Source organism: Rutidosis leptorrhynchoides, chromosome 3 (genome assembly GCF_046630445.1).
Source record: "Rutidosis leptorrhynchoides isolate AG116_Rl617_1_P2 chromosome 3, CSIRO_AGI_Rlap_v1, whole genome shotgun sequence".
NCBI classification, from domain to species: Eukaryota; Viridiplantae; Streptophyta; class Magnoliopsida; order Asterales; family Asteraceae; genus Rutidosis; species Rutidosis leptorrhynchoides.
The window spans coordinates 547,835,533-547,907,621 of NC_092335.1; the positions used below are offsets into that span (position 1 = coordinate 547,835,533).

The 72,089-nt window shown below is 33.2% G+C and overlaps 3 protein-coding genes across 4 annotated transcripts; 1 reads left to right on the forward strand and 2 right to left on the reverse strand.

Moving 5' to 3' along the window:
* The first annotated feature begins 8,641 nt into the window (after positions 1–8,641).
* LOC139902015 (nucleoside hydrolase 3-like) lies at positions 8,642–33,427 on the forward strand. The gene is made up of 12 exons (XM_071884672.1): positions 8,642–8,803; positions 27,787–27,966; positions 28,077–28,187; positions 28,312–28,647; positions 28,978–29,158; positions 30,737–31,002; positions 31,112–31,238; positions 31,346–31,539; positions 31,907–32,163; positions 32,443–32,647; positions 32,719–33,027; positions 33,146–33,427. Exons 1-12 carry the CDS (start codon positions 8,642–8,644, stop codon positions 33,425–33,427), a joined length of 2,610 nt encoding a protein of 869 aa, XP_071740773.1.
* A 6,552-nt stretch (positions 33,428–39,979) lies between these two features.
* On the reverse strand, positions 39,980–49,732 carry LOC139898498 (protein arginine N-methyltransferase 1.5-like). Its single transcript, XM_071881240.1, has 23 exons — positions 49,562–49,732; positions 49,250–49,367; positions 49,052–49,161; positions 48,828–48,917; positions 48,685–48,750; positions 48,502–48,593; positions 48,303–48,378; positions 48,133–48,219; positions 47,914–47,998; positions 47,727–47,818; positions 47,595–47,630; positions 47,455–47,523; positions 47,275–47,343; positions 47,106–47,159; positions 46,913–46,987; positions 46,714–46,806; positions 46,522–46,625; positions 46,380–46,428; positions 45,555–45,641; positions 45,334–45,439; positions 45,124–45,211; positions 44,844–44,937; positions 39,980–40,128 (listed from the first exon to the last, which is right to left on the reverse strand). The coding sequence occupies exons 1-23, from the start codon at positions 49,694–49,696 to the stop codon at positions 40,045–40,047; spliced, it is 1,959 nt and encodes a 652-aa protein (XP_071737341.1). The 5' UTR covers positions 49,697–49,732; the 3' UTR covers positions 39,980–40,044.
* Positions 49,733–50,893: 1,161 nt separating this feature from the next.
* On the reverse strand, positions 50,894–57,805 carry LOC139898499 (ATP-dependent DNA helicase Q-like 2). 2 transcript variants are annotated; one of them, XM_071881242.1, is made up of 20 exons: positions 57,676–57,805; positions 56,632–56,852; positions 56,353–56,499; positions 55,366–55,581; positions 55,178–55,282; positions 54,984–55,088; positions 54,212–54,334; positions 53,968–54,056; positions 53,821–53,857; positions 53,714–53,747; positions 53,595–53,647; positions 53,447–53,524; positions 52,773–52,838; positions 52,560–52,626; positions 52,343–52,396; positions 52,119–52,226; positions 51,898–51,962; positions 51,674–51,752; positions 51,360–51,577; positions 50,894–51,259 (listed from the first exon to the last, which is right to left on the reverse strand). In XM_071881242.1, the coding sequence occupies exons 1-20, from the start codon at positions 57,752–57,754 to the stop codon at positions 51,062–51,064; spliced, it is 2,142 nt and encodes a 713-aa protein (XP_071737343.1). In that variant the 5' UTR covers positions 57,755–57,805; the 3' UTR covers positions 50,894–51,061. The 2 variants fall into 2 exon arrangements, with proteins under 2 accessions (XP_071737343.1, XP_071737344.1); XM_071881243.1 differs by lacking the exon at positions 57,676–57,805 and adding an exon at positions 56,975–57,037.
* Positions 57,806–72,089: the final 14,284 nt, after the last annotated feature.

Here is a 72,089-nt window from a genome sequence, read left to right on the forward strand (position 1 = left end):
AAAAATTTCCGGGTCGTCACAGTACCTACCCGTTAAAGAAATTTCATCCCGAAATTTGATTGGGATGGTCATGGCTGATAATAAGTATGTTTTCATGACACATACAAGCTGAAATTTAGAGTTTTATCATCATTGAGTAATATAGACAAAACAATTCATTTATGTGAAGAGTACGAGTGAAGCTATCACAAAAGAGTGAAATGAGAAAATAACGTTTCGTCATATCTTTTGACGTAGACAGGGTTGATTTCCGGAATTCAAGGGATTTAGAGAAAATCTTCGTAATAAGATTTGATTCTTCGGTAATTAAGGAAATTAGAATCCTCTTTGGTTAAATACAATAATCTGTCTCGGTTGTTCTGTCTGATATTTCACTATAAACCCACTCCCTTCGTTTTCTTTATAGTTTGGAGTTCCATACTTATGTTTTCTCTTCCCGACTTTAAGTCAAGCGAATAATGTTCCAGAATTCGTAAGTATGAAGTTTCGAATGAACATGACTAACGTTCTAAGATAGAAATTGTAATAGTACGATCTTGATTGGTTAAATTACCAGAATTTAAGAGAAAAGATAGAACTATCAGAAAGATATGTTCTCGATATGTTTGGAGATTAGCTAGAATGTAAGAGTCGGGTACATGGCACATGATGACGTTAAGGTCTGTGAATCATCACGTTCCATTAGAAACTCAGCATGACTTACTGTAATATAATCACGTTGATCAAGTGTCATTATATTATACTAATTCATGCATCAATTTCCAACACTACTTCAAAACATTTATATTTTAAATTCAAAGATTTACGGAATATACGGTTTCCTTTTTATGAAATAACACAGATAGCGTGGGGAGATAATTAATATTGGAGGAGAATATTTATGAAGATATCTTCAGAAATATTGAGGATATTTATCACGAAAGATACGATGATATCTTAGAATTTAACTATCAAAGATGACGAGGAAGATTTGTCCGTAAGGGTTTAGAGTTAGGCGCAAGATATTCGTTAATGACTTCAGCAGATATTGAATCATTTGGATTCTTTGAAGGCACGTTTAGTCTTAGTGATCTGTCCACCGCCTCCTTAACGGTTTGCTCAATCCTTTTTCCAGTTCCAACTTTGAGCTTCTTCAGCCACTATTCTTTATTATAAAACTTTCGACTGTTGAGATTTTTTACAGTTTTTGCTGCTTCATTAGCAAAATTTCAAAATTTGGAGTATTGATTCGTAGACTGGGTGCTTTTCAGAATTTCAGGATGGAAGATCATAATTCTAAGAGATAATTGTTATATGTATTCATATAACTGTTGATGTAAACACGTTGTGAGATTCAAAATACTGATTTCTGATTCCAGGTAATTGGTATGGCAATTCTTGTTACAAGATGCGGATGAGTATATGATAGGGTTTTAATGAACAACTATAATGGTTTTTCGAAGAGGTTTAAATCAAAGAGCAATGATGTTGATGGTAAGTTCACTGCTAATGTGGTGGAATATACACGGTTCTCCGGTAACGATGACGAAAGGTAAACATATATATCAAGGTTATAATAAGGTTAATCCAAATGAAAGTCGAAGTTAATTTGTCAGAGCTGTGACAAAATTGGTTAATTTGGAAATGGATTGCAAAGTTATTTTCAATAATAACAATGTCAAAGGATCTGGCACAGTTTTGAATTCTAAGTATGGCTTTGAAAGATGTAGGAATCTAAGAGTGATGTTTTCTGTTAAATCTTGACTTAGATTTTGATCGGTCAAAAACCGAATATGAAATTGAATTTGAATGAAAATAGTTGTTCTTTGGTGAACAGATACGTATATGTGTGGATTTGAGCAGTATTGTTAATGACTGCTGGATCTGAATTGAAGAATGTACAGTGTAACTTATTAATGTGAAATCTAAATATTCCTCGGGTATTACCTACCCGTTAAAATATTTTCACCATTAACAGTTTCTACGAAAGAATTTTTAATTGCAATCTTTATGAAAATATACTTACGTATATATTTTCTTCAGATGTAATCATGGATTTAATGAGTCGATATGATATTAATCTCATTTGATGTATCGTTAGAACTAGAATACATAATCTCTAAAACATTAGAGATTACATAATCGCCATGAAGAACGAAGATAATTTATGTAGAACGATATGTAGAATGATGATTATGCTTGAGGTACAGATTGTGATATTGTGGCATGTGGTGTTGATGATACGGGTGCTGTTGCTGGTGGTTCTGTTGATGTCGGTGATGTTGCTGAAGCTGGTAAATTTTGCACCATACTCTCTAAATTGATTACTCGAGCGCGAAGTTCGTTGACTTCTTCTATTATTCCGAGATGATTGTCGGTTGGGACGAACGGATGAATAAAGTTTAGAATTTTAGATAGAATATAATCGTAGCGAAATACTCTGGAAATGAGTGTGAAAATGGTGTTTCGAATGGGTTCGCGGGTAAGTGCTTTAGGTTCTATGCCAAGAGGTGAATTCGGTTGGTGGAAGGACTCTCCTTCTTCTTGTCTCCATTGATTAAGTCGACTACGAACCCATCAGATGAATTGGGGATGGCTGATTGGTTGATTCATTCTGGTGACACTGCTTCCTGTGCTTAGGTGGAAATCCATATCGGAATAGTTGTCGGAATCCGAGGAACTTGAACTAGTGGAGAGTTCCATTTCGTACGATTGAGTAAAGGGTTTTTTTTTCAATATGAAATGATTTTCTGATATCAGATGATATTCTAATTACATAGAATACCTATACATAATACAAAAGATCCAGTAGATTACGGAGGGAATTAAGGAAACGTGTCAGATAAAGTCTACAGTAATAGATACGCTAAGATATGGATTAGCAGATATGCTAAAATATGAATTTGTCTATACACTATTCATGCAATCAATGCAGTAAGATGTGTCTAGACTAAGAATGATAAGCAGGTAATTTCCTAAGGATGATAAGCAGATGATTTTCGACTAGAAATGATAAGCAAAACTTTTGACATGCAGACACGGTCGAAGTCCAGACCCACTAATGCATCTAAACAGCTATCAGTTAGACACACTAATGCAAGACCTGGTTCGCTAAGACCACCGCTCTGATACCAACTGAAATACCCCGTTCATATCGATTATAAATGATTCACAATAGTTGATTTCATTGCGAGGTACTTGACCTCTATATGATACATTTTACAAACATTGCATTCATTTTTAAAAGACAAACTTTCATTACATCGAAAGTTGACGGCATGCATACCATTTCATAATATATCCAACTATAATTGACTTAGTAATAATCTTGATGAACTCAACGACTCGAATGCAACATCTTTTGAAATATGTCATGAATGACTCCAAGTAATATCTCTAAAATGAGCAAATGCAGAGCGGAAGATTTCTTTCATACCTGAGAATAAACATGCTTTAAAGTGTCAACCAAAAGGTTGGTGAGTTCATTAATTTAACATAAATAATCATTTCCATCATTTTAATAGACCACAAGATACTCATAAGTAGAAAACAATCTGTGCAGGTCTATTCCTGCTGTAAAATCATTCATATGAAGAACACCGGAACCTTTCAAACAACTCACCAACAGTAGCTAATGCGTAGTGCAATGACAAAATCATCTCACCGTGGTAGTTAATACAATATAATTCTTACAACGGGGGCTAATGCGTACGCAATGAAAAATCATCCCTCCGAGGGTAGCTGAAACGGGGGCTAATGCGTACGCAATGCAAAATCATCCCTCCGTTACCAACTACAAAGTCGACTATAATACAATACAATACATCGGGGGCTAGTGTGTGCGTGCAATGCAAAATCATCCCGCCGATGGTAGTTAAAACGGGAGCTAATGCGTACGCAATGCAAAATCATCTCTCCGTTAACTATTAAATCGAACCTCTGAATCCAAATAATTCTATCATAGAATGTAGTTTTGAATATTTGTGTCTATTCCGTCAATCATTTATAAAAACAGTTCATGTATTCTCAGTTCAAAAATATATCTCAAAAGCATTTAGGAAACAGTTATAAAAACAGCGCATGTATTCTCAATTCCAAAAATGTAAAGAGTAAAAGGGAATCAAATGAACTCACAATACGATATTTTGTAGTAAAAATATGCATACGGCGAAACTGAACAATACGATATTTTGTAGTAAAAATATGCATACGATATTTTGAATACGTAAAGGAACATATTAATATTTATAATACAAACATTAATATTTAATATTAATATTAATAATATTAATAAAACTAATAATAATAATGATAATAGAAATAATAATGATATTAATATCATAACAACATTAATAAGAATACTGATAATAATAACTTTAAATAAAATTAATTATTTTTAGTAATCAAGTTAATATAATAACTTATACATAACAATTTTATATATATTTTATATTATGAATAATAATATTAATAATACAATTATTGATATTAATATTATCAATAATAAAAGTAACGTTAATAATATTAATATAACAATTATATTCAAACGTGAAATTTAATATCATTTATTACTTATGTGATATTATATTATTTGATGACGTTTACTAAATAATTAATATTTACATATTTTATATATATAATAGAGTCATATATAGTTTCAATATAACATATATATATATATATATATATATATATATATATATATATATATATATATATATATATATATATATATATATATATATTGTATCCATAACTTAATTATTCTAATTATTATTTTTACATTTTCAGTTCCAATTAATTAAAGTATACTTTATTAATTCAAAATATTATATATATATACTTATACTTATATTTATATAATATTTATACATATTTATTTACAAGTAATTGTTCGTGAATCGTCTGAAGCGGTCAAAGTTAAATGAATCCATGTGAACAGTTCAGAAATTTTTGAGACTCATCATTACAGACTTTGTTTATCGTGTCAAGATCATATAAAGATTAAGTTTAACTTTGGTCGAAAATTTTCGGGTCGTCACAATTTGATCCCTACCTTTTCGCTGAATTCCTCCATATTTTTGTTCACTTCAGATTCAATATTTTCAGGTCGCCCAATTTCCTCAATGCTTTTGGATAATGCTAGGATCGAATCATTTGAGCTTGGAATCTTGCTCTTCTTTTTGTGGATTTTTCTTGCTACCTTCTTCGCATTTAGTATTTTCGAGGATACTCTCTACTTACGGATATGTTTTGAGGTTCGTTGTCTATCAGATATGCTTCGATGAGTGTTGTTTGAAGGACCGCTTGAGCTACCTTTAACCTTTGATTGAGCATTTTTGGGGTTATTTCTTATTAACCTTCTGTCTCGACATAGGGCCTGGTTGAGCAGTATAATTAGGATCCACACATCATTGATATAGCGTAGGCAGTCCAATAAAGTATTGTTTAAGTCATGCCCATTAACTCTAATTAAATCTTCATCAAGGGATCCATCCCTTTTATTCCCTGGCCCATTATGATTTTTATCTTTCCCTCCCTCATGTGGGCTTGAAGGCCCATTAGGTTTCGCAGGTGATTTAGCGGGGCTATTTCTATCTTTGCTTTGACTGTTCTCAAAATCATTGGACAAAACCTCTATGGGGTCCACCTCATTTAAAATGTTATTATTATCAACAGTTTTCTTATTTGTTGGACTTCTCAAAAATGTTTCTCTCTCCTTGAAACCTGCAGCATCTTTTTCGTGTGAACATTTTTCACGAGTACCAATGCAATTAGATCCTTCAACTTCCTGATTCATCGTCGGAGCAACGTTGGCAGTCGGAAATTTTTGAGTTTTCAAGACATGGTCTTCATCTTTAGCATTTCCAGCTACCGAAAACCTATCAATTCCAACACTTCTATCATCTTGTACATCTTCGTAACTCCAGATACTGTCATCAGGGTCTTCTAAATTGATTTCTATGAAACCATTTGCATCCTCTATTACCTTTAAGTAACAGATTATGTTCCCTTTTTTGACCCTAACCACCTCATTTATACGTTCACCCCATACCTTCACTAAGACCCTACTAAATAGCAGGTTCTGGGTGCCTTTCAAAGAACAGTTTCTAAGCTCTAATGGTTTGCCACACCATTTAACTATAGCTTTGAAAGTGTTTTCCGTCCACCATGAAACCGGTACACCCGAAATGTTAAGCCATGTTAACCGCCCTGAAGGACCACGATTATCATCCCATAACCTAATGTTGTTTAACCATTAATGGATACAATGTTCTTTGTTATTCAAAATCTTATGAATTGTTTCCTCAGTATTAAACGTGACGAGCATGTCGAAACCACCCAGATATTTGATTTCAATATCATAAATAACTTATGCATGACATAGGGTCGGGAATTGTCTATGTATTCTATCTTTTTTACTTCACCCACGAAGCTTCTCCTGAGAATACAGCTATTTGTATTGTTGTCTTCTAAAATTACCAACCGACCATCGTTACCAACAGTTTTGGTTCAACCTTATCGGATTTAGGCTTTTTTGGGTTACCTGATGTGTTGGCATTCTTAGCACTTTCATCGACAACGTTAATGAATCTTCTGTCATCCAGGTAAGCTTGGTTGAGTGGTCTAGTAGGGGGTTTTAGGACGTAGATTGTGATGATGAACATTTCCTCCATCCGTTTTAGGTGTTTCCACCCTTTCTGATTTCTTCTTATCTTTTTCCTTTAGACATGAAGTATGGGGCCTTGAATGTGAATGTTATTAAGTTTTTCCATGAAGCCTATTTCGTTTTCGATGTATGCAAATCTCACGAACCCGGACATCTCACCATTGACTAGTGGTTTTCTAGCAAAATACACATCCCCAACGTCACCATGTCTCTTGAACATCCACCATAGATCCGCTTCAATCCAGTTTTCCGGGAAATTGAAGAAGAAAAATGAAGTCACCGGATCGTCGTTAACCCTCATATTGTCGTTCCTTGAGCTTGTCCCGTAATATCTCTCCCTTTGCCTCGAGCCGAACCCTGCACTGTGCTGTTTTTTCGGTGTTGAACTCTAACCCATTCACTGCTGAAAGTTTCTCTCTCTATCGACACTCTCTCTAATTTCATTAAATTTGAAAAGCCGTGAAATGCACTGGCTCAAATCCGATATTTAAATTGAACATAAATTTACAACTCTCGTGTAATGCACGGCTCAAAAGTCGATATTTACATTTCTAAAACATAAATTTCCAATTTTCGTCCAACGTACGAGCTCGTAAAAATAATATTATTATAAAGCATCAATTAAAGTTTACAAATTACTGTAGTAATTAGTATTTTCATACTATAATATACTCCGTATTAAATTGGTAACCGATAATCCAGTTATTCTCGGATAAAGAAAACATAATATGAAGTACATTACTTATTATAAGTACAAGTTGCATGAGTTAAAAAGAGAGGTAAAATGATTCTATGGCGATATGTTTACAAGTTTTATTTAAAATATTTTTATATAGAGGGGTGGTATAACACTACCACTAGTCCACTACTAGTTTCATTTTATTTGAAATAAACTCAAAAATTATATTTGACATCACTAAATTTAAATATTAGACCCTTAATACTGAGGTTTTTGGACAAAATTTGAAGGTTTGTGGGCAAAATTTGAAAATTTTGGAGTAAAATTTGGAGAATTTTGGACAAAAAATTTGAAGTTTTTGGGACAAAATATGTAAATTTTGGGACAAAAAAATTCACTGAGGGCAAAATCGAAAAATCTAAAATTTTAAACACTGAAAATTGTAAATCCACTGGGGACGGGCCCCTTGATCCCCACATAAAACCGCCCCTGGTCTCCATATATAATATAATAGTAAACTAGTGAAATGACCCGTGAAACCACGGGTTTGTTTAAACGAAACACTTTTAATGATATGTTTTAGGTATTAAGTGAACGTAAATGCTAAAGTTGTTTAGTTTAATGACCTGTGGAACCACATAGTCTGACTAAGAAACTCGTCAGCTGAACATTTCATCAAACACCTAAAATGCATATTAAACAATCAACATCCAATCATAAGAGATAATATTGGTTGTCATTTTATTTTAAAAGTATAAATTAAAATATAAATGTAAAATTGGTTTTCTTCTACCTAACTTTTATACCTTCTCGTACTCAATTTAAAATAATTAATTAAAATTATTTAATTTTAATAATTAAAATAATTATTAATAAGATTTAATAGTAATAATCAATTAATAAGATTTAATTTTAATTCAAAATTATTTAGATTAATGACATCACTCACCATACTTAAAATTTTTTTCTTTTTCTTTTTGATTTTTTCTTAACAAAGGAATTAGCCTAATAATAACATCATTATTTTAGCAATATAATAGAAACTATAGATAGTAACTGAAAATATAACGCATCTTTTAGACCTGTTTGACCGGTAATTTTAGAGAAAAAAAAAATAATAACCAGGAATGACATTAAATAAATTATCTTCGTTTTATCTTTATTAAATAAATTATCGAGGAAAGTTGCATGAGTTAGTGTCTAACCCAATTACGCAAAGCCATTGACTAATTTATAACACCAAGATATTTTTGTTGTTATATATAAGAAGAAAGTGGTCTGGTTTTAGTTTTTGTAAGTTTCAAATGAAGGGCATGGTGTTATGCGCTTTGATCATAACCATAACTATAACTATAACCGATACGGTTTGTGGTGGCGCTACTCACCGGATCATTTTAGATACAGATGTTGATACGGATGACTTCTTTGCTATATTATATCTGTTGAAGCTCAACCGATCTGAATTCGACTTAAAGGTTTTTTTAATTCCCTCTTACAAATTCCTCTATATATGTCCACACACAAACTCATTAGTTGTTAATTATTTGTTGGTCATAGAGAACATTGTTGAGTTTTACTACCATGTATGAGTATAAGTTTGTCCGATCATATATGTGAAGATATGTATGTCCGGCCTCCATCACTAAATTTAAATTGAAGACCCCATTTTTTTTACGGTATATAATTTTCAGAGTTAAAAGAGAAAATTGTAGACCCCATATCCTCAAATAGTTCTTTGCTTATTTTTTTATTATTAATTATTACTCCGTATTAATTATTTTTATTAATATTAATGTCATGTTTGGGATATCTTCAAGCCAATTCTAAATATATAAATTAAATTCTTAATACGGAGTAATATGTTTAGCCATGCTTTTGATTGTATTTGCATGTTTCTATTAAATAAGTAGTACAATATTTTACAATGTAACACGAATGCATAAATAAAATATATACTCCGTAGTAAAGTACAATGTGACATAAAATATATGATGATGTACGCATAGGCGGATCTTCAGGGGGGCTGGGTGGGTGCTGGCCCTCCCAGAAAATCGAGTTATTACCAGCTGTTTTGATATCATTATACAAATGTTAAGGAAGCCTCAAAATTATGTTTCGCTACTTTTTACACAAATATCACGTATACTTGTATTAATTATTGATAGTAATGAAACAAGTTCAATTAAATGTAATGTACATTAAATTATATACCTTACGTTTTGATTTATTAAGTACATCCTTACTGATTGTAATATGGTAACAACCAAGTAAATGAACATTAAAATTCAATAGTATTATATATTATTACTAGTGAAATGATCCGTGGAACCACTGGCTTATTTAAACGAAACAGTTTAATGATATGTTTTAGGTATTAAGTGAAAGTAAATGATAAAGTTATTTAGTTTAATGACTCGTGGAACCACAGAGTCCGACTAAGAAACTTGTCGACTGAACATTTCATCAAACACCTAAAATGCATATTAAACAATCCACATCCAATCATAAGAGATAATATTGGTTGTCATTTTATTTTAAAAGTGTAAATTAAAATATAATTTTAAAATTAGTTTCCTTCTGTCTAGCTTTTATACTTCTCGTACTCAATTCAATATAATTAATTAAAATAATTCAAAATTATTTAAGTTTAATAATTAAAATAATTATTAATAAGATTTAATAATAATAATTAATTAATAAGATCTCATTTTAATTCAAAATTACTTAGATTAATTACATCACCCACCATGCTTAGATTTTTTTCTTTTTCTTTTTAATTTTTTCTTCACAATGAAATTATTCTAATGATGACATCATTATTATAGGATTTTAATATTAATACATAGATAGATAGATCTATTTTAAAATTAAATGTAATGTAATGTAATTTACAAGTAATATATATTAAATAAAAATCACTATTTTCTATAGTGATCATTAATATTTATTCCTTCCAATTTGGTACTTTGACCTTATATTTATAGAATAAAAACTTACAAAATTGATTTACTCTCTCGTTTACTAATATATGTTGAGTGTGAACCTCTATATATAATCAAACAATGTACAAGAACATTTACGCTCTACATTATTCGCCCCTCCACAAATCATATTCAAGATCCGCCACTAGAAGTACGTATAATCTTATAATCACAAATGAATTACGATATTGTGTATTAGCATATATTTATTTGTTGCATATATTATTATTATTATTATTATTATTATTATTATTATTATTATTATTATTATTATTATTATTATTATTATTATTATTATTATTATTAATTGTTAATATTATTATTATTCTATTATATGCTATTATTAATTATTATTTTATAATAATAATTATTATTATTATTATTTTATAATAATAATAATAATAATAATTATTATTATTATTATTATTATTATTTTTATTATTATTATTATTATTATTATTATTATTATTAATTTTTATTTATTATTTTAATTCAATTGAATAAATTTAGGTAGATGTACGTGCGGTAATTTTCCAATCGCAAGTAGTATAAGTCAATGTCATTTTCTGGATATCTTTAAGCCATTTCTAGTTTCAAGATATATCATTTAAATTCGTAATCAAATACAATGTAACATAAAATAATATATATATATATATATATATATATATATATATATATATATATATATATATATATATATATATATATATATATATATATATATATATATATATATATATATATAGTGATAGGATCAAGAGAGAAGTAACCAATCGGGGGAAGCGGAGGGATGCAAATTTTTTTTTTTCGTTTTTTGAAAAAACATTGTTCACGAACATTATAGATTGGATGAAAATAAGAACATTTAGAAAATACACTTCGTGATGAATGTTATTATTTTGGCGGAAAAACGCTCGAAGAAGTAATATATAACAATTATCGTGTTTTTCGAGCGTATGTTGAGGTTTTAGACATTAGGGTTTAGATATTAGGGTTTATAGGGTTTAGATATTAGGGTTTAGGGTTTAGATTTAGGGTTTAGATTTAGGATTTAGATTGAGTTTTTAACAGGAACGGTTTAGAGTTTAGGGTTTAGGGTTTGGTGTTTTGGGTTTATTACCAAACCCTAAACCCTAAACTCTAAATCGGGCTAAATTTTACTTCACAAAACATGGGGAAAAAAACGTTAACATTCTTCACGAACAATATTATCTTGAATGTTATTTTTGTCGATCGTTTTCCCGTCAAAATAATAACATTCATCACGAAGTGTCTTTTCCAAATGTTCTTATTTACATCCAATCTATAATGTTCGTGAACAAAGTTTTTTCAAAAAACGAATTTTTTTTTTTTTGCTTCCCCCCGCTTCCCCCCGATTGGTTACTTCCCCATTGATCCTGCCCATATATATATATATATATATATATATATATATATATATATATATATATATATATATATATATATATATATATATATATATATATATATATATATATATATATATAATATATAATATATATATATGACGACCCGGAAATTTCGACTTAATTTGAACCAAATTCTCGTTATGATTTAATGTTTCCGACATGATAAGCAATGAATTTTGACAAGTTTTAAAACTTTTGAAAATGATTTTTTATATAACAGTTGACCACCCTGTTTGTCCAACGATTCACGAACGTCGTAACTTGTGATAATTATATAATTGTGTATATATATATATACGGAAACATGCGAATAATATTTATATACGAAATGATAAAAATTTACTATTGAATGATGCAGTTTCGAATTAAAAAGTTTACGTATATAATCGTTTTATTTTTATGATGTATTTTTTTAGTTTTTAAAAAGACACGAAGTTAAATCAAAGATGTACAAGTTGTAAAGCACAACGTACAGAAACGTAACTTAAATAGTTGAATCGAAATTAATTTATTTACTATTCATATGAATAGTAAATGAAACGAAATTAATTAATTTACTATTCACATGAAAGAGCGATATGATAGAAATTATTAATTATAAGTTACATAAACTACCCCTGAAGTATTTAATAAATACGACTTTTAAAAATATTAAAATTCGTTTGAATTAAACGAATCAATAATTCACGGTGGCACAGAATGATCAGCAGACTAGTACGTACACTCTACATCGAACGTATATAGTAATTTTATAAATAAATGGACCTTTTTACAACTAATTTTATAAAGCTTAAGACCAAAATAGATATATGTATTCAATTATAAAAAAATGGAATTCTTTTTATTTATACTTTTACCCGTCAATTATTAGCAACAGAGTACGAAATACCGGTCCGTGAAAACTGTCGGTAGAAATGACAAAACATGGGCGGCTTTTAAATCCCACATTTGATTCTATATTATTATTATATTATTACTTTATTATATTATTATATTATTATAATTATTCTATATATATCGAACGAATTCTGATTCTGGTTTCAGTTTTCATTTTACAATCCATCTATCTATCTTAATACTCCGTAATGATTTTTTTATTATTTTATTATTATTATTATTATTATTATTATTATTAAAGATTATTATTAATCTTATTATATTAATATTAGTAGTATTATTATTATACATAAAATACTACGACGAGGTCATGAGCGAGTTATTTTCAAAAATGGGTTTTTGAGCGGGATGAAGCTAGGAAAATTATGGGTTATAGCTATGGAGGTTATGGGTAATGTTCGTGGATACCATGGGTGAATCAAAGGCTAACCTTTCATTTATCATTTCCGTTGCGTCTACGTACTTTCCTGCAATATTGAATCACAATATTGATACGTGAGCATTCATATCTTATCTTTTATATATTAATAGGGTATCCATGTCTAATGCTCGAGTATATATGTTTATACATGCTTGTATGCTAAATGTCGGTGTTAGGTAGTTTTATGACGAATCACGAATTTAATACATGTACTACTGATATAAAGTATATGATATGCATGTTGTTGGAAAGCTGGCGAAAAATTAATAACTTTTCATTTAGAAATCGCGTGATTTCTATGAACGAATTAAAAGTTATGGTCAACTGAATTATGATTGACGTTAATTGAAATTGCTTTTGAATCTACAATTAATATTTAAACAACTTGTTTATAAGATTAATAAATTGAATTTTTGAATACTACTAGTCGAGTAAATGAATTCTTATATAAGACACATCTCGTTTTGTTAAACAATTGTCAAAGTTGACTTTTTGAAATGACTTTTGTTGACTTTTGCATGTCGGTCTCGAGCATTAGGATTTGTGATACACTATGACCTGACCTAGCTTGTTAGACAGTTATTGATCAACATATACTAATATAGGTTCGTGAATCCGAGACCAACCCTGCACTTGTTCAGTGCCGTCATGTGCATAATTGCTACGAAATACAGTATTGTGAGTTTCATTTGCTCCCTTTTTAATTGCTTTTTACAATCTATATTTTGGGCTGAGAATACATGCACTTTATTTTAAAAACAATGGACACAAGTACATACTTAATTCTACACTGAGTTTGAACCGAAAATCCCTTAGCTTTGGTAACTAGTAACTGCCGGTTATAAGAACTGGTGGGCGCGAGTAGTTATATATGGATCCATAGGGCTTGACATCCCCGTCTGTTCCTGTAAAAACCCAACCCATATGCAATCGAAATATGCAAATAAAAAAAATAAAAAATTGTACAGCATAGTGGCGCGGCGCGCCAAAACGGCCTGTCCAACTTTTCCTTTTTTGCGAAAAAGATCTCTTGCTTCCCGACACTTTTAGACCAAACGCTTTTCACAACATTTTATATTAGTTAAAACTAACACGTTCCAATAATAAAAAGATTTTTACGAGACCGGGCCCACATCGGCCGTTTTACGACTTTCGTACAAAATTCAAGTTTTCAACCACATGATTTTTAACACAAAATAAAGCTGAGCATGGCGATTGGGGATACGCTACCCAATCCTAATCAAATCCAAAAGCAAGCCTTCTAAAGCAACTACGCGAGTCCACTAGTTCCCACGCTTACCCGAACCACCGCATCCAAGCAAATCTATAAAAATGTAAACAACGAGAGGGTAAGCTAACGCTTAGTGAGTGAAAATATACTACATACATATATATGCATAAAATGGACACGCCACACCAATAATCAGATACCGCATACCGGAGCATCCAAGCATAAAGGCAAGCTAAGCTAAGCATACCATATAATCACTAAGCAACAAGCTAGTAACAACAACCATAAAGTAAGTCACCAACGACGATGTGAACAACGCCAATAAGCTACACCCGGAGGGTTAGCTACATCACAATAATACATTAATATATATATATATATATATATATATAACAGAGCGTAAAACCGCCCAAGGTTAACCAATCGTACAAAGGAATGGTACTCGAATTTCCCATCGGTGTTCGTAACAACCGTTAGTGCACAACACATATATCACTAACCCTTGGACAACACATATCCATTTATAAAATCGTTAGTGTACAACACATATAACACTAAATCGGACAACACATATCCATTCATAAATCATTAGTGTACAACACATATAACACTAAATTGGACAACATATATCCGTTCTTAAAACCGTTAGCGTTCAACACATATATCACTAACTTGGACAACACATATCCATTCATAAAACCGTTAGCGTACAACACATATATCACTAACTTGGACAACACATATCCATTCATAAAATTAAACACATCACAATTCAATATCAACCATTTGCCATTGGGGTTATCCAATTCACAACCACGTGTGATAATGTACACACAAAACGTGCACCTCGCCAAATGTGGTCAACCAAAACGCACATCCGTGCTAATTGGGCCTATACACAAGTCCATCAAATTCACCTATATGTGAAGTGAGTTCTATAACCGAGAACCACTTCACCCGACCCACACCCATCCTACACATACATATGCATATAGGATATTAACACTCACCTTGAAGTCTTGATGGATGCCAAAACAAAATCTGAAATCGCCGATGGAATGTACCTATTCCATTTATCACATAACAAGTAACACAATTAGGGTTGACTTACAAACCAACCCAATTGACACTTAGTGCAATTTCGACCCAAATGCACTTCCAAGTACAAACCGCGCCCAAAATTAACCAATAATCACTAACACAAGTGAGAATGGTCCTAACACGCCAATTAAACCCAATCATAGGTGTTAAACACCTATCTTGCCCAAAATGACACTTAAACCCTAATTTGACCCATAAGAAGTCAATATCACGCCATTAGCAAGTTTTGACACCAAAACATATTTAACTCGCTTCTATGCTTCAACTTAATTCATTTTAAGTTTATAAACCTTATTAAATCGGCAATTGAGTCATAATCATCAACAAACCCTAATTTTGACTCTAGTCAAAATTAGTCAACCATAAGAACCCTAATGGTCTCCAAACATCAATAATCACTAATACTAGTGATTATACACCATTTACAAGTCTTAAACATGGTTAAATCATTAACCAACCCAAAACCCGCCAAATATCAAAATAGCAAGTTCCATAAACCCTCTTCATCAACTAAGTGAGTTTTACAACTAACTAACACCAACCCTAACATTGAATCTCAAATCAAACAATGAAATTCGGAGTTTGAACTTACCAATACCGCCAAAATGATGTCGTTGACGAGATGAACAACTTTAATACTTGAGACTTGACCCGAATCAAACTTCTTCTTCTCCAAATGGAGCTTTCTCTCACTTAAAATGGGTTTCTCACTCTAGGGTTTGATGAGAGTGTTTGATGAGTGAAATGTGGTCCAAAAGGATCAATGGATCAGTTTTGATGACCCCAAACCGACCCCAAGTGAAAAGACCAAAGTACCCCTCATTTAATCCTTTTAAAAAGGCTGAAAATTGCATCAGACGGGATCGGAGCGCCGCTCCATAAGTTGGAGCGCCGCTCCAACCTTCAGGTCAGTTTTCAGTTTCTTGTTTTGGCCATAAATTTTTGTCCGTAGCTCCGTTTTCGATGAATCAAATATCGTTGGAAACGTAATAAGATTTTCTTTCTAATGGTAAGGCTTTGAAACATCAACTCAAACTTTATTTGGGGTTGAAAAGATACGTACACACCTTGTCACTTCAGACAACGTCCAGTTTCCTTCGACGTTCGAGCAAGCAACACGTACATGCTGCGTACACTTCATACACGCATGGTACACCATAAATACATTATGTACAATAAATATTTGGGTCTTACAACTCTCCCCCACTTAAACTCGATCACGTCCTCGTGATCCTCGTCACTTAACCATTAGGACCTACACTCAAAGGTCCTTAACATATGTTCCAATCCGACTTTCTTAGGCAATCCTTCCCAATGAATCGCCTTTAACAACTAAACCGTCACCCGCAATTTAACAAAATCACCATCCGAGCACTAAAAACCTGCTCTTTTCCCCATATCGGGAGAAAATCAACCAATCTCGTACCGAGATATCAATTCCTTAGCGTACCTTTACCAAGGACAACGCTAAAAGCGACCAAGTCTCAACCTAAAGTCAACAATCCGAACATTGAAGATCGAACCACAAAAATCCTTACGGATTACACTTACCACTAAACATCCTTTGTAGCGCGCAATACAACCAATACGCCACTATCCTAACATCATAAACAACGGCTAAGACCGATAGCGTCCAAAACGACTATCGCAACGCTAAACCCAAGGTGCACAAAAATCGACTATGGTTACACCCGTAACAACATGTGAGCGAAACACGGCTATCACCTCACTAATCCCACGACATGGTCCTCACGACCCCACCATCGGCGTATAAAACCACCGTTAGTTCACACAACGTGGTCCTTACGACCCCACCATTGGCGTAAAAAACAACCAATAGATCACACATCCAACAACATGAAGGCTGGCAGAAAACTACACGCGACCCACTTCCCAAATCTCAACACCGGATGAAGTCAGCGGACCCCGTCAACGGTCATGCTTCACCGATATAACACTACACCCATGATGAAGTCAGCAGACCCCGAAGGTCATGCTTCACCAATCAACGATCTCATGATGAAGTCAGCGGACCCCGAAGGTCATGCTTCACCAATCAACGATCTCATGATGAAGTCAGCGGACCCCGAAGGTCATGCTTCATCAATCAACGCCCTTTTGGACTCGAACGACGAGTAGCGTAACATCGCGATCTGCTACGCCATAGTGAATCCTAACGGATACCACTAACCATTCACACAATCGAGCAAGAACCGCCTATATCAAACATAGGCACAAAACAATAATTCTCTAAAAGAGGATCCGATACGCACATCCCTTAACCGGGGGATTTCACCTTGCTCACCATACCCGTCCATTATCTCTCAACGAGATTTACCACATTACTACCTTGGTGATATTTCAAATCCAAAATCATAAGTACAATTTAACCGAAATTGTACCCTACCACAAATCGACCAAATCTAGGTCCCGACACAAATTTCGGATCTACCAAAAGCATTGACCGAAATTTCACACTAAAACCTCCTCGTGCGGGAGTGTAACTCCCCCACTTGGAATTACGTTCCATAACCGCATCTCGTACACCCGTACAATGCTACCAAAGGTAGACTTTACCAATAATTGGGTTCACACGGCCCATCACCATGTCTTGCTCCAACTTTGAGCATACCAAGGATCCTAACATATCCTTAAACACTTCGAACGAAAAGTGTACCACAAATTACACGACTATACACTCGCAATCATCCAATTGCTTTAGTTTGTCGAATTTCACCCGATCACTCATGAACCTAAGGGTTTCACTTCGGTACCCTAAGTACAATGTAATCGTAACACAATCAGAGTCGAACACCACGCTAGTAGGTATAAAAAGGCACCTAATATCGCGTCACGTAGACTCCTTTACCAACATGCATCGAGATCAACACTCGATTTCAAGAGTTTCAATCCACCCGACGAACCTCATGGTTCATCAACTTCAACACGAAAGCGAACACGCGCTTAACGACCGAACACCAAAACCCATTTCCATGGTTTGGTAGAAACATTTCCCAAATACTAAGGAATGCTTGGTTGCACCAAGTCTTACGCCCTTCACCCGACAATCAAACGTCACCATAGGGTACTTCCATTAGGAACGTCACCCATATCAATAACATGCACAACACCATTGAGACTTTAAGGGTCTCACTCAAACGAGCTTAACGACCCGATGCCAACCAAAATGCTTAAGCACCCAAGGATTCGCACCATAGGATCAAGGCATAACACACCACTTATACACTCTACTGAGAGCAAATCGGAACCATAAACGTAAACCGCGCGCTTGCTACGAATTATCTCCAACGGAGAATAAACTTTAGCTAAGACTTACGCACATACCGCATGTTATTACAAACGAACAACATATAATTTCGTACTAAAGGTACCTGATGTAGCGCTGTTGGGCTTCCGTGCTCCACTACCCATCATGTATTCACGCTCTAACCTCCTAACCCGATCGTCATGCGATTCGGAACACTCTGATTTCCGATGTCCCTCCATCCGGCAAATGAAACACCTGATTGAGCCTAAAGGCACCACCGTACAATCTTGTGCCAAATGACCCCGTTCCCCACACTTAAAGCACGTGAGCTTGTAACCCTTCTTACTCTTCTTCTTCACATTCCCGACGCCTTCAGGCGTACTTCGTGCCCTCTTACCATGAGCACCATGTAATCCTAACCTTGCAAGTACATCTTCATCATCGCTACCTCGAGGTTTGGAAAACCTCTTGTCAAACTCTTCCTTTACAACTTTAGTCACTTGGTCTCGGACCATTTCCGTCATTTGTCCTTCGACCAACTCATTGGTTACTTTTCTAACTTTGCCGGTGAAAACCGAGACATATTGTTCAAACACGGCCTCAATCTTTAACGTTAACTCATCCTTCCCTTTGTGAATAGGCTCACTCGTTCCGCATCCATCTTCCGTTTTCATTCTAAGGGATGCAAACGATTAGATCATGAACGTATAGACCACACGCACAACACCGTCCCATCTTGCTAAACACTCATCGTACATCACTTGTTAGACATGATTTGCACCCGTAATAAGGTTTGCAAGTCCTTATTACGCATACACGCCGTATCAACTTGTTAGTACAACGACTGCCTCGCTTGATGTCATAAACAAACACAAACAAATTCTACACGACAACAGCACACGCGAGAATTATTATCACAACACAATAATATATTAATAATATCCGCATTACTAATATAAACGTTAGTCCACTTACAAACAAGGCACTAACTATAACCCATTCCGACCCGTACTCCTACAAGTCCCGCAACAAATTAAGCACACACAAAAGTCTAAGTCTAGGCACCTATCTCAAGTCACCTAAATCCCTTAGACCATGCTCTGATACCACTTGTAACAACCCAACTCATATGCAATCGAAATATGCAAATAAAAAAATATATTTTTGTACAGCATAGTGGCGCGGCGCGCCACTGACCTGCGCGGCGCGCCAAAACGGCCTGTCTAACTTTTCCTTTTTTGCGAAAAAGATCTCTTGCTTCCCGACATTTTTAGACCAAACGCTTTTCACAACATTTTATATTAGTTAAAACTAACACGTTCCAATAATAAAACGAGTTTTACGAGACCGGGCCCACATCGGCCGTTTTACGACTTTCGTACAAAATTCAAGTTTTCAACCACATGATTTTTAACACAAAATAAAGCCGAGCATGGAGATTGGGGATACGCTACCCAATCCTAATCAAATCCAAAAGCAAGCCTTCTAAAGCAACTACGCGAGTCCACTAGTTCCCACGCTTACCCGAACCACCGCATCCAAGCAAATCTATAAAAATGTAAACAACGAGAGGGTAAGCTAACGCTTAGTGAGTGAAAATATACTACATACATATATATGCATAAAATGGACACGCCACACCAATAATCAAATACCGCATACCGGAGCATCCAAGCATAAAGGCAAGCTAAGCTAAGCATACCATATAATCACTAAGCAACAAGCTAGTAACAACAACCATAAAGTAAGTCACCAACGACGATGTGAACAACGCCAATAAGCTATACCCGGAGGGTTAGCTACATCACAACAATACATTAATATATATATATATATATATATATATATATATATATATATATATATATATATATATATATATATATATAACAGAGCGTAAAACCGCCCAAGGTTAACCAATCGTACAAAGGAATGGTACTCGAATTTCCCATCGGTGTTCGTAACAACCGTTAGTGCACAACACATATATCACTAACCCTTGGACAACACATATCCGTTTATAAAATCGTTAGTGTACAACACATATAACACTAAATCGGACAACACATATCCATTCATAAATCATTAGTGTACAACACATATAACACTAAATTGGACAACATATATCCGTTCTTAAAACCGTTAGCGTACAACACATATATCACTAACTTGGACAACACATATCCATTCATAAAACCATTAGCGTACAACACATATATCACTAACTTGGACAACACATATCCATTCATAAAATTAAACACATCACAATTCAATATCAACCCTTAGCCATTGGGGTTATCCAATTCACAATCACGTGTGATAATGTACACACAAAACGTGCACCTGCCAAAGGTGGTCAACCAAAATGCACATCCGTGCTAATTGGGCCTATACACAAGTCCATCAAATTCACCTATATGTGAAGTGAGTTCTATAACCGAGAACCACTTCACCCGACCCGCACCCATCCTACACATACATATGCATATAGGATATTAACACTCACCTTGAAGTCTTGATGGATGCCAAAACAAAATCCGAAATCGCCGATGGAAAGTACCAATTCCATTTATCACATAACAAGTAACACAATTAGGGTTGACTTACAAACCAACCCAATTGACACTTAGTGCAATTTCGACCCAAATGCACTTCCTAGTACAAACCCAAAATTAACCAATAATCACTAACACAAGTGAGAATGGTCCTAACACGCCAATTAAACCCAATCATAGGTGTTAAACACCTATCTTGCCCAAAATGACACTTAAACCCTAATTTGATCCATAAGAAGTCAATATCACGCCATTAGCAAGTTTTGACACCAAAACATATTTAACTCGGTTCTATGCTTCAACTTAATCCATTTTAAGTTTATAAACCTTATTAAATCGGCAATTGAGTCATAATCATCAACAAACCCTAATTTTGAGTCAACCATAAGAACCCTAATGGTCTCCAAACATCAATAATCACTAATACTAGTGATTATACACCATTTACAAGTCTTAAACATGGTTAAATCATTAACCAACTCAAAACCTGCCAAATATCAAAATAGCAAGTTCCATAAACCCTCTTCATCAACTAAGTGGGTTTTACAACTAACTAACACCAACCCTAACATTGAATCTCAAATCAAACAATGAAATTCGGAGTTTGAACTTACCAATACCGCCAAAATGATGTCGTTGACGAGATGAACAACTTTAATACTTGAGACTTGACCCGAATCAAACTTCTTCTTCTCCAAATGGAGCTTTCTCTCACTTAAAATAGGTTTCTCACTCTAGGGTTTGATGAGAGTGTTTGATGAGTGAAATGTGGTCCAAAATGATCAATGGATCAGTTTTGATTACCCCAAACCGACCCCAAGTGAAAAGACTAAAGTACCCCTCATTTTAACTTTTTAAAAAGGCTGAAAATTGCATCAGACGGGATCGGAGCGCCGCTCCATAAGTTGGAGCGCCGCTCCAACCTTCAGGTCAGTTTTCAGTTTCTTGTTTTGGCCATAACTTTTTGACCGTAGCTCCGTTTTCGATGAATCAAATATCGTTGGAAACGTAATAAGATTTTCTTTCCAATGGTAAGGCTTTGAAACATCAACTCAAACTTTATTTGGGGTTGAAAAGATACGTACACACCTTATCACTTCAGACAACGTCCAGTTTCCTTCGACGTTCGAGCAAGCAACACGTACATACTGCGTACACTTCATACACGCATCGTACACCATAAATATATTATGTACAATAAATATTTGGGTCTTACAGTTCCAGGTATAGAAACCCTAGCTTGAACTATAAAACAGACGTATGTTATTTGAGTTAGTACACGTTGGTTTGTGTGTATTGTACATGTTGGTTGCATGTATGTTAAAACAGGGGTACTTATTATATATACGTTAAGTTTAGTTACCAGTGTGCTCAATCTTGTAGAATATTTTGATAAACGTTTCTGGATGAAACAACTGAAATCTTGTGATCCATCTTTATATACAGATTATGCGCAACATTAAAACTATGAACTCACCAACCTTTGTGTTGACACTTTTAAGCATGTTTATTCTCAGTTTCCTAGAAGTCTTCCGCTGTTTGCTTATACGTTATACAAGCTATGTGCATGAAGACATACATACTTTATTCGAGATGTAGTATTGTAAACTATTGTTTACGGTGATTATCTATACGTAGAAATCATCAGATGTCGAAAACCTTGGATTTATATATTCATTTATGGTGTGCCTTTTCAAAAGAATGCAATGTTTACAAAACGTATCATATAGAGGTCAAAACCTCACTATGAAATCAATGAATAACGTATCGCGTCAATAACGATTTTGACGGGTCGTTACAATATATATATATATATATATATATATATATATATATATATATATATATATATATATATATATATATATATTATAAAGTATAATCTTTGTCTACTCGTATATCATTGCTTATGGGACTTTCATCTATTGTCTAATCACCATTCAATTTTTTTTTAAATGCATCACCATTCAATTTATTTATTATTATTTTTTAATTTGAATATAGATAATATATTATATTATGTACTGAATATAACATAACAAACGTTTTATGTCTAATATTTTAAGTCAAATATAACTGATCGAATTGAGTTATATCTGTGATGATTTCTGACTATTTCTTCAAACACTATATGATATGTTACTAGTTAAGTTTGAAATGAAAATTGGAGGGAATCATAGGTTCAAGTCCATGCAAGCTATTAAACCCCCTCTTGGCCACAGAGGTTCACCCGCGATGACTCTGGGCTGCCCGCAAAGCGGGTAGTCGCCCTAGGATATAGTCGACTCGCATAGCGTGGAGGAAACCCAGGTAAATCAAAAAAAAAAAAAAAAAAGTTTGAAATGAAACACTTGTGAGAATAATCTAACATCGTGACTTTAATCATTAGGTTATACTTGGATCATTATAATAAAGTATTAAAGATTAAAAATCACTACTTAAGTATTTATGCAAATTTTCTTAAGATATTTGAGAAGCAGATATTTCTCAATTGTCTTTTTTGTGAATGTCGCAACTTCAATTCTTTATGGTTTTTTGAAGGCTTCGTAAGAGTACTCCCAACAGTGCATCCTTCCCTACCGTCCTCCTCTTAGTCCTCGAGGACGTCATAGGCAACAATTAGTCCAGCCTTCCGCCCAGCAATTAGTCCAGCATGATAATATGTGTGATACTTTTTGCATCTTTATATTTAATTAATTATTTAATATAGTGGTCCCAAATTATTTGAGAAAGTATGTTCTGAGAAGGAATTGCTAATGTAACGCTGATGTGACAGCTAATTTTGGAAGAAAAAAAATATGTCAACATTGGAAGCACTAACGATATTAATCCTATCATTAATATTAATGATAGTACGATTATGAAAAGAATGATATTTTTAACTCTATATATAATAATGTCTATCTATTTTGTTTGGATAGAGGTAAAAGAAATATCTCTTACTACGTATAACATTATAAAGTCTACATAATTGTTTGTTTAGGTTTTTGTTAGCTTCTTACTGGTGGGCATTTTCTAATACACTTGGTAGTTCAAAAGGTATGTCCTATCTCGTTTAGAAGTGCTGATTTCGTGTCTGATTGGTAGAATAACAAACTTGACCAAGATTGGTAATCACACGTTGGATAAGTTAGCAATTAAATTAAAAATATATCCTAAATGGATAGTGGCACATGGTTGAAATTATTATTTTCATTTGATATATTCTTTGCAACTTCTTACAACACTCGTACTTTCATTTGCTAAAAAATACAGTATTAGTTTAAAAAATTATACGGAGTATCTACTAACCTGCTCATACTTGAAACTTGGTACTTACAATAATAATTATTAATTGTTTTATTAATATTATAATACAGTAAGAAAATAGGATAAATGTGTTGAAAAGTCAACCCAATTCGTTTAGCCTACATTTACCTTTAGGGCCCACATTCAACTTTTCTTCCTTCCCAGATCGAACGGGAGTACTCCATCGACAGGGAGGTGTCTTTGTCGTCACCTACCATTTTGAAGTGTTTGGTGGGTGTCTTTGTCGTCACCTACCATTTTTGAAGTGTTTGGTGAGAGTGTCCACTTGTGAAGTCTTTTTATTTAATTTATAAGGGAAATGGTAATTGACAATTCATAGAATTGTTATTAGGAAGTTTTTCAATGCAAAAATACTTAGTACATTTATAAGTTAAAAAGTAGTTTTTTTTTTCATAAAATAAGTAATTATTAGAATGTATAATCAAAATATGCATACATAAATTTGTTAATGACAACCCTTGAAGTTGTCATTATCATTTTCCTTATTAATGTCAGCTCTACTAAAAAGAAAGTGATTTTTTTTACTCACCATACTAAAGTCTCATAAAATGAAAATGATGTATATCCGAATCAATCTCAATGAATCCCGAAGGAGAACTAATCAATTTTATTATGACGGTTATTAAAATGTACAATATCTTAAAACATGTTAACGACGGCTTTATGATTTTCGTTAACAAAATCCTTTTTATTTTACAGGGTTTTTCCTATTAGATTACTCAGAGAACCGGTATTTATGTTATGATGTACATGATTTAATCAGATTATTTTGAAAACATTTTACAGTTATTTTTCTAGCTACCTCAAGATTTGAATCTAAGACTTATTTCAACAAATCTCAAGCCCCCAATCTTGGCTATTTGTTGTCAAGTCTTTAATAATAAATATATAAAATGATAAAATAATGCTCTTTTATTAGTTAGCGGTTAGAGTCATGATATACCTAGTCGAACAGAATGGATAGGAAATCTTTGCGTGATAACTTGGTTTGATCAACGTCTGAAATTTGATAACTCAACTCGGAATAGCGTTTAACACAAAAGGTAATCCACTTGCAGATTTGTACGTACTTTGAATACTGAACTCTCTTAAACTCTAGTTTTAAAGTATATATATTTAAATGTTTACAATGAGTTTTTTCGAAAGCCATAATAACACTAAACAGATTCAAAAATCAACAAATACAACCAATTCAACATTAACCAAAAAAATGAGCCCTAGCCACAACAATCTAAACAACCGAATTCACTAACAAAACGTTAGCAGCAACAAAAGCCCAAATCCGTAGCGCACAGGACCCTGATCCACAAACAAGTCACAACTCTCGGGTTAACACCTGATCTTCAATGGGGAGATCGTCGTGTGGTTCAACCCAAGAGACGAAACCGACAAAGAGGGAGATCGACAAAGAGACCACAACAATGAACTCAGAGAAATCGTGCCCCCACTAAGGACCACCTAACCCGCCAAAATACAGAAGCCACCACTAAGCACCAAACCCAACAACATCACCACCTCACGCGAGACCAATAATGACCACCACCAACAGGGTGTTAAACCGCTAATCCTCTGACGAGAGGAACAAGAATACTTCGACCAACTAACAACGTTCCACCTCCACATGATAGCAAGTGACCACCACCAACAGGTTGGTGGGCCGCCACCTGTCGACGAGAAGAAGAACCTGAGACCAGCGCACAAACAGGCACAAACCATCAGCAAACAGCCACCTTCACCTTAGACGGAGGTCGGCCACCACCAACTAGATGGTGACGCCCCATCGCGAGCAAGAAGTACCTGGAACTTCCCCTGCTCGCCGAAAAAAGGATGAAAACAACACCAGAAGAACCGAAAGAGTAAACGAGAATGATAACAAGAATGGAAGAGAAATGAGTAAAAAATAGGCAAAAAACCGAACCTTTGGCGAGATGCGAGAGTCAGGAAGCGCCGGTGTAACTTAAGGTTTCAGCAAAGAGATTTTTTGTAAGAGCTCGGAGACTTAATTCTAGAGAAACAAAATAGTGTAGGTGTTGGTGTGTGTTTTATGTTTTTGATCTATACGAATTAATTAAATAATTATTCTTTCTTTAAAAAGTTTTCTCTATCTTTTATTTCTTAATGTCTCTCAATTAAACACTCTGGTCACCTAACTTTGTTAGGCGCAACACAAGGCCTCCGGCATCTCGCTAGAAGTCCGACGTCGTTTATATTACGTCATTTTCTTTTTCTTCCACCCTATGTTGTCCTTCACGGAGTTGTGTTGTTTTCCGGTCGACTTTTTCTTTTTGGTGGCAGGCGGCGAATGGCCTGTGGTTCTCACACAGACTATGTTTTACGGGTTAGTTTCTTGTTTTTTCTTTCTGTGGTCTTTTCTCTTCACGCGTAGGCGACAATTTCCTCATGGAGGTCAACATTCGTTTGAGTGTGTCATTCAGTATTTTATCGGGTCCTGTTTTTACTGAAGGTTTTCTGGTCATTGGATGTTTTTTCCAGCATCCTTTCCGGATTTAGGGTCGGTCTCTCTTTAAAATGACGATTTTTAAAACAGGCTGGAATTTCACTTTGGTTTTCTAGCCGTTTTTCCGATGATCTTTTATTTTGTTTTCTTCATCTTCTTCAGGTTTCCCGCGTTCTTGGTCTTCACAAGTGTCCTTTTCTATTTGGTAGCCGTGTTTTGTTCTTTTCATGGCTCAGTCTATTTCATTATGGTTTCACTTATTCCACCTTTCTCGTTGTCGGTTTTTTCGGACAATTCCGATATTGTTTCCAAATTAGCTGTTAGGGCTAGGTTCTCATGAGAGGTCTCTTGGTAGTTTATCAACCGTCTGTCGGTTGGATTCGTCTGGTTGGTGCTTCTAAGTGGTCCATTCTGTTGGCGGGTGCATTTAGGAGTTTTGATTATCAGGAGTTCTTTTTGGTTTGTTGGTTGCGGTTTCAAGGAGGGTGTTCTTGGGCTTTCCGACGGGCAATTCTGGTAGCTTCGTGGACTGAGTAGGGATTGTTTTCAGGAGCCATAAGGTTTTGCGGGGCTCGGTTTGGAGTAGGATGTTTTGATTCGATGCTGATTGTTTGTTGTTGTTTGTTTATGGTTTTGTTTGCACCGGTGCTCTAATGGTTGTTTATTGTTCAGATATATTGGTTTGTGTTCATTAGTTGGAGGTTAAATTGGTTTAATGTATCGTTTAGTAGAACGCATTGTAGGTTGTAACATATCGCACTATTTATATACTAATAAAATTTACGTGTAATAATGTTGTTGCAGGCAATAACAGTGAACACGAATTCATGGACGAACGCGGGACATGCAGTAAATCACGTATATGATCTTCTTTACATGATGGGGCGAGATGATATTGACGTTGGTGTTGGAGGTGATGGTGGAATACTTAAAAATGGTACAATATTATCAAATGTAGGTGGCTATCTTCCTATAATTGACCAGGTATATAATAAATTATTGTTTTTAAACACTTTTAGTTTTCTTTAATTAATTAAGCAAAATATGAAAGATTCTGAGATTGATTGAATTACTTATGGTTAATCTGCTAACAGGGAATTGGAACTGCTGGACCTTGTAGATACAGACAAGCTGTTCCTGTTAAAGGTGGAGGATTATTAGATATCGATACAAATTTTGGCTTGCGAAGAAGCTTTCTTCCACAGGTATTTCGACGTTTTGTATTGTTGTTAAACTAATTTTAAATTGGATAATTAGAATTAGATAATGGGTTAATATGATTATCACAAATATCACTATATCCGCTAATAGTTGTCACTAATTACATAGGGAGGAAGGAGATACTCACCTGTTCGACAACCAACTACTCAACAAGTATTGATCAAGACAATATCAGAAGGTCCAGTTACTGTGTTCATGACAGGAGCACACACAAATTTGGGCATTTTTCTTATGAAAAATCCTAATCTAAAGAAAAATATTAATCATATTTATATTATGGGTGGTGGTGTGAGGTCCAAGAACCCAACCGGTTGTTGTCCCAAAAATGCAAGTTCATCTTGTCAACCTCAACAATGTGGAAACCATGGCAATATGTTTACAACTTTTAGAAGTAATCCGTATGCCGAATTTAACTTCTTTCTTGACCCTTTTGCAGCGTACCAGGTACTTAATCTATCGTAAAAACTTTACCTATTTTTCAGAAAATAGTACTCCGTAATTTACTACTCCCTCCGTCTCAAAATACGTGTTTATCTTACTATTTATAACTGTCCTAAAATAATTGTCTAGTTGTATATGCCCTAAGTTATTACTCTTAATCACACATATTTTGAGTAAATCTAGTCAAATTTACCTTACATGTAAACTGACATTTATCATTCATATCTTAAATCCAACAAAAGTTCTTATACGATACGACACTCTTTTTGGGGCGGAGGAGGTACATAATTACTCGAATGGTATTTTAAGATATCGAACTCGTTATATTCGTAGGTAATTCATTCGGGTATTCCAATCACTCTGGTTCCATTGGATGCTACGAACACTATTCCTATTACCAAAGAGTTCTTTGACGCGTTTGAAAATAATCAACAAACATACGAAGCTCAATATATTTTCAAGTCTTTGAAGATGGCTCACGATACTTGGTTTGACGAGCAATTCTTTACGGTATATAACTATAGTTCATGTTTTTATATTGATTCTGATTCTGTTTGTTTACTGGTTTATAAACTGTTTAATTTTGTTGTATATATACAGAGTTACTTCTGTTAACGGATATTAGACGTAGACAATATCTTATATAATATCTAGCATTAAATGTAGGCATATCTATCCATATCTCATATTAAATGTAGGATCCCTAAAATTAAGGGATATGAGATCGGATCATGTATTATATATTTGGCCTCTTTGATCAATAAGAATGATGGGTGAATTATAACATTCTAACATGGTATGAGAGGGTTTGATCCAAAATCTAGTCGGCCGAATGTGTGCCGCTTCTGCTCTACCACCCATCAAATCTTCTTCTTAACCCCATCAATACCGAACCTCTACTTCGGTCTTCTATCTTTTTTCTCAATCTATCTACCGAAGCTCTACTTCGGTCTTCTATTTATCTTTCTTTTGTTTTTCAATTTCTTGCAAAAGCATCCAATTACAGTTGAAATATACACCGTCATACCACCACCGGAGCAGCAACATCACGGTTGAAATATACACCGTTTCAGCTCCCGTCTTCTATATTTCTTTTCTTTTTCAATTTCTTGCAAAAAGCATTCAAATCACGGTTGAAATATACACCGTCATCTCACCACCGATCCTAAACCCCTTCCCTCTTCTCTGTTCTTCATTTCTTTTTCTTCACGATGACATGATCATCATCTTCCTTTCTTTATCACCAAATTGTCCGGCTGCAACCCAAGCTCTCGAGCCATCTTCTCTTTCCTATCTGGCTCCAATTTTTTTTTCCTCCATCTCAAAGTTTTTTTTTTTTTCAATTTCTAAAAAAAAGTACCTCTGTTCTTTGAAATCACCCCCGGAGAGTGATTTGGGCATTTAGTGTATGTTGATTAATTATAATTATGCCCAATTTATTCATCTGTTGAGATGGCTGCTAACTAAAAGGTGAATACTTTCAAAATTGTGAGCTCATTGTTGTCGACCATTATCACCCATTATATTCACGATTTCAAGATTGTAGGGCCCATTATTGACTACCATTACCACCCATTTTTTTCATGATTTCCTTCTTCCATTATTTGTGGGGATTTTATTAATCGGCGTGAGGATGAGCCGCCTAGCTAGACTAGGTTCCAAACCTCGAAAAAAAAATAATAATAAGAATAATAATCTCTTCCGATAAAGACTGGTTATCGTCGACAAAGTTCATTGCCCAAGTCCTGCTCAATCCTTAGGCAAAGCAAGCCACTACGTAAAAAAAAAAAACGTTACGGAAAAGGAAACGCAGTCAAGCAATACGCAACCACATCAACGAATATCAGTCTGCTCGGAAAGAAGAATGTTATTTAGTTTTTAGCGTTTTAATCCAGTTTGACCGTTCATTCCTCTCCCGCTCAAACTGCGGGGGGATGTTAACGGATATTAGACGTAGACAATATCTTATGTAATATCTATCCATATCTTATATTAAATGTAGGATCCCTAAAATCAAGGGATATGAGATCAGATCATGTACTATATATTTGGCCTCTTTGATCAATCATGGGTGAATTATAACATTCTAACAACTTCATGTGGGATTCGTTTATGTCGGGTGTTGCTACATCAAGTATGAAACATGAAGAATATGAGTTTGCAGAAATGGATTACATGAATATTACTGTGATTACATCAAACCAACCTTATGGGATCTCTGATGGATCAAATACGCTATTTAACGGCCTAACGACCCCAAAATTTGGTTTAGAGAAAAAAGGAGTTCATAGTGGTCATGTACAATTAGGCATCCGCGATCAATTTTGCCTTCGTGTGAATGGAAAAGGGATTTGTAAGGTAATTATGTGTGAACTTATAAAGAAATTATCAAGTGATCTCAATATAACGAAATCACTATGCGTTGGTTGTAATTTGTGATAACGCTTTCTTTACACTACGTAAATAGGATGGTTATACAGAAGAAACTACTGGACCAGATTCAGTGCGTGTTCATGTAGCAACAAGAGCAAAGCCTAATGTCAACAAAACAAGCTCTTTGGATAGGGAGTTTTATATTAGCTTTTTGGATGTAAGTTGATATCTAACTATATGAAACTCTTCTTAAAACTATGAAATATGCGAAAAAGTTTTGTAAAAGATATAAAGACCATGAAAGAAGTTTTGATATAATTTCAGGTAGTTAATCAACCACAACATAGTGGCCGATTCAATTTCACAACCGAATTTCCTAACTACAAAGAAGTTCTTTACGTACCGGACTTTAAGGGCAAGAAACTTGGAAAAGTTTTCGTGTTTGATATGGATATGAGCGCAGGCGATTTCTTGGCACTTTTCTATCTACTCAAAGTACCCGTTGAAGAAATTTATCTCAAGGTCATTTGATTTCTAATTTCGGTTTACTTTCTAAACTAATTGATTAAATAGTTTTAAGGTTTGCCCTGTTCGGGTTACCTGAGACAGTGAGTAATTCAACCTCATAATGTACACAACCCAACAATATTACTCTCTGGCTGTTTCCAACTCTTCCTTGACCACCACAAGATTCGGACTTGAGATCTCTTGCAATGATATCAGGGCCCAACCACCATCCAAATGAATGATGACTTCATCATTTTTATATATGAAATCACCAAAACTAAGCTTACGAAGTTGCAACTGTAGTTCCAGGATATTAAGAATTGGAAAGTAGTGGCAAAAACTATACTAACAAACTTGGAATATGTTTTTCTTTGTATTTCAGGCAATACTAGTGACAGGAAGTGGGTGGGCGAATGCAGCGACGATAGATGTCGTATATGACTTGTTACATACGATGGGTCGTGATGATATCGTCGTTGGTTTAGGTGATTCGTTTGATTTAAGCCAATCGTCGTATCTTGGTGAGTCTAATTTAGGGAATTGCACATATTCGAAGGCTATACCACATGGAAGTGGTGGTCGATTGGATTCCGATACGCTATACGGACATGCACGGGACCTACCAAGGAGCCCAAGAAGGTGATATCTCTGTTCCATGATGGTTTGATTTTTATTTTTTTCTTTTTTTTTTTTCTTTTTGCAAAAAAAACATATAATATTAAACGGATCCGAAGATCAACAAGTACAATCGATACAAAAGAAATCCAAACCTAGCCAAACAAACTACATAACTAAAAACCTAAACCAACAGCCTCACCAACAGTGTAAAGCACAATTGACTAGAAAAATAAGAACATGCCTAAAACGCCAACATATTGATTGAAACCAAAACTGACATATAGATTGGTTCATATGTAGGTATACAGCGGAAAATTCAGTCGAATTTGGAGCTCCTCGTAACACAAGTTCCCCGCAACTTAGACAACCATTAGCGCTTGAAGTTTGGAATTCAGTGGTGAAGTCCATTGATCATGGCTCGAAAATTTCATTATTGACGAACGGGCCACTAACAAATTTAGCAAACATCCTACTTGCGGACGCAAATTCTAGCTCAATCATTGAGGTAAATAGATAGGTTCATACTAACAATCGTTTGTGCTAATATGAATATAATGATCTAGTGTGTAATTACAGGAAGTATTTATACTAGGAGGTCATATTAGTTATGACAACAATAAAGTGAAAGGTAATGTAATCAATGTCCCTTTAAATAAGTATGCAGAACTCAACATGTTTCTTGACCCGTTGGCTGCAAAGACGGTATTTGAGTCATCTCTCGACATCACACTTATCCCTCTTTGTATGCAACGAAAAGTATATGCATTTTCAGACGTCATAAAGAGGCTGCCAAAAAAGAAAACAACGCCTGAAGCTATTTTCACTCGACGTTTGTTGTCGAGGCTTCATCACTTGCAACAAAAACATCACTTGTATAGACATGTGGTATGGTATCCAGACTACCTTAATTACTCGCGATTTATTTGACATAATTATCATTATATTTGACATGTGACATTGTTACAAAGTTTCTCACCTGTTTCCATCAAATGTACATTTGCAGGATACGTTTTTGGGAGAAATATTAGGTGCGGTTATTGCAACAAGCGATCAAAAAGTTCTAAACACAACGTTTGAAGTGAAGCATTTGAAGGTGTATGCAAATGGAAATTTATCTAAAGATGGAGAAATTTATATCGACTCACAGAAAATAAAAGGAATCAAGGTATTAAAGGACTTCAACCATGGAGTATCATATTATGGTATTATTGGAGATCGCCTTGTTGATCGTAAACAATCGGCTGTGATCGGAAGCTTTAATCAGCAAAAAAGGATGTGGAGCTAACTCTAAATAGAACAGCCAACAACCTTTATTTGAAACTTTTATTTTTATATTAGTAGTGTATGAACCTGCATTATTTTATTTTATTTTGAGAAAAATGGCAATCAAAATTTTACTATTAACAAGTGAATAAACAATAAGTTAGTCAGTGAAGATAAAAGGTGTAATGGGGATCTTAATGGCTGATTATGAACAGAAACAGAATAGCAAACGATCTGGACATAAAAAACACAGGTGCAGCTCACAATAACTAAAGCTCTCGGCCTTTTATTTAACTAAATTATAAAAGAAACTAATTGTAACTTGACTAATTCTGGTGCATCATTATCCACATCCACGAGCTGGCTTTTGCTTGAGCCCAAATTCAGCATCCTTGATGAAGGCTGCCAATGTAACTGGGCTTGATGGGCCTGCCCCACCTTTCTCGAGCCTGCTAAGATCTCCAAATGTAAGGATATTAGGACCCAAAACAACGCAAGTGATTCAACAAGATCACTCACCGATAGTAATTCTACAAGATTACTAACCCACTTAATGAACGAAAGATTATAAATGCAAGAAATGTAAATCGACACAAGAGATAACGTGGTTATATGCAATCGTTGTGATTGCTTTAGTCCACGGACCAACTAGAGAATGTATTACTGAATATTTGTGGTGTGTTTACAATGAGTTACAAGAGGGTCTATTTATAGAATGGTTTAAAGAGTAAGCTAAAAACAATTCATTGAAGCTTCATGTGAGTTTCATGACAGCTTCATGGAAGCTACATGTGAGTTTCCTGATAACTTCGTGGAAGCTACATGTGAGTTTCCTAACAACTTCGTAGAAGCTACATGTGAGTTTCCTAACAACTTCGTGGAAGCTTCGTGTGAGTTTCCTGGAATCTTCCCTCTAATTGTTTAAAGTTCTCCATATCTCCAACAATCTCCCACTTGGAGACTTTGAACAAACCCAACCTTCGTCAACCCAAAATATCAACGATCTAACCAAGAACGTTAAACCACCATTATACCGCCAAACTCCATTTGGGACACGCACACTCAACACATACTTCGGATGAGCAGACTTTCGATACAAGGTCTTCAACACTACTTGTTAGAATTGAAACATTAACTCTCTAATTCTCTAGTTGGGGTCTTCTCTCATCAATTCATTAGAAGACCAATTGAGGTAATGCAAAACCTCAATTTCTCTGTAGTAACAACCTTAGTAAACATATCAGCAGGATTCTTCGTACCAAGGATTTTCTCCAATAATAAAGTACCATCATTTATATGTTGTCGAATAAAATGATACCTTATCTTGATGTGTTTCGTACGACTATGAAACACCGTATTCTTCCCAAGATGTATTGCACTTTGATTATCACAATACAAGACGCAATAGTATTGTCTTTTACCCAACTCACCTAAGAAGTTCTTCAACCAAACAAGCTCTTTAGAAGCTTCTGCAATAGCCATATATTCGGCCTCGGTAGTTGACAAAGCAACACTCTTTTGTAGTCGAGACATCCAACTAACCGCCGTCTTCCCTATTGTGAAAACATAACCCGTAGTGCTTTTCCCCGAATCGTCACATCCACCCAAATCAGCATCCGCATAACCCCTAAGTATGAGATTGTTTTTGGAGAAACATAATCCCATATTAGAAGTACCTTTCAAATAACGAAGCAACCATTTGACCGCTTCTCAATGCTCTTTCTCCGGATTAGACATATAACGACTTACAACTCCCACTGCTTGAGCAATATCGGGTCTTGTACAAACCATGTCATACATAATACTACCCACGGCCGACGCATATGGAACCTTTTCCATATCCATTTTGTCTTTTACCGTCTTTGGTGATTGACTTTTCGATAACTTAATCGTGCTACCCAAAGGCATAGAACGAGCCTTTGAATTCTCCATATTAAACCTCTCTACTACTTTCTCAATATATTTGGATTGAGACAAGTATAGAGTACCTTTCACACGATCACGCACAATTCTCATGCCAAGTATTTGCCTAGCACCACCAAGATCTTTCATCTCGAATTCACGGGAAAGTAATCCCTTCAACTTGTTAATTTCAGATATGTTGGAACCTGCAAGTAACATGTCATCAACATACAACAATAAGATTATATAAGAAGACTTGAGTTTCTTCAAGTAGCAACAGTGATCCGCTTCACATCTTACATCTTAAGAAACCAATCTTCTTCATAAAATCATCAAACTTCAAGTACCATTGCCGAGGTGCTTGCTTCAATCCATACAAACTTTTCTTTGGCTTACAAACCCACTTCTCTTTACCCTTTACCTCAAAGCCCTCGGGTTGCCTCATGTAGATCTCTTCAACAAGATCACCATGCAAGAATGCGGTCTTCACATCTAGTTGCTCTAGATGTAAGTCCTCGGATGCAACCATAGAAAGTACCAAACGAATAGTAGTCATCTTCACCACCGGTGAAAATATCTCTTGGTAGTCAACTCCTTTCTTTTGCTGAAAGCCTTTAACCACCAAACGAGCCTTGTACCTTTTTTTGCCATCCAACTCATTCTTGATTCGATACACCCATTTACTTTGCAACGCCCTTTTATCACGAGGTAACTTCACTAGTGACCAAGTTTTATTCTTCTCAAGTGACCCCATCTCTTCTTTCATGGCAAGCTCCCATTGTATGGATTCTTTTGTCTTTCTTGCCTCAAAGTAACTTTTGGGTTCACCATTCTCGGTATAGAGCAAGTAGTTTGCTGATGGAGAATACCTAGGATTAGGTTTGGGCACTCTAGTCGAGCGTCTTAGTGTAGGAGCAACCGAAATGGTTGGACCGGTTTCATTTGTGTCCTCCTCATCACTAGAACTCGCACTATGTTCAGAATCATCACCGCTTTCCGAACCATCTCCATCATTAGCATTTTCCGACGCCTCACCGTTAATTGGCAATTCATTGTTACCCGTACTCCTACTAGAACCTGCAAGATCATCAATAGAAACATCGTCAAAAGTAACATGACCCGGTTTAGAACTCCCCGTTTTCGGTTTGCCATAAACCGAATCTTCATCAAAGATAACATCACGAGAACGAATAACTTTTCTAGCTTCGTTATCCCAACAACGATAACCCATTTCATCCGACCCGTAACCTATGAAAGTACACTTCTTTGACTTAGCTTCAAGCTTGTCTATATCCGCATCTTTGATCTTCACATAAGCATTACACCCAAAGATCCTAAGGTGATTATAACTCACCTTCTTACCTTGCCATTCTTCCTCGGGAATTCGGAAACCCAACGGTGTTGAGGGTCCCCTGTTTATCAAATAAGCCGCCGTATTAACAGCATCTGCAAAAAACATCTTAGGCAAACCGGCATGTAGTCTCATACTCTTAGCCCTTTCATTTAACGTACGATTCATACGTTCGGCGACCCCATTGTGTTGCGGTGTCTCCGGTACCGTTTTCAACATTCTAATACCGAGCTTTGCACAATGGTCTTTAAACTCAAGACTACCATATTCTCCTCCATTATCCGACTTCAAGCACTTGACTTTCAAGTTAGTCTCATTTTCTACCATAGTTTTCCACTTCACAAAAGTATTAAATACATCGTATTTAGCTTTAAGAAAATAAACCCATACCTTTCGAGTGGAGTCGTCAATGAAGGTGACATAATAGCGAGAACCTCCATGTGATTCTACATTCGTTGGACCAAATACATCCGTATGAACAAGCTCCAATTTCTCCAACTTAGGAGCATTCCCCGATTTCCCAAAAGTCACCTTCTTTTGCTTCCCATATACACATGGTTCGCAAAACCCAAGTTCTACTTTTTCAAATCCGGAATTCTCCCACTCGAAACAAGCATCTTCATACCCTTCTCACTCATATGCCCGAGTCTTTGGTGCCATAGAGTTGATTCAGACTCAACATTAACCATAGCAACCACCGTGTCTTCATCAAACACTTCAACCATATAAAGAGTTCCCCTTTTATGTCCACGAGCCACGACACAACTACCCTTAACCACCTTCCATTGGCGGTTTTCAAAAGTAACCGCGTTACCTTCATCATCTAGTTGACCAACCAAAATAAGTTTCCTTTTTAATTTAGGAATGTACCTTACATTTTTCAAGGTCCAATTAGAGCCGAGAGTAGTCTTCAATACAACATCTCCAATGCCCTCTATATTGAGTTGTTTGTCGTCCGCCAATCTCACCTTGCCCTGATATGGACGCAAATTCTTCATCATGCTTTTGACATGAGTAGCATGAAACGAAGCTCCCGAATCCAAAATCCAAGACTCCATAGAATTTTCAACACTACATAAAAGTGCATCATCACTTTCTTCCTCGGTCAAGTTTACACCTTTCGCCGGACCATTTTTACAATTCCTTTGAAAGTGTCCTTTTTGATTGCAACCCCAACAAACAGCTTCACTTCTATCTTTCGATGGATACCTCTTCTTAGACTTCTTTCTACCCTTCTTCTCACCGCGATCAAATTTCCTACCACGGTTGTCGGTACTTAACAAAGAACCGGATGTCGATTCCCCCGAGTTTCTCCTACGAGTATCTTCACCAAGAATCAAATCCCTTATTCCTTCAAACGCTAGCTTAGTAGTTTCCGTAGAGCTACTAACTGCGGTAACCGTACCCGACCAACTTTCCGGTAATGATGAAAGCAAGATTAGTGCCTTTAACTCATCATCAAACACAATATCTACCGATGCTAACCTCGATATGATGTTGTTGAACTCGTTGATATGATCCGTTGCACTCGTACCTTCCTTCATCTTCGTATTGAACAATTATCGCATGAGAAAAACCTTATTAGAAGCGGTAGGTTTCTCATACATGTTAGAGAGTGCTTTCAAGCAAGCAAACGTCGTCTTCTCATTCACAACGTTGTATGCAACGTTCTTAGCAAGTGAAAGACGAATCGCACCCAAAGCTTGACGATCCAAAAGCGTCCAATCGGCATCGCTCATGCTTTCGGGCTTGGTCTCTAACAGAGGTTGATGTAGCTTCTTTTGATACAAGTAATCTTCAATTTGCATCTTCCAAAAGCCAAAGTCTCTCCCATCGAATCGGTCGATTCTAAACTTTCCGTCTTCCGCCATCGTTCCCTTAACGAAACCTTGTGCTCTGATACCAGTTGTAAGGATATTAGGACCCAAAACAACGCAAGTGATTCAACAAGATCACTCACCGATAGTAATTCTACAAGATTACTAACCCACTTAATGAACGAAAGATTATAAATGCAAGAAATGTAAATCGACACAAGAGATAACGTGGTTATATGCAATCGTTGTGATTGCTTTAGTCCACGGACCAACTAGAGAATGTATTACTGAATATTTGTGGTGTGTTTACAATGAGTTACAAGAGGGTCTATTTATAGAATGGTTTAAAGAGTAAGCTAAAAACAATTCCTTGAAGCTTTATGTGAGTTTCCTGACAGCTTCATGGAAGCTACATGTGAGTTTCCTGACAGCTTCGTGGAAGCTACATGTGACTTTCCTCACAACTTCGTGGAAGCTACATGTGAGTTTCCTAACAACTTCGTAGAAGCTACATGTGAGTTTCCTAACAACTTCGTGGAAGCTTCGTGTGAGTTTCCTGAAATCTTCCCTCTAATTGTTTAAAGTTCTTCATATCTCCAACACCAAACCCATTTGCTTTATCATCCGAATCTACATCACCCTCCCGTCCTTCAGAAAGACTCGCTCTCGAGTCAAGATCGTCATCATCGAAACTAAATGCGGTTAGCAAGGGTTTAACTTCACTTGGAATGTTGCAGACTTCACCATTACCTTTTGCAACTAGTGCATTCATGAGATCAGGTGGTTTCGCCTCGCGTTCAAATTCGGTACGACTAAAAAATAGATTAGGGTCGACGGTTGTTTTCTAGCGCGTGCCCAAAGGTGCAAGTGTGATATTTACATCATCTTTAGAAAAGCTGTAAGTATTACAAAACCTGTCATGCCGCGTTTTTCTATTGAATTGCCAAGGTTGTTCCAATAGTAAGTGACAAGCGTCCATGGGATGACCTCACACCAAACATCATTACTGTACTTTTTATAAATAGGCTATTGTGTATATAACTATATATGAAGCATGCGAGTATGCACATCCTTAGTCCCACCAGCTAGAAGAAAAACAGCTTAAGCTAATAATCTAACTACGGAGTATATAATGTTACAACCTCAAGATTGAAGAAAAACAAGAAAAAGAAAACAAACGAACCATCATCAAGATTTATAACTTTATGTATTGGTTTGCTATTTTTTATTATGTATTGTCCTTGTTCACCTTTGACATAATTTTAAGTTCTTAACATCTCCAACATAAGAACTATATGTGCAACACAATATAACTACAGACCGCATTAGAAACAGCTCCTCCATTGAGGAAACAACATGCAAAACTGATACATATATAGAACATCAAAATTCATTTGGAGGACAACATGCAAAACTGATACATATATATAGAACATCAATATTCATTTGGAGGACAACCATACCAGTAATTAGATTGTTTCACAAATATTGTTGGAACTTGGAAGCAAATCAAAGTCTACTCGTATCCATTTTACAAAATGGTATCCTGCTCTTTAGCCAAACTACAGGTTATAAGCCAACCCAATATGATCGTCCATTGGAGTTGTGTATAGGAGATGCCGTTGGAGAGGTTACACACCATTCGTACCAAACCTACATTAACAATGAAAGGGTTAATAGATGTTCATACACCATATGTATGATAACAAAAAAAAGAGAAAAAATGACTAGATTATAGAAAAACAGTGATTGGGGTTTAGTACTTAGGGTTTAGATTTAGGGTTTAGAATAAGTTTTTAATACGAACGGTTTAGAGTTTAGGGTTTAGGGTTTAGGGACTAAACCTAAAACCCAAAACCTCAACCCCTAAACTCTAAATCGGGCTAAATGTTTTTTTATTTAAAAAAAAAAAAAAAAAAAAAAAAAACCTCAAAACAGGTTAACATACACAATGAATACTATTCCCAAAAAATTTTATTTTTTTAAATTGGAGCAGTAGAACTAAAGATATAAAAAAGAAAATCACTTATCCCTTTATCCCCCAAATTAGTGCTTATCCTTGATCTCTCCCCTATATATATATATATATATATATATATATATATATATATATATATAGGCAGGATCAATGGGGAAGTAACCAATCGGGGGGAAGCGGGGGGAAGCAAAATTTTTTTTCTTTTTCGATTTTTGAAAAAACTATGTTCACGAACATTATAGATTGGATGAAAATAAGAACATTTAGAAAAGACACTTCGTGATGAATGTTATTATTTTGGCGGGAAAACGATCGACAAAAATAACATTCAAGATAATATTGTTCGTGAAGAATGTTAACGTTTTTTTTTTCATGTTTTGTGAAGTAAAATTTAGCCCGATTTAGAGTTTAGGGTTTAGGGTTTGGTGTTTTGGGTTTATTCCATAAACCGAAAACACCAAACCCGAAACCCTAAACCCTAAATAAACCCAAAACACCAAACCCGAAACCCTAAACCCTAAACTCTAAACCGTTCGTGTTAAAAACTCGATCTAAATCCTAAATCTTAACCCTAAACCCTAAATTTCTAAACCCTAATATCTAAACCCTATAAACCCTAATATCTAAACCCTAATGTCTAAAACCTCAACATACGCTCGAAAAACACGATAATTGTTATATATTACTTCTTCGAGCGTTTTTCCGCCAAAATAATAACATTCATCATGAAGTGTATTTTCTAAATGTTCTTATCTTCATCCAATCTATAATGTTCGTGAACAAAGTTTTTTCAAAAAACGAAAAAAAAAATAAATTTGCTTCCCCCCGATTGGTTACTTCCCTCTTGATCCTACCGCTATATATATATATATATATATATATATATATATATATATATATAGAGAGAGAGAGAGAGAGAGGGGATCCAGTGAGAACTTTTTTAGTGTGAGAACTCTAGGAACTCCAAATACACTAAAATACGAGAAAAAAGGTGCGCGGGCGAGCAAAAAAAGGAAATTCGAGCAAAAATATAAAACACGGACGAACGAAAAAGTCATAGTATGGCAAAAAAAAAAAAAATTCAAAAATGTAGAACACATTTTTGTTCGACTATCATGTGTTCTACATTTTTTTGTTCGAATTTCAAAAATGTAGAACACATTTTTGTTCGCCCGCCTTTTTTTGTTTGACTATCAATTTTTTGTTCGCCCGCCTTATTTTTGTTCGATTTTCAAAAATGTAGAACACATTTTTGTTCCCCCGCCTTTTTTTGTTCGACTATCAATTTTTTGTTCGCCGCCTTTTTTTTGCTCGAATATCCCCATTTTTGCTCGAATTCGTTGCTTTTTGCTCGCCCGCCACTTTTTTTGCTCGAATTTCAGTGTATTTTGGTGTATTTTTGAGTTCTCGGGGTTCTCACACCAAAAAAAGTTCTCATTTGTTCCCTCTACTATATATATATATATATATATATATATATATATATATATATATATATATATATATATATATATATATATATATATATATATATATATATTCGAATTTCAAAAATGTAGAACACATTTTTGTTCCCCCGCCTTTTTTTTGTTCGACTACCAATTTTTTGTTCGCCGCCTTTTTTTGCTCGGATATCCCCATTTTTGCTCGAATTCGTTGCTTTTTGCTCGCCCGCCACTTTTTTTGCTCGAATTTCAGTGTATTTTTGAGTTCTCAGGGTTCTCACACCAAAAAAGTTCTCATTTGTTCCCTCTACTATATATATATATATATATATATATATATATATATATATAGGGTCATAATCAAGAGGGAAGCACTTTTTTGAGGGAAGGGGGAAGCAAATTTTTTTTTCTTTCAAATTTTGAAAAAACTTTGTTCACGAACATTATAGACCAGATGAAAATATGAACATTTAAAAAAGACACTTTGTGATGAATGTCATTATTTTGGCGGGAAAACGCTCGAAGAAAAAAATAAAAACATTCAATGCATTGAATGTTTTGCTGCTGAGTTTATTTGCATCGTTTTGTTTTCATCTTGTGTGAAGTATTTTTTTTTTAATTTAGCCCGATTTAGAGTTTAGGGTTTAACCCTAAACCCTAATCCCTAAACTCTAAACCATTCGTGTTAAAATATTCAATCTAAACCCTAAACCCTAATTTCTAAACCCAAAACCATAATTTCTAAACCCTAATTTTTAACCCCCTAATTTCCAAACCCTAATTTCTAACCCCTTAAAAAAAAAACTCAGAATCAAAACATACAATGCATTGAATGTTTTCACTTTTTTCTTCGAGCGTTTTACCGCCAAAATAATAACATTAATCACAAAGTGTCTTTTTTAAATGTTCATATTTTCATGTGATCTTGATGCCTGAAAAAAAAATCGAAAAAAACGAAAAAAAAATACTTCCCCCGATTGGTTACTTCCCTCTTGATTATATATATATATATATATATATATATATATATATATATATATAGGGGCAGGATCAATGGGGGAAGTAACCAATCGGGGGAAGCAAAAAAAAAAAAAAAAATTCGTTTTTTGAAAAAACTTTGTTGATTGGATGAAAATAAGAACATTTAGAAAAGACACTTCGTGATGAATGTTATTATTTTGGCGGGAAAACGATCGACAAAAATAACATTCAAGATAATATTGTTCGTGAAGAATGTTAACGTTTTTTTTCATGTTTTGTGAAGTAAAATTTAGCCCGATTTAGAGTTTACCCAAAACACCAAACCCTAAACCCTAAACCGTTCGTGTTAAAAACTCAATCTAAATCCTAAATCTAAACCCTAAATCTAAACCCTAAACCCTAAATTTCTAAACCCTAATATCTAAACCCTATAAACCCTAATATCTAAACCCTAATGTCTAAAACCTCAACATACGCTCGAAAAACACGATAATTGTTATATATTACTTCTTCGAGCGTTTTCCCGCCAAAATAATAACATTCATCACGAAGTGTCTTTTCTAAATGTTCTTATTTTCATCCAATCTATAATGTCAGTGAACAAGGTTTTTTCAAAAAACGAAAAAAAAAAAAATTTGCTTCCCCCCGATTGGTTACTTCCCTCTTGATCCTACCACTATATATATATATATATATATATATATATATATATATATATATATATATATAATCAAGAGGGAAGCACTTTTTGGGGGAAGGGAGAAGCAATTTTTTTTTTCGTTTTTTTAATCTTTTTTTCAGGCATTAAGATCACATGAAAATATGAAAATTTAAAAAAGACACTTCGTGATGAATGTTATTATTTTGGCGGTAAAACGCTCGAAGAAATAAAGGATAACATTCATTGCAATGAATGTTTTGCTTTCGAGTTTATTTTTTAGGGGTTAAAAATTAGGGTTTAGAAATTAGGGGTTAAAAATTAGGGTTTAGCTATTAGGGTTTAGAAATTAGGGTTTTGGGTTTAGAAATTTTAGGGTTTAGAAATTAGGGTTTAGATTTAATTTTTAACACGAACGGTTTGGAGTTTGGGGTTTAGGGTTTACGGTTTAGGGCATAGGGTTTTGGATTTAGGGAACCCAAAATCCTAAACCCTAAACTCTAAACTCTAAATCGGGCTAAATCTTGAAAAAAAACTTCACATATGATGGAAAAAAGACGCTCGAAGAATAACATTCAGGATTAACATCACGCATGATGCATGTTATCAGTTTTTTCTTCGAGCGTTTTCCCGCCAAAATAATAACATTCATCACAAAGTGTCTTTATAAATGTTCATATTTTCGTGTGTTCTTAATATTTTGAAGAAAAAAAAATCGAAAAGAATAAAAAAATAAATTTTACTTCCCCCTTCCTCCCAAAAAAGTGCTTCCCTCTTGAGGTGCACATTATTTTTGGAGGAAGCGATAATAGTCACCAATACAAAATATCAATATATAATTAATTTTTACCAAAACATGTTAATCAAAACTGATGCTATATGTTATACATTCACAATCATAAGTTATAACGTTAGTTGATGAATATTGATTTACTAATGAATAATAATAGAAATAGAGATTGTTAAATTGTCAAAATTCATCATTGATGAATGTTAATCAAATTGAATAATATCAGTTAAAAATGTTTTGACTTCACTGATATTCGTTAAAATAATATATTCATTAACAAATTTGAAGCTATAAACTCATTAGCATTCATCAAACGAGCGTCAGGATGAATGTTAATAAGTTTATCACTTAACATTAATGAAATGAATTGATATTCTTTCAATGAATGTTAGTTAAATACACATTGCGCATAACATTCGTGAATTTAATTTTCATTTTGGTGAAATTTTAGCATCATGAATGTTAACGAGTTATGATCCACAAGTAAACGGAAAATTTGCCACAAAAATATTTTACCTTGGTATTCCCGCAACACCGCCAAATATGAAAATCCAAAGGAGAACCTTCTTTCACGTACACCGGTGACCTTAGTGGAAAGAATATTGGAAACCTATAAAATTATAACACTTACACTTATGAGATCATATGTGCACCCTGATTCTGAGAGCAATAATACATGATGCAACAATTTAGATCTTCTGATCTATATTATTTTAATTTCCTTTTTTTTGACAAAATAAAATAAATAAACCAATAAAAAAGGGCTTGAAAGAGATTGAAATTCGCAGAGGCATACCAACTAAACATATTTGGTGTTGCGGTTGTTGGTTCTATGCCAAGATGTACATCTTTGTAAAGTACCGCATCAAAATAACCAGCAAATCCTACAAACCATTGTAAAAAGGACTAAAAACTCGACTGATTATTAACTTTTCAGTCGAATTTACAACTGAGGTACAAAAAATTGCTTATCAAATTTCCATATAACTTTTATAATTTGGTATACCGTGAACAATAAATGATCCAGTCTCTCTAGGAATCTCAAAGCGTAGCTTCTTGTACCGCTGATTACTTTTATTGGGCGAATAATTTGGATGAGTAAAAGTAAATACCTGACAAAAAGATCAAATAAATGTTGATTTTAATTCAATAATAAAGGTGTCATGCTCTATTAAGTTCCGTTAAATAACGAAACTCGAAACGTGAGAGACGGAGAAGATAGCTCACAGATTGAGATGGAGAAAGTTTGGCCAAACGGTGAAGCTTTACAACATATGCAGTTTCAAAGTGTAAAAGATCTTTGTGCAACATCACCTACAATCAAACAATTAAGTCATGTGATACATACTTCTACACAAGGTTGAAGAAATCACATCTCGGGGAAGAACTCGGATGTTGACTAACGTTGAGTTTTAAATATATACAAATAATAAAATCTGAAATATATGGTATAAAGTGTACATATTTAATGAAAACATTAAATAAATTAAAATAGAGGGTTAAAAAGTGTATATTTAATTAGAGTGGAGGGTTAGTTTGGTAAGTAGAAGGGGTTAAAAGATAAATTCAAATAAAAATTGAAGCTCTCAGTTGACCGAGTTTATCCCCGATTTTCTAATTTTTTGCCGTTGACCGAGTTGACTCATCCGTTGACTGATTTTTTGGCCGATCGTGGCCCCGAGAAGTCGGTAGCCACTAGAAACCGAGAACTCTCCTAGTTCTCGGCCGAGTTGGCCGATTTATGCAAACACTGCTTCCGGTCTTAAATGGAACATAAACCTGGTAATCCCCAGTTTGCAAAAATCGCTACTTGGGGAGAATTCGGTCGGGACTTTTTAGTGAGTACTCGGCAATTCAGGGAGTTTTGGATGTTGACCATGTTTGACTTTGACCAAATTTAATTGATTTTCCGAGTAATCACAAGTTTTTTCCGAGTTTGACCGAGTTTGGGCAAGTACTCGCCGAGTACTCCCCGAGTTGCAAAAACTGATTACTCGCCGAGTAATTCCGAATCCTGCAACAGTGAGTAAACCAAATGATAAAACAACTTACATCATTATACAATTTTGATGTAGTTACGGGCTGTATAAAGCTTGTATACCTGACACAAAACAGGTATAGATGTAACTGTTTTCAGTTCAAAGCAAAATTGTAGTTGATAAACTTTGACCAAATCACTAACTAATGCACATACGATGATGGTATTGAGATCCCATTTGGTTTTAAAAACCGTTGAGCTCCATCAAGACACTCAGGTGAGAGCTCATTGTCACCGAAGGAACCAAGCAACTCACTGACCTACATTGGAATAGACATAGAATGGGACCCACATAATCAACCGGTTAATATTTGAGGGTGAAAAAGATTTAATGACAAACTTGCATACCAAAATGTCGGCTTTCTCTGGAGCATCCCAGCTACGCATGTCACACGAAATGATGGTCACAATGTTTTCCCAACCCTCTAACTTAACGAAGCTCTATATATATATATATATTAAAAAAAAAAAAAACTATAAAAAACAAAAAGAAATAAGTTTATTAACATGAGTAATTGACAGAACATAAAGATTGAATTCAACTTACATGCAGTGTAACAACTGCATTTGGATTCTTTTCTACAGCATAAACTTTCAACTTACGCCCAGTTTCTTCAGCAGCCTATTCACAAAAACAATAAGTAAAACATTAATATTTTAACAAGTACTTATTTATGGATCAATTTCGGTAGTTGACTTGTTTCTAACCTGAAAAGGGTGAATGGGTCAAACAAGCATACCTGTAACGATGCTCTAACAAGAGGTCCTCGCCCAGCACCAACAACCATTAACACCTATAGAATAACATAATATGTTAAGAGCACATATCTAAGGAAAGCAATGGCTTTTAAGTAATTTCAGGTACAACTTTTGATATATGATGAATAAGGATATGCAAAGAAAGCGTACTACGGTTTGAGTAGATGCATTCTCATCAGAGATCTTGTCCACCAACGCTTTACTTACGGCTCTTTGATACTGCGTATTGCAAAATACATTCACTGTTATCAAACAGGTAACCAATACATGAATTAACATTTCATAGTTTTAAAAATTGGATGAATGTATAATATGCAGAATGATGCATACCTGGATGTATTTGACACTATCCTTTTCAAATGTTTCATAAGTTTGTGCTTCTAGATTATCCATAAGAGGCTGCAATGAACAGAATAGTGTGTCATAACTGCATAAGGGCTTGCTTAGCAATTAAAAAAAAAAAAACTTACTTGTAAAGGAGATTGTAAAAAATCTCTGTAATTAATCTGCATAAATATGGGATTAACATCAATATCCATTAAGAAAATTGGGTATTTTTTATAATCAACATTTCTATTAGGATGAGGGGCTTAATATCTCACCTCAAACTGTTCTTGTTCAGATAGAGGCTCCATTTTCTGATATAAATGGCCAACATAGTCTAAGTATGGTCTTAGATCATGTTTTTGGGCATCTAAATAATAAAACATGAAAAAGGCTTCATCACTATATGTTCATATTTTAACTTTTTGTAACAATAGATGTTAAGGGACAAAAAGTAAAGCTTACGATGAGCATTATTATCAGTTAGCTTGTCACCAGATGGTGTGGTCGCACCAGGAAGTTGGTGTGTTGCGTTTCCAGATATCACTATCTGTGAAATTTAAATCATGTAAAATTGATATAATAGCAGAACTCAATTACAGTTGGTATTATTTTACAGTCACTAAAAGTAAACACTAATATGTCTTGATCTTCATCAGCAATTATATTTATTATATTATATACCTGTATCGAATAGTAAAAGAAACTACGCAGCAAGTTCTGGTGACGCCTTGATAAACATGGATATCCCCGTGCATTCGTTAGGAAAGACTAAAAGTGTTGGATAACGTGTTAATTTTAGATATGTAAAACGTAACATTAAAGAAAATGACAAAATGTTGGAATATTTGTACATCAGAATGAACAAAGGCTGCTTTGACAGGTTCTCCGAACCAACGCACGAGTGAATTTTCTGATGGTAGTGACGATCTATCATTAAACATTAATATTTAAAATCAATTATTGTGTAAATATATATACTTATCAAAGTTTAGCACTAAATAAGAATTTAAAAATGACTTGAAATATTATATGAGTTGTTTGTCTACTCACAGAACATCGACCGCAATTGACAGCTGACTATGATGTTCACATAATAAGCGGAAAGAATTCCATAATTCCCAAGAGTCAGTAGGATCCGTTACCTGTATGAACACAAATGATAAGACATATACACGTTTAAAAAAAAAAGAAGAAGAATTTTTTCCAACTGTTCCTTGATAATAGGTGACTCACCATGCCATCAGAACTCGCAGCTGCATCATCATCATCAGACTTATCAAGAGGGATTCGAAGCCACAACTTCACAATAAAAAGAGATAATAAGAATAAAGAGAACAAAAAAATAAAGTAAAATATGCAGCTACTAATACAGATACCTGCATATTATTAAGGTTCTGCAGAATCTGATTCACACATCTAGCATAATTACCGCAAGATTTACCCTTAGGTGTAGGAAGAAGACATGCCTGAAAATCATACATGTATAATATAATTTAAGGCAAGATTTTATTTTATTTTTATTTGTTTGAAGGAATAAAATGACACTTGGTAACCGCTTTCAAGATCCTAATAAATCAAGCCAATAATCACATGTTTATACCTGTAAAGACAGATGAGAAGCCCAAGCCAATTCTTGCTTCAAAGTAATTTCAGAATCCTCACGTAGAACATCATCTTCTGAATCTAAATCGATCCACGAGCTAATCTTTCCTGATAACATGTAGAAGCAATCACTACAGCTAATAACAAAAATCAAATTGATGTTTTTGTTATGAATAGAACCTAAAGTAAGTTATACCAACAACATGACTACTCCATTGTGATGGACTTAAAACCAAGTCTGACGCAGCAAAAGGAAGCACACTCGATTGTCTACTATCACTATTAATCAAACTAGGCCTATATCTAGGTTCCATCTGCAAAGTAAAATCATACAACATAAACTAAATACAGTTCAAATAATACATTTCAATAATAACAATAGTAGTATGCATATTAGATACACGTGAAAATAGTCAAAACCACAAGAAACCTAAAATGCAGACGGATAAAAAAACTAAACATGAGTATTACAAAAATTTATGCGTCTATATAAGTAATTAAAACTAACCAGTGGAGCAACAACGAAATCAAAACCGCCATTGAGATTATGTGAAAGAACATGAGGCATGTCATCATTGAATTCAGTTTCTACACCGCAGTATCTTGAATCAATTTTATCGCCCAAATTATCACCCAACGGCATTTTTGATCTGAAATGATTCAAGCTTTTAGGGTTTGGGGTTTTAGGGAAGAGAATAAAGGGGAAGCAGAGCTTGTAGGGTTTAGGGTTTTTAATTAATTAAGGAAACTATTGCTGCTATTGTTTTAAGATAGTTACCTAACTAGTCCCTAGAGAAATTTTTTTACTGTTTCAGTCCCTTTGTTAAAACTTGTTTTATAGATTAGCCGCTTTTCACTAGTCTGTATCTATCTATCCATTAAAATGACAAGTAGATAATTGCTGATTGCAAGAGGTTTCGTTTTGGGTTAGATGACGATTTGGTGAAATAATACTTAAAATTCAAATGATAATTTAAGGTTTAAATGATTAATTGGTGAGATTAGAATTTGGATTTTGTTGGGTTATTTGAGTATTCATTTATGAGGAAGGCTTGAAGCCAATAAATTAAGCTCAATACAAGTTTTTGCATCACACGGTATCATATAAGAAAACAATTGCAGCCATTTGAGATAACAAGAGAGGAGAGAAAATAAAAGAGTGAAAAACACTTACTTTCATCTTTGAAGACTGCAGCTCACAAATCAGTTGATCGACAATCTAACCTTTGAATCTTCACCATTAATGGACAGTGTCTTCGAGACATCTGGGCCAAGGTTTTCAATTGTTGAATTCGTCTTCAAGTGATGTCTAGCTCGAGTTACATCCGGTCAAACAGCAACGAAATTTTGAGTGATGTTTTCCTTCTTTTGTCTTTAGGTTGTTTCATATATATTTTAGGTTGTTTCCTATATATGTTGATTGTTCGTAAGAGTATGATGATTGTTGTGTAACTCAAGTGAATCTAGAGAATGACTATTGTATTGCTCTCTTTTTGGTGATAGTGGATTTCAACAAGCCTACGGGTCCCTAGTTACTCACTCTCGATTTTGAGAGGTTTTTCACGTAAAAAGTCTCGTGCGTTTTGTGTATGCTTATTTATTTTTTAGATAGCTGATTTGTGGTTTGTGTTAGTTTCGGTGTACCCTATTAGCTTGTATCCTCTTCCTGATTGGTTCATGTGGGTCGAAAAAGGTTTGTCAAACAGATATCTACTTCCGCTTTAAAGTTTGCCCGTTGTGACTTATTTCCCAATCAGATATTTGTGTTGTAAATGAAGGAGTGTAATATGACCATTTACCTTCATTTGGTGGAGAACGACAAAATTACGTGGATGACACACATTTTTTCCACATCCACAATCAAATTAACAATACTGATTCGTTAGGACCAGTTTACAATGGAGAAATTACAAATCTGGAACAGAGGTTCACGTCAACCATACTAGACATTTCACAAAATTTTGCGTTATACAATCTTCAAGTTGAAATCTTGTAATGTTAATCCAGTTCACATTTCATCTCCACTACTCTCAATAACCACCACCTTTTTATTTCTAGATCTCTTTGCACTTTTGTTTAATGTTGTTTCGCGTTCTGTGTCTGACGAATCATTGACTTGTTCTTCATTAGGTTCATGCTGTCCAATTTCTTCAAGAATTCTATCACCATACTTCTGGGTCTTTAATTTACCAATTATTTTCTCCAACTGCAATCACCATAAAACAGAACATCAAAAAGCTATTAAAAGAAAAAAGAGAGATACACGTTTCGTGAACTTTTAAAAATATGAGTTATAAAAATGGTACTTGTTCAGTTGTTTCTGGTTTTTCAGAACATAACATGCTGATCTGCTGAGTAGACAAAATCGAATGAGGAAATATTCCTCCATGAACAGACGAAAGTTCCTTTCTCAGATTATCAAGTCTTAACTCCAGTCCCGAATGTCTGTTGCGTTTAGACGATTTAACAATGCCACTGCTATTTGTAATTCCAACAGTAACCTCTAGTGTAATATTCTTCTTCCCTACACGACACCACCATAAATTATACTAAATTATACTAAATTATAATTAAAAAACATCATGAAAAAAACACCCGAAGTTTATTAAAGGCAACTTACCATGTAAAACCTGCTTTGCAAGTGGTCCAGTTGTCACATACGCATTAGTGGCGTAAGCTGTATGCGAAAATTCCTCTTTCTGCATAAAAAAGATAAAGTTATATGAATTTGCTGATTAATGACACTAGAGCAACGAAAGCAAGCATATTTTTTTTTTAAAAAAGATGAGAGATATATTCTATGTAAAAAAAAAAAATATTGTATACAATTATGTAAATCTTTACCAATACTCTTTGTAGAATAAGCTGAATGACAAGTTGCTCTAGCTCATCCTTCTTCAGCTCAAACCCTAAACCATTTTTCATAAGTAAATTAAACATTAAACATTTTGATTAAAAAAAAGTGTATTTGTACTTTGGGACCCATCTGAATTATCCTTGAGCCACAATCACATCATGTAATAGAAAAAGAAATATGTCAAACTAGAGATTGTAAGATTACTGACCTAATTCTTTGTTTTTAACCTTAAACTTGTCGACTAACTGTAACATTGTCGCTCTCTGATCCATTTCTTGAATTTCTTGAAGCAAAGAGACAATAGCTCTCGCATGGCCTGCAGTCCATAAAATAAGTCAAGAAACGGGTCCCATTTATATGAAAAGAGTTAACTAAAGATGCGATAACGGGTCAAGTTTACATTTTTATAAAGGTAAGAATAAGAATGAATACCAGTCGCATCAATTTCCTTGACCTCACAAGAAAAGGCACAGTTATCACACATCCCTGTACGAGTGAAATATATATATATATATATATATATATATATATATATATATATATATATATATATATATATATATAATACGTCATTGTGTGTCCTGCTAAAATAGTAGAAGATATAACATTTCAATATGATGATAAAATAAAAATTAACAGATTAAAATACCATTGCAGTCTTGCACAGGTTCAGCAAAATGTTTGAAGAAAGCACTTCGTCGGCATTCTCTTTTAGACTGTCATTTAAAAACATATAGATATATAGATATACGTTGCAATATAAAACAAGATTAGCAATTATTTTCCTGGGAGGCATTATATATACATCATCCCTGCACATTTGGATGTTCGTTGGCGGGAAATATCTAACAATGAACAATACCTGACAATACCGGACCATGTCGTAAAGATTTTGCAATCCAGAATTCTCATAGAACACCATCGAGCTCTGTAAAAACGTGTGATATCGTGGTAAATATAAGTGAACGCTTATACGAACTATAAATATAGCATCCAACAAAAAATTACAATTTAAGGTAGCAACTTTGACATAGTTTAGCAACAAATGAGTTGATTTAGATTATACTCCAAGTGTAATGAGTAAGACGAAACGAGCTTACAAAGTTGAGTTAAAAGGATACAGCTTAACTTGGTTAAAAGTCACAGGCAGTTTATCCAACTCTATAAACTATCCAAAATCACTTTATGATAAAACTGAAACATTATAACTATTAAAATCATTTATCATTTATTACTAATTTAAAGAAAACCGAAAATTACGTGGGGTTCCCTGTGGTTTACCCCAAATTTCATACTGCGTCCCTGTACTTTTTTTTACGTGGGATAGTTTGCAAAAGTTACGTGGGGGGTCCCAGTCACTAACGGCCGTTAAAAAAGTCAGTTAACTCATGCCATGTGGAGTGCACATGAGAAGTATTTTTGTCCTTTCTTATTATCCAGACCCAGCTCCCAGAAAATTTACCATTTTGACCCGACCCGTTTTAAACTGTTACACAACCCACCCTACTCGCCCACTTTGCCACTACTATTTTTTACCTGTCTAGGTACATCGGCAGGCCGGAAGTATAAAAGACACTCTGAAGGAAGCCCATCACGTCCTGCTCGACCACTTTCCTGAAATTAAACAAATTATTATAACCGAAACAAGTCTACGCTACAAATACACATTCGATGTGGTGCTCACCTGGTAGTACGTCTCCATTGATTTGCCTAGGCTATGATGTATAACAAACCTGACTATAGCAAAACAACGTGTAAGCTATAATAAAATTATGCAGGTTATAAATAATAATGACTACTAACCATCTGGTTTATTAATTCCCATGCCAAACGCCACCTGTCATATAACATAGCTATATTAACTAACAAGGATTATTACATAAACTTAGTGATAATAAAGGCACACGTACCGTCCCAACAATGACCTGCAATTTGCTATTACTCCACCTGTTTACAAAGCATATAGTATAGTTTTTTAATTATACGTGGGGTACACTTCCAAATATGATCAAATAAAAGTAAAGTATATTATAAATGACACGTGAAACAATATTTACCTCGTGTGAACTTTTTCACGGGCAGTTACATCCATATCTGCATGATAATGGTCAGCTGAAACCCCTCTCTCACGCAGTTCCTTTGCAACCTAGCGTCCACGAGCGTTAATGTTTATAGTAACTAGTAAATATATATATGTTGACACTCTAAATCACACACAACAAATATTTTTTAAATTCATATAAAAACAATAACGGAGGATGACTATAAATTTCGTTAAAATGATTACGGCACGACACATACCTGCTCACATTCTTTTCGAGAGAAGCAATAAACGATTCCAGATTCTTTGTTAGTATATGAACTCTGTATGAACTCAGCAATGTCATCGATAACCGTCTTTCCAACAGATGATTTCTCTCGAACCTGCCACGTAATCAATACACTTGTAGGGTTCAAGCTCTTATCATCAATAGAAGATTACTGTGAACTACAGATGGATTAAATGGGTCGGAGGGGTAAGATGGGTAACGGCTCGAGTTAGGCTAACCTTGAATATTTGTATCCATTATTATATTTCTTGTATTATCCCAGACAAATCTAATCTGTTGAATAAAATGCTTTAAGAGGTTTTATGCTGTGAATATACAATTTGGGCGTCTTTCAACCCGTTTTATCAGTTCCCTTTTATGCTAAGCAAGGTTGCATAATTTATATTTACTATCCAAGTAATCAGTTTTTTAGTCTGAGCCGAGTAATCAATGGTCAAACTTGGTCAAATTCGGTCAAACTCGGCCAAAACTCAGGATTGCTTGGAAAATCAGTCAAAACTCGCTCAAAAATCGGGATTACTCTAAAAATCGGTCAACATCAGGGTATGCCCGAGTACTTCCCAAGTTATTGAGTACTCCCTAAAAAGTCACGACCGAGTACTCTCTAAAAAGTCACAACCAGTACTCTTCTATTAGCAAGATTTGCAACCTTGATGCAAAGTTTTTCTTTTTTCCATTTGACTTGCTAAAAGTCAAACACAACCTTAACCAACCCATATAATGTAGGCTAATCATTTCTTTACCATATAAAAGAGATTTGGCCTGTTGACTGTGCTAACAAATTTTATACATTTTGGAATATTTAGCATCTCCATCAAGTCTAACTGGACCTTCTTTGTAGCTGTTGCCTGCACCAAAAAAACAAATTTTCATTATTCTCATTTATCTTCAAATCGACGAAAACGGACCCCACACAAAATGAAAAGCAAACACATACAGTCAAAGCAACAACCGGAACATTAGGAAACTGCTTCTTCAATATACCAAGACTTTTGTAATCGGGACGAAAGTCATGGCCCCACTGACTACAACAATGTGCTTCCTGTGAAGTAGCCGATATTTATTTACAAAGTCAACAACGGTCAAATGAGAAACGATAAACAAGAACAAATGGAATGAACTTACGTCGATTGAAATTAAGGAAAGACGGCCGGCTTTGTGACATTTTTCAAGTTTTGATACGAACCTTTTGCTCTTGGAAACCTTTTCTGGTGTAACGTACAATATTTTAAGGTCCCCTTCACCCTTTTCAAGAGCTTTGTATATGAATTTTTCATTTTCTTTATCAGTTGTTGAAGTTAACATAGATGCTGGGATCCCTAAAGCAGTCAAACCCATGACCTGAAGCAATATATATACATCTTTAGTGCTTTACAATAAATTTATACAGTAGAACACTAAAAGTAATCTTTACATTGAACAGTAGACATGATAAAAAATGGGTCACATAGGGTTGACTCGAAACACTTTCTAGGGGTGTTCAATATTTGGTTCCTGAAAACCGAAGTGAATAAACACCGGAAAAAAAAAATCCAAACGAAATTTGGATTCGGTTTTCAGTTCGTTTTCAAATTTAAATTCGGTATTCTTTTATACTTTTTCAAATTCGATTCATCCGAAAACCAAATTCAACTAATATATTAATTATTATTAATATTGATATATAGACGAAAACCAATTTAAAATCAAAAGTCAAATTTAAAATAGATTTGTTAGGATTATTTCGGTTAAATTATGATTTTATTTGGGTTTAACCAAAACCAAACCGAATTCGACTTCAGTTTCCGGTTCGGGTTTGAAATTTCCGGTTTTCGGTACAGGTTTGGTTTGACATGATTCCGGTTTCGATTTTCAATTTTGCCTCCAAACTTTTCAAAACCGAACCAAGTAAACCATGGAAACCGAAACGAACCGATGAACACTCCTAGACTAACTTTCTGTCCAATATTCTACTTTTAGTTTTATATATAATATAATATAATATAAGATAATATAATTAATGTGTCAAATAATAAAATGATATAGGAAGTTTTAGGCACTAGAAATACAATTTGGAAGACTTTTGAACTGTTTGGCTTATTTATTTAACAAAAAAAAAAAAAAATGAACTACCTGATCCTGAATAAGAGAAAGCAAAGGACTGATAACGAGAGAAACTCCACCATGTAAAAGAGCCGGAAGTTGGTAGCACAGGCTCTTGCCTCCACCAGCCGCCATTATCACAAGAACATCTCTTCCACTCATAATTGCATTTATTATCTGAAAAATAACCGTTTTTACATAAAATTTGAATGTTTTTTTACAATTTCAAAGGATATTCAGAAGGCTTATTATTATGCACATCAATTAAATAAATATTCAAAATAAAAACACAAAGCATGCTGCACCAACCTCCCGTTGGTTTGCACGATAAGTAGGTATGCCAAATATATTAAATCTAATATCATCAGCTTCATTATCCCATTCAAAAGACCCTGACCAATTTTCTACTTGATGGGCTGCGTTTTCATTTTCATGATTTTCCAATCCTTCACAACTTTCCAACACTGCCTTAAGTTCTGACTGTTTCTCATACAACTTCTCTTGCCTATCAAGCAACCTCTTTATTTCATCTGCAAAATAATAAAAATTAAAATAGAATAAAATCAATAACTATTTAGTACGATCCCGATAATCGATAAGACTGCTATTTCCAATCTTAAAAGAACGGACAGAAAGGCTTTATGATATTTACAAGTGTCGTTAAGTAGGCTGGGCAAAATGAATAATTTCTACTTCATTTACATCAACATTCTCTCAAATCAAGTAAACGGGAATTATTATCACATCTTCACTAGAATCTTTCAAATTTATATAACTCAACAAATTACCAAACGCTGTATTTTCATTAAGCGCAAACATATTAGTAACACATATTCTAGATTGGCATCTTAATGCTGAATTGAATCCCAATTTGTTCTTTAGCCCATTTGAACTTAAAAGACACCTCAATTTTGTATTTATATTTTATACCATATTTTCATTATTTCATAGCCATTACTAATAACAAATATAATAGCAATACTCACTTATTAGTAATTTTCGAGTCCAAATACAACATAAGTAACTATGACGTTAACGATTTCCTTAACTCATACAAACAATCATTTGCAGCTAATCATCAATACACAATCACATCACATATGCCTAACAATAAAAAAAAAAAAATTCTGGATAGTTCTAATATACAGGTAAAAAAATTTTTATAAAATTCAAGAAAAATGAATGTATAACTCATTAGCACATAATTAAACGGAAAGGTTAATTTTTTTTCTTGAATATAAGGCATCAGAAATTAAAACCTATTAATTCATCATCAGTCAATATATCAATATAGACAAATACATATACCTAATACATTCAAAAAAAAATTGTAGAATGAAAGAAGGAGAAGACCTTGAACATCTTGTAGCTCCAATTCAACATTTAAAAGTTCCTCCAAAAGATTTTCACTGCTACTATTTGCTGCTGCCATTGATTTTGGGACCTCTGTGCACCTATACCCTCTTTATTTCAATTACCCCGTACCCGTAGCAACAGTAACCAGGGCCCGAAAGTATGGGTCAATGAGACCCGATGGATATTTGATAATATTTTTTATTTCTTTCTTTTTCTTTTCCAATCATCTATCTATCTATAGTTTCTATTAAAATCTCATAATGATAATTTTATTTTTAAGCTAATTACTTTATTAAAAAAAATAAAAATAAAAAATTTAAACTCTTAAGGTGATATCATTAATCTAATTAATGACTAATTAAATTAAATTTACTATTTATTTATTTCATATTTTTCGAAAAAAAATTCACTCTCATTAATTATTAATTATTATTATATTATTATTCAAATTCAAATATACTAGTGAAATGACCCGTGGAACCACGGGTTATTTTAATGAAACAGTTTAACGATAAGTTTTAGATATTTAGTGACCTTAAATATTAAATTGATTTAGTTTAATGACCCTAGGAATCACGGATTCTGACTTAGAAACTTATCGTTGGTTTTACAAACATATTGATATACTTAACTTGGTCAGAATAAATGAACTACATTTATTCTCCTATAACCTTCTTTCAATTTTCATCACAATTACTATTTTCTTTGTCATAAAAGCCTACATTACAACATTTGCTTGAGACATGTATTTTGTATAAATATATGTAACGTAATTAATCTCGTAAAGAATAATAAAGTTTGCTCTAAAATTGTGTATTTATAATTTTAATAATAATTATTAGTAATAACAAATGCCTCATTAATTTTTTTAAAGAATAATAATTTAAAATACAATTATTATATGAAGTTTGTACAATATACTTCAAAGTTTGTACATGTGTTTATGGAGTGTTTTGTAAAAGATTGTACAATTTGTTTTAAAGTTTGTACATATGGTCATGATGATGTTTTATCATAAGGTTGTATATAATGCTTCAAATATCGTGCATATGTTAATGGAGTTGTTTTACCATAATTTTGTATATAATGCTTCAAATATTGTACATATGATCATGAGAGTGTTTTATCATAAGGTTGTACATAATGTTTCGTACATTATATAATGAACATGTTAATATTTTTATTAAATATAATTAATTTTTTAATGATATCGGATTTAGAAATCTTATCTTTATTTTTGAATTTTTTTTAAGTTTGAATAATCCTTATTTATGACATCATCATTTTAAAAATTTTTATGATAGTATAGATTGCATATCACACAATCCATTTGACTTTTTTCAAATATATGTTTCATAAAAAGGAAATGTAAAGTCTATTGTAGAGATTGAGCTATATAAACTGTGTGATATTGTAATATGAATGATAAGAGCTGAAATTACGGATTACAAGTCAGAATATATTAATCAAATTGAAATTTAAATAGGGTGAGGATTAAAACTGATTTAAATAGTGCTATAATTATGGGATAAAATTGAATTTCTTGCTATTTTGTGAACCATTCAGTAGTTGTGTATGTGGGCAAATAGGCACACGTTTCTCAAATGATCAAATCATCACAATACTTACAATAATTATTTCGTAATTATAGCTAATATACTAACTACTCAAAATTACGGACTAATAATTTATTTAACTTAGTTACTATAAGTAGAATTTTTTTCAATTATAAAATACTTAGGATTAATGACATCATCTAAGTGACTTAGATTTTTTTCTTTTTATTTTTAATTTTTTCTTAACAAAAGAATTAGTTTAATAATGACATCATCATTATAGGATTTTAATAGAAACTATAGATGTTATCTTTATGAGATTAATTACGTTATATATGTATGCGAAATATTTGTCTCAATAAAAGGTTCTAACGTAGACTTTTATGACAAGAAAAATAATAATTGTGATGAAAATTGGAAGATGATGGTCAGAGAATAAATGTAGTTCATTTATACCGACAAAGTTAAGTACATCAATGTGTTTGTAAAAACAACGAGAAGTTTTTTAGTCGGAATCTGTCGGGTCATTAAACTAAATGATTTTAGCATTTAAATTCACTTAATACTTAAAATATATCGTTTAATTGTTTCATTTAAACAAACATGTGATTCCACAGGTCATTTCACTAGTTACAATTATAAAATTAAAAATTACTACAAATCAGTTACTAAAAAAAAGGAAGCCATATACGTATCCTTCTTTTTCTTTTTTCTTTTTTGCAAAAGAAAAAAAAATAAAAATAAATCCGTTTTCAAAAAGAAAACGTCAACAAACAATCGAGGGGAAAAAAAACAGAGAGCTATATACGTACGTATATGTGTTTGCACCCCTAGGCAAATTAATACTCAAATTTTACTTTATCATAATGTCAATTTCTTTTTTTAAACATGCAATAAAACTTAGATAGAAACCTAAATATTACTCTCTCGTTTTAATTTAATAATTCATAAATAAAAAGTACACAGTTTAAAAAATATAATTATCGCATTGTACTTTTTGTTCATTTTCTAGTTTTACCCCTTATTTTTTACGTACATTTTTAATTTCACATGTATAAAATAAATGTATAAAATAACTTTAGCTTATTATTATTATCGAGTGACGGATCTAAGAATGGTAGTCACTGATATCACTCGTTAATATCCTACACTTTTTTCTACTAGATGGGCTTATTTCAATGGTGTTACTAAAAAAAATTAGGTGTTGTTTGGTTTCTATGATGCTTTTGTCTGAAGATCTGCGGATCATTTACGTAAAAAATATGCGGTCTAAAGGTTTGTATACTTAATAGTGAAGATTGTTTATTTTTATGTCAGCGAAATAACTTAATTCTGTCTGCAGCACTTAGAAGTATATTTCTAAGTCAGCGAGAATGCAGACAGAACAAGACATTATTCTATCTTATGTCTTTAAAAAAAACAGTTTGCAGTAAAAATGTCTCTGAGCGTGTAGACATAAGATATAATAAGATTTGCAGACAAAAAAACAAACAACACCTTACACTATCCACTAGTGTCACTACTAAATAACCCAAGAAAAATTTCACTAGATCACGTATTTCACTGGTAGGACATGCAGCCGTATTACTGGTGACGATACATTATGTCTGCATTAGTTCTTATCTATTTATGAAAGTGAACTATCAGATTGAGATATCTCATAAAATTAGGGGTGTGCATGGTTCGGGAAAGAACCGAAAAAACCGAAGACCGGACCGGACCGGAACCGAACCGGACCGAGGAGTTTCGGTACGGTCCACGGTCCTCTATTTAACCCATTTTCGGTTTTCGGTTCGGGATGGACCATACCCGAAATTTTCGGGAAAATAACCGAACCGATATGCAATGATATGTTACGCTATTTTTAAAGTTTCCTGCATATCAAATATGTGCCTTAATGTAATTATTATATTTATATAATAATATATTTCCCGTATATTAGAAACAACTTCCTTAATTACTAAACTTCCTTATAGATAAACATCAATATAACAATAACAACCATATGCGTACAATTCCACCGTATATCAGTCAAACAATCACAGAAACCCTAACCTACCGCTTTACGTGATCGAGCCTTCAATGTAAGTTTCAACATCTCTTTTTACTTTTGTTGGCTTGATTATTTGTTGATCTTGTATTATATTAATGATCGTTGCTTCAATATTGCTTGATTATTATGTTACCACATTCATGATTCATCTTCATCTACCTTATAGGTTCCTTTGATTGTGTACATATGTCATTACTCATTAAGCATCATGTGTTAGTTTACTGTTGTTAGTTTATTACAAATTATAGTTTAATAAATTTGTAACGATTTTCTTTGTGTTAGTGTTGTATTATTTTTTTTAGCGAATAAACATAAGTATAATATTAACATCAACTTGCCATCAGTTGTGTGTTTTTATATGTAATTACCTTAGTCATTATGAATTATGATAGGCTAAATATTTAAACTTTACTAATGTATATGTGTACATGTGTATAAGGTTCATAGCATGTTTAAGATATAAACTGTTTATTTATATGTATAACTAATTTTTTTTATATTTGATCAGATGGATCAAGAAAATGTTAGTATTTCATCGGATGGTGAATCAAGTGGTAAAAGTGGAGGAGAAAGAGGGAATCATAATGGTCAATCAAAAAATAAGAAACGAAAGACTAGCACAAGTAGAGCGAAAAAGGGAAAGGGATCAGTGAGGTCGGAAGTGTGGCAACATTTTACAAAAATTATTATAGATGGAGTAGATTATGGAAAGTGCAATCATTGTCCCGACAAAAAATATAAGGCAGATAAAATTACTAATGGAACTTCGGGGATGTTAAAACACATGAGAAATTGTCCAAACCACCCAGATAGACACAAGAATCAAACTAACGTGTTTCTCAGGAAAGAGAGCGATGGAAGTGGAAGCGTAGACAAATGGAGGTTTGATAGTGAAAAAATTAGAAAAGCGTTGATCAAAATGATAATTGTAGATGAACTTCCATTTTCTTTTGTCGAAAAAGAAGGATTTAAAGAATTCATGGAAGTTGCTTGCCCCTATTTCAAGATCCCCTCACGTACAACGGTATCTAGGGATGTGTCTGAATTTTATGTGGAAGAAAAAACGAAACTAAAAGCGATGATTAGGAAAGGTAAACAACGTGTTAGCCTAACCACGGACACCTGGACATCTATACAACGGGTGAATTACATGGTTGTAACAGCTCACTTTGTTGACGAATCTTGGAAATTGCAGAAACGGATAATTACTTTCAAGCCAATTTTTAGCCACAAGGGTGATGATATTGGAAGAGAAATTTTAGATTGTCTTCATGATTGGGGTATCGACCATTTGATGTCAATAACTGCAGATAATGAATCCTCGAACGACACGGCTTTGGGGTTTTTGAAAAAAAAGATACCTACAAAAATGATAGCGAGCGGGGAGTACCTTCAGATGAGATGCTCAGCACACATACTTAACTTGATTGTCAAAGAAGGATTGAAAAGGTATTATAAACCACTTGATCGTATTCGTGCATCAATTAAATATATTAGGCAATCTCCAGGTAGATGTGACATTTTCAAAGCTTGTGTGGATGAGTTGAATTTGAAGTCGAAAGCTATGTTACATCTTGACTGTCCAACTAGATGGAACTCTACATATGACATGTTGGAAATAGCTGAAAAGGTGATGGGTGCTTTCGATTTATATGAGAGTAAAGATCGTAATTATGTTCACGTTTTAGGTAATTATTTAAACACTTGTTAATTTATCTATTTTTTGTTTTATTTAAGCCTTCTAATTAATATTGACATATAACATTTCTTAATCCTCTAAATCTATTTAGGTGATGATATCTTGACATTTGTTGATTGGGAATGCGTTAAGAATCTCTCACGTTTTTTGCGGATTTTTAAAGCCAAAACTGAAAAATTATCCGGGACATCTTATGTTGTTGCGAATTCTTTTTTCAATGAAGTTATTGATCTTGATGATCAATTGAATAAGTTTAGTAATGATTCTGATATAGAGTATAGAGTGATGATAAAGGACATGAGAAGAAAGTTTGATAAGTATTGGAATGGTATTAACAAATTGAACATGCTGATGTATTTTGCTGCTGTGCTGGATCCTCGAATGAAATTATCAATTATAAGGTTTGGTTTTAAACGCATATTTGATATGAAATCATATGAACCTTTGGAAGGAGAACCACATGCAGATTTTGTTGAACGAGTTGAGAGTTCAAAGCAACAAGAGGTAGAGTTTCATGTCGGCTTAGTTGAAAAGGCAATGAAACTATTATATGAGGAATATCGTTTTATGTATGAGGTGGGAAGCTCAAGTGAGAATTATGAAAGTCAAGAAAATGTGGTAAATCTAATTGATGAAGAAAATGATTTTTTTTGAAGCATTCTTGAAGGATAGGGATAATAGCAATGTTGAATCGGGAACAGAGTTAGATAAATATAAGGGTGAGCCTCGTGCACCAATGGTAAAAGGGTTTGATATCTTATCGTGGTGGAAAGATAATAGTCCGAGATTTCCAATTCTACCTAACATGGCTAGAGGTAATATACTTAACTTGAAATAGTATATTGAAGTTCGTGATAAATCTATATTTTAATATAAATGTTGTTGTCATCGTCATTTCTTAGATATTTTGGCGATTCCTGTCACATCAATTGCTTCGGAGTCTGCATTTAGCACGGGTGGTAGGGTGTTGGATGCATTTAGAAGTTCCTTGTCTCCAAACAAAGTGGAAGCTCTTATATGTACTCAAGATTGGATGCGTATCTCAAGAAATGTGAGTAACATGGATGAGGATTTGGATGACAATGAAATGGAGAACGTTAAAGCTAGTGATCAAGGGACTATGAAAGATTAAAATAGTTACTATTTAGAGATTTTATGCATTACTTAATTTTTTTAAACGTTAGCATCTTAGTTTTTTTTTTTTTTTTTTTTTAATTTCATTAGACTTTTGTGTTTGATCTATTAGACAATTATCTATTTTTAATCCCTTCTAGTTCCTTTGATTGTGTATATGCGATACACTAATATATCATTAATCGTTATGTCTTAAATAACTTTTGTCTCGTGCAAGTGGGCAACTACAGCTTCCTAACTTCTGCTGTATTTATTTGTAGATAGTGAGCTACTGAGCTGCTACTATAAGTTAGTTTTTTGTGATGTATATATTAGTGATGTAGATACTAAGTAAATTAATATACAGTAATTAACGTTTGATTTATATAATACAAGTATTCTTTAGACAAAAATACCAAAAAAGTTGAAGTGGCAAAGTGGGTCAAATAAATTTAACTTAAAAATTAGTGGGACGGTTCTTTCCACGGAACCGAACCGAAAACTATGGAACCGAACCGAACCGAACCGATATTATTTGGTACAGTCCTCGGTACGAATTTTTTCAATAATTTGGGACTCGGGAAGGAACCGAACCGAACAAGTTTGGGACGGAACCGTACCATGCACAGCCCTACATAAAATACAAGTCTATTAAATTAGGACGGATGAAATAAGATTTTTGTAAAAACTAGAAGTTTTTTCTAGGAATTAATACGCTAATAGTAATGGCATTTGTAACCTTAATCGTAATTTGTGACTGAGCAATAATGACAATATACTATATTTTTGTAGTTTTGCTATCATTCTTTTTTTAAATTTTGTTTTTTTAAGGTAATTGGTCTGTAACGTAAGTTATTTAAATTATTAATAAAGGTAATATCACTTTTGCCAATATACGAAAAAAATTTGCGTACTTTAATGTTGTCATTGAAAAGATTATGATTTCAACAAAGTGTAAAATTGAGGTAATATTGTCCACATGAAAATAAAGGCATCGCTACCTAGACGCCATGTAATACCCCGTCAAATTGTGGCCTTGACGTGCTATATTACCAGAGGTCAAAGTCTGATCGATGCAAGCTATATGCAACGTTTTAAAAACAATAGTGGCATTTTATTCAAAAATCAAAGTGTTTACAATACTTAAAGAAAACCAACAAAGTACTATTCAAAAACCAAATGTATTTAAAATGAAAAGACATAATGCCACTATCAAAGTCTAAACAAGTCTTCAATCCAAATGCATGACCTATACTGCCTTACTAGCTACAGCGGAAGCATTCCCTAATTACCTGAGAATAAACATGTAAAAACGTCAACACAAAGGTTGAGTGAATCATAGGTTTAAGTAGTATAAAGTGTAGAGTATAGACCACAAGATTTCGTTTGCATGCTTTGCCGGCATCTTTAAAATATAAAAAGATTCTATAAGTTTGAGCACCCGGTAACTAAGCCTTAACGTTCGTTTAGTACCCCTGTTGTTATGTATACCTAACCAAAAATGTACCACCTCCAATAGTATACGCCCGTTAAGTTTAGGTTAGTTTCTAACCCGGACGGACGGGGATGTCAAGCCCTATGGATCCATATACACCTATTCACACCCACCAGTTCCTAAACTGGTAGTTACTAGTTACCAAAGTTAAGGGATTTTCGGTTATAACTCAACATAGAATGTAAGTTTAGCACTTGTGTCTACTTGTAAAACAGAAAAAAAAAAACATGTATTCTCACCCCGAAAACAATTTATAAAATAGTTAAAAAGTTGGGGCTATGACTCACCTTATGAGCGCAGTAAACAGTATTATAGTAAATAGCAGCGGTAGTCCAAAGTTGTCAACCTATCATCATTAGGTTTAAGTTAGTTGGATCATCATGGTCATCATCATCATCATTATAGTTATGTGTTTGATATATATGTTCATATATATTACCAATGTCCTTTCTAGAGTTTACAATGTTAATCATTCCCTCAGTTTAGATGTTGCATAACTCAAACTATCCTCGTTGCTATCAAGTAAGTCAATGGACAGCCAGATGTAACCGGGGGCCAGGACTCTTGATCCGACTTTAAGTCGTGACATTCGATATCCACAACCTTATTCCAAACTGGCAACCTAGACACCATCCATGACCGTGAGTAGCGGTGAGTCTCGTGAAAGTCATACGTTATTTGTTTATGTTCTAGTGAGTATAGGAATACATCACTTGTTTATTTTCGTTTTCGATATATATCATATATTATATTACCCTTTAATAATATTTAAATCACATTATAATTTCTTTACATTATTTCTTTTCATATATATATATTTACATGTATACACATATACTTCTAATTATGTGGTACTTATATATGTATCTACATCTATACATGCGTGCACTCATGTATACATGTATATCTACATATACGCATAAGCTTCCATATATATCTATATTCTTCATATATACACAATATCATATCCATATTAGGGTTTTACAAAAATTGTTTCAAGTTATAATACACCATCATGAAATCATAATACTTTCATTCATCTCCAAATTACCATTCAATATTTTGATTCAAGTATTATCTTTAAAGTTCATGTCGTTCACCACCTTTTAATCCATGTAGTTTATTCATGTTCTTAGCTATCATAGTTAATATTAATACTTATCATCTTTATATTATCCATATTATTATTAATAACCTCGTTAATCTCTTTAAGTTCATATTATAGTTAATCACCATATTAATAGATTATTAAGTTTAGTTATATTTATACACATGTATACATACACACGCATGTATACATATAATCAAGCTTTTCAATTTTATTCAAATCATATTTATATATATATTCATAATCCTCATAATATTCATATTAAATTAATATGCATATTAATACTTTTTAAATTCTATGTATATTCATCACAACATATTTATATTCATAACTTATATTATTAACCATCTTCATGTGTGTTCAAACTTTTATTATATTCACAAGTTCTATTAAAGTTTACAACTTTTTATTAAATGCATATTCATTATATTTATCAACCTTTATTCATCTTATCAACACCATATCATAAGCATATAAATTATTGATTAATTACATATAAAGTATATATTTAAAACTTGGATTTATGAGGTACCTTGGGAGTGATTTAACAAGAAAAAGAGATGATTTTGATGATAGTAGTGTAGCCAAACAGCAGCAAAAATTCAGCAACAAAACAGGAACAAAAATGCAGCAAAAAGTGGCGGTTTCGGGTATGTTTTGGGTTGCGGACAGCAGCCAAACATCAGGGACAGCAGCTGCAGTGATGGTGGCGGTTTTTTGGGGGTGTTCGGCTTTAATGACCCGTCCTAATCCATCTGGACGAATACATTACATTGGGTTACATCGCGAGGTACTTGACCTCTATATGATACATTTTACAAATATTGCATTCGTTTTTTTAAAAGACAAACTTCCATTTCATCGAAAGTTGACGGCATACATACCATTTCATAATATGTCCAACTATAATTGACTTAATAATAATCTTGATGAACTCAACGACTCGAATGCAACGTCTTTTGAAATATGTCATGAATGACTCCAAGTAATATCTCTAAAATGAGCAAATGCACAGTGGAAGATTTCTTTCATACCTGAGAATAAGCATGCTTAAAAGTGTCAACCAAAAGGTTGGTGAGTTCATTAGTTTATCATAAACACTCATTTCCAATAATATAATAGACCACAAGATACTCATATTTCGAAAACAATTTGTGCAGGTCTGCTCACTGCTGTAAAATCATTCATACGATATATAAACACCTGGTAATCGACCTTAACAAGATGCATATAGAATATCCCCCGCATACTGGCATTCCGCACGGTCATGCAAAAGCATACAAACAGGCACTCTTTTAAATATGATGGTTGTGTACACCTCACAAACAGATCATATCTTTTAAAGCTGGAGGTTGTATACCTATTTCGAAGTACTAAAGCAGTTCAAATTCTCTGACTGGGGCTTGTGAGTGCCCATAGATCTATCTTTAGGATTCGCATCAATTAGGGGCTCGGTTCCCTAATTCTTAGATTACCAGACTATAAAGGGGTGATATCCGGTGTACTCGTAACTCAATCGTAGAATATTTTTAAGTACTTGTGTCTATTTCGTCAAACATTTATAAAAGCGCATATATTCTCAGTCCCAAAAATATATATTGCAAAAGCATTCAAAAAGGGAGCAAATGAAACTCACTCTACAATATTTTGTAGTAAAAATATTCATACGACGATACTGAACAATGCAGGGTTGGCCTCGAATTCACGAACCTATATTGTTCATATATATATATATATATATATATATATATATATATATATATATATATATATATATATATATATATATATATATATATATATATATATATATATATTAGAACACATACACGTAGTTGAACAATTTCATATATTATAACTTTATATATTATATATTTAATTTGTATATATACATTCGAAAATGATTATTATTTGTATAGTTTTATATCTATATATTTTTAAAATACCTAATTGATTATATATATGAATATTTATATAAAGATTGTTAATATAATTAATTCATATGTAATGTTACTTATAAATATATTTTTACATTAATAGCAATAAAAGTTGTGTTTGATTATAATGATAATATCAATAATAATAATAATGATGATAATAATAATTATAGTAGTAATAATAATTGTGATAAAAATAGCAATGTCTCTAAAAATAATACTAATAATAATAATAATAATAATAATAATAATCCTAATATTAATTGAAATGATAATTTTTATAAAAATGTTATTTGTAATAATAATATTAATGATCTTAATAAATATAGTACTTTTACTTAAAATGATACTTTTCATAATATTTTTAGCAATAATAATGTTTTTAATAGTAATAAAAAAATATTGATTTTCAACATAATAATACTACAAGTAATATCCTAAATAATGATACTAATAATAATAATAATAATAATAATAATAATTATAATGATAATAATAATACTTTATAATAAAATTTACTACTAATGATAATCATATTAACAAAATTAATAATAATAATAATATTAATAATATTAATGATACTTATTTATACTAATGTTAATAATAATTATAATACTTATAACTATAATTATGATAATAATAATGCTAATGATAACCATAATAATAATAATCATAATAATAACAATACTTATAATAATAATAATAATAACAATAATATTATTATTAATAATAATAATAATAATAATAATAATAATAATAATAATAATAATAATAATAATAATAATAATAATGGAAATAAAAATAAGAGGTTATACCCTTTGAAAAAGCTTTTATAAAAAGATTGCCCAAGACCGGGCTCGAACCCGAGACCTCTCGCTCACCCGCTCACCCCCTTAACCATCTGAGCTGTTGCTCATTTTCTGCTTTAAGTTCCAGCCTTATTTATTTAAACCATGTTATTTCCGTCTTCTGTTTCCTCTCCTTCTTCGTCATTTAAATCAATCAGAGGTAAATACTGAAATCAATAAATCGTTGAATTGGTTTTAGGACTTTTAATTGAAACATGAACGAATTATATTTTAGATACATTTGTTCAACAGACAACAGAAAAATATTTATATAAAAACTTGTTGTGCAGCTCGCGAAGAACACACACAACTCCTATATTGATTTTGAATTCCAGACATTTTTAGACAATGATTCCTACATGAAATAAGTTTTAAATGACCCATAGAAACTATATGGATCCTCAATTTAACTGGAAACAACCTACAGAAATCAAATTTTAGGATGAACACAATTGTTGACTTTTGAAAACATAACTCTGACTCGCGAATTTAGCCTCGATATTAAAAATTGGAATTTAAAAACTTACAGGCAGTTTAAATGAAGGATTCCTAACCTAACTGCCATAAAGGATTTTGAAATTTAACTCTATTTTGAGGTGTTTGATTTAAGAAAGCACGAGCAGAGCAGGACATGTTCTCCCATTAGTTTCTGTTCTAAAACTTGAATTTCAGTGATTTGTGGTTTGTGTCTGAGTAAATTAATGAGTTGTAATACTAGTGTCAATCACAGAGAAAAGGTATTGTACGATTTAAAATGATTTTTGTTTGTTTATTTGACTAATTGGTGATAATTTGTACTGGTTTACAGTTATATAACAAATTCGGGAACACCTCGATTAAGATAGGAAACTGAATACATATAATATCTGTATTTATATGTATATACGATATTTATATATATATATATATATATATATATATATATATATATATATATATATATATATATATATGTATTTGTATTTATATATATAATTATATATATAACTATATTTTTTATATATGTATATAGATTTACATATATACATATCTGTATTAATCAAATATATATGTAGTTGTAATTTAAATACTTAAAGAAACCTAATAACATTAATTATACAAATATTAATATCTAATATTAATGAAATAACTAATAATAATTTATAATAATAATTATTAATGATAATGGTAATAATAATATCTAATAATACTAATATTAATCAAACTGACTAAAATTATAATTACTAATTATAATGATATTAACATTGATAATTATAATAATAACATAACAATTCATATGTATCAAATTTCATATAATAATTTTTAAGTATATTATTAGTATAAATATTAATATTAATAGTAATGAATGTAAATAAAATTATATCCACTATAATTAAACTTGTGATTACATTTAATAAATTAATATTACTATTATACAATAACATTTATATTTTATATATTATAAATAATTATTAATATAAATCATGTATATATTTATATTTATTGATTTTAATAGTAACTTAATTATTTCATTTATCATTTTTTATTCTAATTTATTAAAGTGTACTTTATTAATTCAAAATGTTATATATATAATCTTATATTTATTTTGATATATATATTTATATATATTTATATATTTACTTAAACACAATTGTTCGTGAATCGTCGAGCATAGTCAAAGATTATATGAATTCTTGAAAACAAATTTAGAATTTTTGAGACTTCGTTTAATAGACTTTGCTTATCGTGTCGAATTCATATAAAGATTATGTTTAAATTTGGTCGAAAATTTTTGGGTTGTCACGGTACCTACCCGTTAAAGAAATTTCGTCCCGAAATTTGAGAGAGGTCGTCATGGCTAACCATAAAAATGTTTTTATGACGAATATGAGTTGATAATTAGAGTTTTATCATTATTGATTAATATAGATAAAACGATTTGTTTATGTGAAGCGTACGAGTGAAGCTGTCACAACAGATTGAGTTAGAGATTTAACTTTTGACGTAGTCTCGGTGGATTTCCAGAATTCAAGGGATTTAAAGAAAATCTTCGAAATCTAAAAGATTTGATTCTTCGGCGAGTAAGGAAATTAAGATCTCTATAATTAAATACGGTGATCTGCCTCGATTACTCTGTCTGATATTTTCATTATAAATTCAACTCTTCCGTTTCATTATTCTCACCATTCCTATACTTTCTTTCTTAGTTCATACATCCACAGATTGTGAAAATGCTTAATCCAGTTCTAATCCTTGATATTTTCCTAATTATTATTTATGTCATCCTTCTTTTCAATCTTCCACCAGAAAAATCTGTTTACTTCTACTATTACCTTGAGGTGATTCTATTCTTAATTCTACCGTGTCTTTATATTGCTATTCGTATTAATATCCACTGCTTGTAATTTATGTGTTGTTATCGGTCTTTATATTCTCCCTTATATTTTGGAGTCCTTGCTTTTGTCTTCTATAATCATTGTCATTCACAGTTAATGCTCTCTCATTTTTGCTGCGATTTATACCCCCTTTCTATTTCGGAGCTCCATGCTTTTGTTTTCTTTTCGCAAGTAATGGTCCAGAATTTGTAAGTATGGAGTTTCGACTCTTCATAATATACAAG

Excerpts from the sequence above, each read along its gene's own strand:
- LOC139902015 (XM_071884672.1), top strand. The coding sequence starts at position 8,642 with ATGGTGTTATGCGCTTTGATCATAACCATAACTATAACTATAACCGAT. Across the intron at positions 27,967-28,076 it reads ATCTTCCTATAATTGACCAG|GGAATTGGAACTGCTGGACC; the intron begins GTATATAATAAA and ends ATCTGCTAACAG. Across the intron at positions 28,188-28,311 it reads GAAGAAGCTTTCTTCCACAG|GGAGGAAGGAGATACTCACC; the intron begins GTATTTCGACGT and ends CTAATTACATAG.
- LOC139898498 (XM_071881240.1), bottom strand. The coding sequence starts at position 49,696 with ATGCCGTTGGGTGATAATTTGGGCGATAAAATTGATTCAAGATACTGC. Across the intron at positions 47,344-47,454 it reads ATAGTGTCAAATACATCCAG|TATCAAAGAGCCGTAAGTAA; the intron begins GTATGCATCATT and ends TGCAATACGCAG. Across the intron at positions 40,129-44,843 it reads GGTGTTGCGGGAATACCAAG|GTTTGGTACGAATGGTGTGT; the intron begins GTAAAATATTTT and ends TTGTTAATGTAG.
- LOC139898499 (XM_071881242.1), bottom strand. The coding sequence starts at position 57,754 with ATGGCAGCAGCAAATAGTAGCAGTGAAAATCTTTTGGAGGAACTTTTA. Across the intron at positions 52,397-52,559 it reads ACCTGTGCAAGACTGCAATG|GGATGTGTGATAACTGTGCC; the intron begins GTATTTTAATCT and ends TCACTCGTACAG. Across the intron at positions 51,578-51,673 it reads TGCAAAGCAGGTTTTACATG|GGAAGAAGAATATTACACTA; the intron begins GTAAGTTGCCTT and ends GGTGTCGTGTAG.